The 72089-nt window shown below is 38.3% G+C and overlaps 1 long non-coding RNA gene across 1 annotated transcript; it reads right to left on the bottom strand.

Moving 5' to 3' along the window:
• Nucleotides 1-18082: 18082 nt before the first annotated feature.
• Nucleotides 18083-66436, bottom strand: LOC115517262. The gene is made up of 4 exons (XR_003969754.1): nucleotides 66285-66436; nucleotides 27008-27094; nucleotides 23956-24000; nucleotides 18083-20040 (listed from the first exon to the last, which is right to left on the bottom strand). It is a non-coding gene; the product is annotated as an uncharacterized LOC115517262 (long non-coding RNA).
• Between the last annotated feature and the right edge of the window lie 5653 nt (nucleotides 66437-72089).

Here is a 72089-nt window from a genome sequence, read left to right as displayed (position 1 = left end):
CGGGGGGTGCCTGGGTGGCTCAGTCAGTTAAGTGTCCAACTCGATCTTGGCTCAGGTCATGATCTCAGTTTCTGAGTTCAAGCCCTGCATCAGGCTCTGTGCTGACAGTGCAGAGCCTGCTAGGGATTCTCTCTCTCCCCCTCTCTCTCTGCCCCTCCCCTGCTCTCTCTCTCTCTCAAAATAAGTAAGTAAACTTAAAAAAAAAAAAAGCATTCTCTTTCCTCCCTCTTCGAGACAGCATTTATTCTATTTTTTATGAATGCTTATTGCTGGATGAACAAAGATGAAGTATGACTAGGTCTAAGCAGTAAAAAACGTAACCACCCTTGTTCATGGTGACCATGAAGTCCATCCTCCCTGAAAACTAGTCTGGTCACATTTGCACAGCTGGAAATAGCAATGGAGCTAGGAACCCAAACTGTCACTCAACCTTCAAAGACCTCACACTTGACCTCTATTTCTTAATTGTATTTGTAGCCATGGCAGCAATGGCACAAAGAGAAACTCACAGATCTCTGACATTCACTCCCAATGCCAGAGTCTTTGGCAAATCAATTTCTCTGAAATCTATTTGCTCATCAGCAAACTGGGACTTAAAACACCTGCAAACTTCAGTGTACAAAGATTCAGTGTGGAATGTTCGTGAAATGCCATGGCATCGAAAGGATGGATTGTCCCAAATGCCAGGGAAAGTACCAAACCCGTTAAGATGGGTTGCCAAATAGACACTGGTGAGGGATGATGTTATCCCCTGATGAAGGATTTAGTTCCAGAATAAATGGCAAAATTAAAATAAGACACTCTTGGCTGAGAGACTGTATATTAAATGTGTAATTGACCTAGTTCTTGAAGTGCTCTTAAAACATCATTTCCTTTGGTTCCAGATACTGGAAAATATTCTTCAAGGTGACAAAGTGTATGTAGGTAATGCTGCCAGTCCCCTTTCTATTTCTCAGAACCTTTGTTTTTCATTTTCTCTCTTGCTCATGAAATCATTTTTCTTCCTTTTCCCCCCACTTGTTCTCAATTATTGGATGATGAACTTTTGTCAATGATGACGCACAGCCACCTCTTAGTAGTAAAAATAAGACCATCTTTTTCTACAGTGAACCAATCTCTCATCCTCTAGACCATTTTCATCTCAGCATCTTTCAAGGGCCCCTATTCTTCTTAGGATGGAGATCTGTAACTCTTGGGTTGAGGTTGAAGGGAAAGAAATTAATCAGAGTCCTAGTCACTTAAAACTAGAAGGAATCTTAGCTCTCACCAACCTTACCCTCTCCATTCACATCCAGCTAACAGTGAATTTTTAACATGTACTAAGCTAGAGGTTTCATGACATTAACTAGTTTAATTTCATATGATCCCCACAACAATCCTGTGAGATCTCCATTTTAGAGAAACTGAAACGAAACACCGGAGATGTGATTTGCTTGCCAAACAGCTGAGTAGCAACAATGTGCCTGCCTACACTGAAGGCCTTTCTCTCCCAGGTCAGGGAACCAACTCGTTCAAATTCAGACCAACGACAGCACACTGCCCATAAAATTCACAGCACATTGCCCAGAATAATGAACCATCAACAGGCTGAAAATTAAATTAATACGAAGACTAAATGCCAAGGTTAATATCCTTCAAAAAGAAAATTCTAATTAAAAGAAAAAAACAACCCAAACAATTCTTTTGTTGTATATGGTTTACATAATGGTCGTGCTTCATTTCTGACAGCGAAGGGTGGTAAGAAATGTTTCTCTCCAGATTTTCTTAAAAAAAAGAATTCACCCAAAGTTAGATTTTCCTTGTTTCGATGGTGCGAAAGATGAGATAGAGAACAGAGACTGATAAATAATTTATGAACAAGACTGCTTCACTTATCAGATTGGGTGATGAAAACTTCTTTGAAAACCCATGAGGAACATTCTTAACGGAAATTATTTGCACTTCTCTTGGGTCGTAGGCGTCTCCCCCCGCCGCCCCCCCCCCCTTCCTATTAGTTTGATTTTGGCTTGACAGTCACCACTGTGCAGAAATGTAGCAGCAAACACAATGAAAAGCCTTTCCACATGATTATTTTCGAAAGTAATAAGACATGTGTGACCTGGAAAATCAGCCCCTCCAACGCGTCAGGTAAGGAGCGTGGAGGATTGTATTTTTAAAAACTGCCTGCAGCTTCACACCACAGAACTCAGAAGCTAAACTCTGTGGGAGTCTAGGATGGACGTTTGCTGCCATCTACTGGTATATGATGGAAGAGCAACATATGCTTCTGGAGTCTCTCAAAAGATGAGAGAATTGAAAGGCTGGGGGGTGGGGGGAAACATTCTTTGTATTAGGTAAGAAAATGCCAGGGCAGAGGAATTTCTACTACCAGTCATGGAGCCATATGTAACTTGTGCTAAATAATGTTTCATAGCAGCCCTCACCTATAATCTAAGGACTCTACCTGTAAAGAGAGATGCCACTCTCCCTGTCTTCACTCATAGCATGTTGGAATGAGTCTCAATTCACATTCATCCTATTGAAGCTTAAAACTGAGGAGAAAAATCGTAATAGTTTGGCTACCCATATGAGCTTTGGTTGTCAGAACAAGCTAACAATGACTATCTGCCTGGAACTTCAGGAAATGTACTTAAACTCTTTGAACATTATCTTCCTTATATGGAGATCATATTCACTGCATAGTGTCATTGCTCATCTTTTATCCGATGTACATTTACTGAGATGCTGGCATGAGGATTAAATGTGGTAAAAATGCATAAAATTCCTTGCCAAATACCTGACACAGATAAGCTCTCACTAAAGGCCAGCTATTATCCCTTTTTAACAGTATCGTTGCTTACTTTCCTTCATGTGAGAATGATAAACAACTCCAGTTTGTGGTATTGAAGGGGAAAACTAACCAGAACAATCCTACTGGGTTATACACTTCTCTGAGAAATTAGAGTTCTGCGTGTGTGGTGTGTGTGTGTGTGTGTGTGTGTGCGCGTGCGCGCGCGCGCGCCTCCAGGAAGAACACAACCTGAAGGAAGGGTGGCAAGCTTAAAAGAGAAATACAGCTGTGCAGATTAGGACATTCTGGCATTGATTTAACCTAGATGAGTAGTAGAATATATGCCAATTCCAGCCCAGTTATCACAACAACCTGAAAGAAAGTGAAATGATTTTCTAAGGCCAAGAAGTTTGAAAGAATGAGTGCATGTGGAAACCTTGAACGATTATATTCACATCATTTCATTTTGTCCCCCATATTTATTTTATGAGCAACACATGATTTGGGCAGATATACAGATCCAGGGAACACTGAAAGGTATGTTCTTAGGAAGGAGAGGACCACTTCCTACCCATGTCAACAGATGATATACGTAGCATGTGATAGTTTTAAGCAATTACTTTCTTAGCCTTATAATCATCACTATTAAGATTTGGGGAAATAATCATGCAACAGACATAAGTTTTCTGGCATGCTCACTGTAAATATCTTTTAATAAGCTTCAGGAATGTGTTGAAAAGGGTAACAATTGTGCAGGATGCTATATTCATCACAAAATTTAATCCTGAATCTGTAGCAAGTCCCTACCTCTCTTAAGCACTTCATTTAAATCAGAGACCACATCACTGCTCAAAAAGTTAAAGGTTGCGAGAAAAACAGTGTGACGCAAAATGGCATACAGCAGAGAAGCATATAATGAAGTGGATTTAAAGGACAAATTCTCAAACTGGGCTGCCAAGGTTCGGATCCCAGCTCTGCCAGGTACTGGATACATGAACTTTGGGCAGGCTGTAAAACATCTCTGTTCCCATATTTCCTCAACAGTAAAGTAAGGATAAAAACAGTGCCTCCTTTATGGAGTGGTGTTGAAGATTAAATGAATTTAATACATGCAAATCCCTTAGAACAGTGTCTGATATATAGTAAGCACCATGGGTTGGTTATTATTGTGGAAGAAAAGAACATTTGGAATAAACAGGTTTATAGGGGAAAAAAGGAAAAGGAAAGGAAAGAAAGGGAAAGAAAAAGAGAGAGAAAGAGAGAGGGAGGGAAGAAAAGGAGGGGGAAGAGACAGAGAGGAAGGATGGATGGAAGGAAGGAAGGAAGGAAGGAAGGAAGGAAGAAGAAAAGAAGGAAGGGAGGAGGTAAGAGAGGGACATGAAGGAAGAAGAAATAAGAGGAAGGATGGGGGAGGAAGTAAACAGGAAGGGGCGAAAATGGAAGGTACTAAGCCTTCAGGAAGAGGAAGTCGAATTCTGGTTCAGAAGGAAGGAACAAAACGACATTCCCTCCCTCATCCCCTCCCTAACTCCTAAAGTAAGGAGGCTTCCGGAGAAGGAGAGAAGGAAGGAAGTGAAAGGAGGTCTTTTAAAATTTTTCTTTAGGCTGGTGATTTCCAAAGTTTTTTTTTTCTCTTTGTTTAGCAGCAGAATTATGTTTTAAAAATAAAATCATACCAAGTCCAAATATATAAAAGATGAAAGCAAAACCAAACTGGCTGGAGCAGGTGGAGGCCAAGCCATCCAGACATCCCTTGAGGAGCTCCTGAGACTCCACAGATGAACCAAGAGGACCCCAGAAACTGTAAACAGTGAGAAAACCATGATTTTTGCCATTTGTGTTTCTCAGCACAAACTTTTTTGGGAATAGGCTTGAGCTGAGCAAATAGAACCAGAAACACCAATGGAGAAAGACACAGAACCTCTCCTTGTGCCCAGGCAGGCATCTCACTGCAGGAACCAGTTCTTAGATTATATGGGCTGAAAAAACTAAATACACTCCAACCTCCATGAGTGCCAAAGAGGTTGGAGTGTCAAGTTCCCCTACTCTAGAATCTGTTTAGTTATCAGCTGTTCCCCATAGCACCAGAGGGGAGTAAGATATATGGAAGATTATTGAACATTGTATAATGAAGCAAAATGATCTAATATAGGCAGTTAGGACACATCCCCCCAGGTCTTGGCGTTCAGTGTCCCTCAGATGATAGAGACCTAGCTAGGTGCAGGTAAGTTGGGTCTGATATCCAACCAGTAATGCATGTCTGAGGATGACAAACACAGTCCCTAATCAATTGTTCTTCCTTATGCTGACTACAGTCTTTAGAAGACGATGCTTCTGATCACTCTGAAGTTTTTGGTGGTGGTCGTGCCCTCTAAAAAGTGTGGCTTTGAACTTCAGCCAGGAGCATCAGTTTTGTTTCTCGCATATGTCTGTCCTGAGAGACATTTCTTCTAAATGAAACTATTTCAGCATTTGGCAAAGAATTATTTTAGTTTCAGCACTTATTTAGTAGCTCCTTTCGAACATGCCAATAATCTAGTAAGTGTTCTCCATGTATGTTTTATTTCTTAAGTTTAAGGATCAAAAATCTTTTTTTGTCTTTTTATTATTGAAATACCGTTGGCATACAATAATTTATTAGTTTCAGGTGTCCAACATAGTGAGTCAACAAGTCGGTACATACTCAGTGCTCACCACAATCAGTATAATGACCATTTGTCACCATACATCATTTTCTAGAATATCTGTAGAAGATCAGTCTTCACCTCAGACAATCATTTTCAGTTTGTGCAATATAGACACTACATAGAAGTTTTATAATAAAGTCCAACCTATATTTATTTCTGTTTTTATTAGGGCATCAAAAAGTTTTTCTAATTGTACATGTTTTATTACACCACTTGACATTGGTGATGCTTCACTAAAAATTTTCTAATTGTTCTTCCTTTTTAATATATTCCAAAGACTGAAACTTCTTTTTTCAAAAATGCAATTTTAGTTAGAATAGTTGAATTTTATGGAAGAGACTTTTCTGCCAGCTGCCAGAATGTTTCTATAACACATATGCAAATCCTCCAAAATTATTATTTTCCAGTGCTGATATATCAGTCCAATTTTCTATTTGCTGTCTAAGAAGGTAAAAGGCATATGAAATAATCTGAGAGCCCCTCACATAAGAAGTTGAGGTAGAAGGATAAAAAATGGATGGTTGGCTGAATAAATGTAAGCTTATAAAGAATGGACGAGTAATATGAAGTCTAAAATCCCTCCATATTCAACATATGTAGATATAAATCAATAGGACTGGGAGAAAAATATTTACTTTGGTTCTTTTTGTTTGCTTAAGTTTTTATTTAAATTCCAGTTAGTTAACACACAGTGTAATATTAGTTCCAGAGTACAATATAGTGATTCAACACATCTATACAACACCCTCTGCTCATCACAACAATGTGCTTCTTTATCCCTATCACCTATTTCACCCATCCCCCACCCACTTCCCCTCTGGTAACCATCAATTTGTTCCCTGTAGTTAAGAGTGTGTTTCTTGGTGTGCGTCTCTCTCTCTCTCTCTTTGCCGTTTGCTCATTTGTTTTGTTTCTTAAATTCCACGTATGAGTGAAATCATATGGTATTTGTCTTTCTCTGACTTTGATTCTTGTAGTGACAATTCATCACTTATTTTGGCTACTTAAGCATCTGAACCCCTTTTCATGTTTGGAGAATTCCGCAGTTTATCATTTTGGGTGGACAGCAAAGACCATCTTTAGAAAATAGAAATGACAGCTGATTGCTTTTCTGGCATCCCTTCTTCCTAGGACTCAGAAGTTGATGGGCTCTTCCAATCAGAGTCACCCAAGCTGACTTTGATCCCATGGTTAGTGATACAAGAGAGCATGGATGAAGGACTCTTTCCCCCTCTGGCAGCAGGGCTGTGGTGGATGCAACATTGAACATCTGACCCAGAATTAGCAGTCATGCCAACTCTAGAATCTGGTGTTTAGCAGCAGGGACAGCAGTCTGTTCATCGGCTATGTTCTGAGCCATGCCTTGTTCAGAAAGTTTATTCTAGGGTTCATTCTTCTGGTCTTCCAGTAGATCTGTGAGCTACATGATAAGCATAAACTCCATTTTGCTTAGTCTACTCAACCTGGCTTCCCTCACAACCAAGAACCATGGATTAATAACTTAAGACCTTTGAGCCACAGAAGTTAGCATTTACTAACGTATTGACCCCAATTTTTCAAATTGACTTAGTTTTACTTAGCCAACATCACCTAGCTCCTTACATATTAGGACTTAGTCATCCTTTTTAAAATACTCAATGCCCAAAGAGCACAATGCCACCTACCTATGATATGTACTAAATCAAAACTGGTCAATTGATTGAATAACTGGTCAAAGACAAAAAGGAAGAAAATAATTTCCTGCTCTCTCTTCGCCATGTCACTCATGAGGATGTTTCAAGATCCTTTTCAACCCATTGAGCAACAACGGAAGGTAAGTAATTGCTTTAAAATAATGTTAACTAAACCCACAATTGGCTATGGTTATCAGTTCTCCTCGGAGTGTCCAGACTAAAATATTCAAAAAGAAACTAACATAGCAATTTACATGTAGCACAGTGCATTCACAAAAATCAGTTGTTCACACAGAAAGTTTGGATGTTCTTGATTTTCATCACCACCATTATATTTTCTGAGGTTCCAAATTTGAAAATGAAAACACTCATACTAGGTCACCTACAAGTCACTAGAAAGAAACTTCCAAAAACAGAAGATAATCAATGAGCACAGCACAAAACAGGAAGAGGAAAAGCCCCAAACTACAAAGCTTAATAAAATTAAACTTAGCAAAATTATGATTATAATGATTTCTTCAAATACAATAATCCATCAAATCTTGAATCAATAACTGGGGAGTGTCAAAGGGTCTGGTAGGAGGTGCTCAACAAATATTTGTCCAATAATGAATAAATTAAATTAATTTTCAAAATATTCCATAAATAATAGTGTTATGGTGAGGACCAAATCTAGATAAACAATCTTCCATACTTCCTGTGAAATTTCATCAGCCATATTGTTCCTTCCATCTGCCATTCATGATCTTTCTCTCCTCTTCCTATCCCCAAATATTAGGTAAAGTGTGATCTTGCAATCCCCGTACAAATCCCAAACCTGCAATGGCTATTAACCACTGGCTTTGAAACAGGCTGCAACTTGTAGACGATAGATTCTCAAACACTGTTTTCAAAGTGTTCTAATTTAACCTTTACGAATCTCTCCATCCTTCACCCGCAGACCATCACAATCACTCTGTACATATGAGACTCAACATGTTTGTTGATTCCTACTACCATGCTGCCCCTCAGCTGGGTGCCTTTACGCAGTGCACAAACCACTCAACAGTGTGCTTGTGGTCTTGCTCATTCCTCTCTTAATCCTGCTCTATTTTTCTTTACAATACTCTTACTATTGGACATACTATATTCTTGTTTATTCATTTCTTATCTATTTCTCCCACTCATATAGCAGCTTCAGGAGGCTGTGTCTCTTTTGTTTACTGCTGTATCCCTACATTACAGAATAGTCCCTGGCACATGGTAAGTGTTAAAATATTGAGCACAATAATTATTTGTTGAATAAGTGAAGTAATTAAATTATTCTTTAAAATAGTCTATAAATAATAATGCTGTGGTCAGGCTGAATATAGATAGTCTCCTATACTCTCCCTTTGAAACTCCCTCAGCCATTTTGCTCCCTTCCACCTGCCATTAACTCTTTTCCTCTCCTCCGCCCCATACCCAAATAATAACATGTGATGTTGTAGGCCCCATGCAAATCTGAAAATACAATGGTTTTTATCCATTGGCTTTGAAACACATTGCAACATATAAAGAAGAGATTCTTCAAACTATATTTATATTTATATAATCTATATTTCTATATTAAAAACTGTTTAGCCTAGCATTGCTCTGCCTTTCAAAGAGTGGCTTGCAAATGTCTCTCTTGTGCTGGGCCTGTGGAACCCTAGGCTGAATTGGGGATGGACCATTAAGCCTCAGTTAGGTGAATGAACTGGGTCACAGTGAAGAGAGCAAGTTTCACCTCCCATACTCAACCAAACAATGATAAATGCTGCATTTTATTTTCCCAAGCATCATCTTTCAAGAAAGCAGTCAAACAAGTAAAAATTGGATATCTCAGCATAAATAATACTTTATCTCCGCTTGTCACTGATACTTGCTGCTGACAAATTGGTATAAATATTTGAAGTGCTAAAAAAAATGTGAAGTCATTGTGCTGAAACCAGTGAATACATTTTTGAAGAGATAAAATGAGTTTGGTCTCAACATGAGGAAAGACACTATCCCATAGAAATGGGGCTTTCCATATCTGCCATTATGGTTCCAAACTTCTTTAGAAGAGAGGGAAGAAGAAAAATAAATGAGAATAAGACGAAGGTGGGGCGCCTGGATGGCTCAGTCAGGAAAGCATGGGACTCTTGATCTTGGGGCTGTGAGCTCAAGCCCCATGTTGAGTGTTGAGATTACTTTAAAAAAATCTTTAAAAAAATGAGAAAAAGGAAAAAGTCAATAACATAAGACATTGCTATCTTTACTCACTCCTTGGAGTAAATGTCTTCCATATCACTCATTTGGACTCCCCTTTAAATTAATCATCTCAAAGATAGACTTAATTTGTATTTCACCTAGCTATTAAAGTTATTGCATTAAATGTTTGTTAAGGAATAACACCTTTATTGCTTTTTTTTTTTTAATTTTTTTTTTCAACGTTTATTTATTTTTGGGACAGAGAGAGACAGAGCATGAACGGGGGAGGGGCAGAGAGAGAGGGAGACACAGAATCTGAGACAGGCTCCAGGCTCTGAGCCATCAGCCCAGAGCCTGACGCGGGGCTCGAACTCCCGGACCGCGAGATCGTGACCTGGCTGAAGTCGGACGCTTAACCGACTGCGCCACCCAGGCGCCCCACCTTTATTGCTTTTTAAATAACATTTTAAAGAATACCCTTTGATGTTAGTAAGTTGGTTAACGGTAATAGCAAGCCCCAGGTTGGTAAGAAAAAATTAAAGATATTATACAGAGGCAAGTGACATATACAGGTTTCTTTCAGCTTCCTTCTTCTTTTGAATCCAGGATTTTGAATTTGGCTCCCAAGAGAAGCCCTCTTATTTGAAGAATTACATAAAATTCTGAGAAGTAGCTCTTGGTGAGAAGCTTTGAGGTCAGAAAGACCTAGATACCTGTCCTGCCTCTAGGATAATATAACCACTTTGTGCCTCAGTTGTCTTATCTGACAAATGGGGAAAAATGAAACTACCTTGTGAGTTTGTTTTAAGAAATAAATAGGGTAAAACATTAAAAAGCACAATACCCAGCACATGGTAAGCATTCAACAACCATTAGCTATTACTAATATTATTGTTTCTATCCCTCTAAAACATATGCCAGACTGCCCCAAGCTCTGTGGTTATTTTGCTCCTGCTTGAAGATCTGAGTCATATGAAATTTGACGCTAATTCAGCTGTATTTCCTAAATTAACCATCTTATGTAATTAGCATCTCCTGATTTGTGTGTCTGGGTATTTTTTTTCCTATAATTATCTTTTCTTTTCCCTCTTAAACAACATTGCCACCCACGTAGTTTTTCAAATTACAGCTTTCATAGCCTTAGCTTATAAAACTGCTCAAATGGCCATCTTTTTTTTTCTTTTTCAATTGCAGTACATCCAAAGAAAAAATCCCTTGGGGAGGGCTTCTCTCTTCCTCAATCATATGTGAAGGTCCATCCCAGATAAAAGGGGTAAAGAACCAGTTTGACGTGGGCTTTGCCCCAACAGTGCAATGACCCCACTTCTCTCTTTCACTCCCAGCTACTTCCTCAATTTTTTCTCAATCAGAACTTGTAACTAATGAAATGTACTAATTTCAAAAGCCATGCTGACCTGTGAATTAAACAAAGGTGAAAGAGATATGCCTCCAAGCCACTCATTCTCCAACCATAAACACTGAGGCCCACTAGGTACTCTGCCAGATTTAGAGACCAATTTGGATTGTAGAATATGAGATGCCAAAAACTCAGAAATGAATAGTTCATTCTCCCATAACCCTATGGGTTCCTGGCGGGTTTGTCCTGGCAGGTGGAGCATAAAAGAAAGGGGAAAATGGCAAGGCAAAGGGAAACTTTCTTCGTATCGGAAATTTACATTTATAATTAGTCCCAAAGAGCAGGCACGGCAAGCACAAAATAGTACTATGTGCTTTCACTTTGTTTTTTGCATCATCCTTTCCTTCTCTGCTTCAATCCAGCTTTATTTTAAGAAAATAACATCTGAACGCTGAACTTTACCAAGAAAATGTATTTCACTTCAAATGAAAATCAGGGAGATTGCTGGTTCTTTCATCAGTTGTAGAGATATCCCACTGAGTAACAAGTTTAATGGATGACACAGGAATGTTTCAGCAGATAGATTATCCTAAAATATTACCATGTCTAGTGCACATTAACATAACTTTCTCAAGCTGTGAAATTAATGAAGAGCTGCAAAGTTCGCTGACTCCATGTTTTTCTAAGATGACCCTTAAAAGAAGACTCCACACACAGCTCTTCTCTCCCGTGTGTTAGTTAGCCCTTCTAATTTAAAAGCAGTTATTCTTCCTTTCTCAATCTCTTGGACTGAGAATGGCCATCCACTTTAATGAAACCGAAGTCCCCTTCTCCATATGAATTACTGAACCTAAAATTCTGCCTGAAATTGGGAAATTGCAAGTGTTTCCGTTGTAAGTGATGAAAATATTTTTCACAAAACTTTTACTGAAATTTTAGCATATAATCTGGGACTGAGTAATCATGGTAGAGAAATTATATCATCTAACAATCCCAGGATCCTCTGCAAAATGTCCTGAGACTTCTCCATTTTCTCAAATGAAGCATCTGAGTGTCAGGAGGTATATCCCTATGTTAAGTAGCATGTTTCAAAATAGATGAGGACAGGGGCGCCTGGGTGGCGCAGTCGGTTAAGCGTCCGACTTCAGCCAGGTCACGATCTCGCAGTCCGTGAGTTCGAGCCCCGCGTCAGGCTCTGGGCTGATGGCTCGGAGCCTGGAGCCTGTTTCCGATTCTGTGTCTCCCTCTCTCTCTGCCCCTCCCCCGTTCATGCTCTGTCTCTCTCTGTCCCAAAAATAAATAAACGTTGAAAAAAAAAATAGATGAGGACAACTGTAATCAGATCTGATTCCAAAGTCCATTTGCTTCACCATTGTGATGTTAAAAAGGGAAAAATAAAAATAATTAAACATGTCGAGTTTAGCTCATAAGTTAAGAGAGTGTAGTAATAAAAAGCATCTACAAATATTTCTAAGTTACAAACAATGAGGGAAGAATTAATGTGAAAGAAAAAGAATAATGGAGATGTGATGGAATGAAATCAGACAAGGATGAAGTCTATCTGTATCAACTGCCCTATCCCTTCCTGTGTGAAAAATAACCATGCCGAGAAGAGAATAAAGGACTCTTTGTTTCCATATGCAGAAGACAAAGCATCTGAAGCTGAGTGTTGTAGCTGCCACTGTCTTCCTGTTTCCCTGCTTGAGGGTCCAATTAAAATAGAAAAAGGCTAGAGTTTGTGTTTTTCCGTTACCAATAGCTATATATTATTCACTTTGATTTCTCTAGGTATAGAGACAGTTGGGCTTGTGGGAGGGAAGAAGCAAAGAGACCAGTGACTGCCATCTGCTCAGATCATAAGGGCAGCCTGTCAACAGAGTGCTTAATAAAGCTATTTCTTTCAAGAATGCTTATCAACTATAGGGGCTGCAGGCCACTGAACCCTGTGCAGAGTCAGTGATGGAATTCCTTTACACCCCTCCCTCTCCTCAAGTATCAGTGTCATACTTTCCAGTGTTATCCACAAGACATCAAACACCCCTGTTATTAAAAGCAAATCATTCCACCAAATAGCTGGAGACATTGAAGTGTTTAAGTAGTAAACAAATATCCAAATAAATCAATATTTGTGTCATTCAATCGATTGTAAAGTGCTTATCAATCATAAGGTGGCATTAGGATGCAGACTGCTCTCATGCTCTCATGCATTATTGTTCCAGGTGCATTATATTGGATGGTAGCTGTATTGATTGTATTGTATTGACAGTTTTCAGATGACAACATGGTTTCCCAAATATTTTCTGAAAGGTCTTAAAACTAGGAAGTAGTATAGCCTATACTCAAATGTGGCTCTTTTTATTTCCATTCCAGAAATTTCTTCTCTGTATCATAACTCACTCATTTTGGTTATTTTTTGTTGTCACATGGGTATCTTCAAACACAATTATGCTTGAAAGAGGGTGGCAGAATATGCCACCTCAAAATCTGCTACTTTGGCATGAGGATTATTTTGACCTAAAGGCAATTGAGAAGAAGCAGATACAAGAAAAACTCTCTGTCATCTTCCTATTTGCCTAAAGTAGGACGTAAATCTGTAAAGGTGTCCCCCTTTCCTCTCTCTACCAGGAAGGACAGAAGTTAATCACAGGAGACAACTCTAGATCCTGATCAGCCCAGGGAGGACACTAGAGGAATCTGTATAACCTTTAGTAACTAGTACTTACCTTCCATTCGTTCCCCACATATATTTACCTTCCCATGGTTTGCTGCCTTTGGAAGCCTAAATTCCTTTTCCTTTGTCTTGTCAATTCTCTACAAATTTATTGTCCTTGTTAAGATGCTGTATAAGCCCAAGTTCTAACCACCTCTTTGAGTTATTCATCATCTAGCTTTCTCCCATGTGATGTGTGCTGCACACAGTAGTAAACTGTTTTTGTCTTGTTAATTTGCCTTCTGTCAGTCTAATCTTCATGGCCCCAGCTAATGAACCTAAAATAGGTGGACAAAAAAGAAAATGTTTCCTCACTTACTTCAGTATATCAGTAATATTAAAATAATCTCCCTGACACATTCTCTAGTATTAGTTTATTAAATGAGAATAACAACCTTAGATCTTCAAGGTTCTTTACCAACATACTATTTTTTTTAATTGGTTCATGAATGCTTATAAACGCCAACACATCACACCAATAGTCACTTCTTTTCACGTCATTTTTTCTATACCTCCAACCCAAGAATTTCTTCATATCTGCCTAGAACAAATATTTCAATTTCCCCATTCTCTCAAAATCTGAAAAAAAAAAAAACTAATGAAAAATAATATCCTGAAATGGAAGAATATATTCAGTGTCCTTGAAAACCACCACCTGACTTTCTTTAGCCATGGCTCAATGTCCTTGAATATGTTGTTTTATGAGCCTTTGATAATCTCATTGTATTAGAAACTGTCTAGAGTCTGTATACTTTATTAAAGCCAAGCCCCACTGTCTACCTTTTCTGTCCAGGTGAGAACTGACACTCTTGAAACTAGAATAACCCAATGTCTGAGCCAGAACTCCCTTTCTTTGCAAATTACTCACATGTGTCCCAAACTGTTGGTGAGCTGGTGTTGAGTGGCTCTTGGATTTCTTTGTGTAGTTAGTCCCTTCACTCCAAGCCATTGACTTACGGGTAATGTGGTGTGAAGCTTGCTTTTCCAATTGGAACTCTCTTTTCAATTCCAACCTTAGTCAGTGGTGATTGAATGTCATCACCTATAGATTGATTTTTGATCCTAAAATGCCACAGAGCATTCATCTCAGAATGGTTCCCAGGAGGTGACCATCAGCATCTCAGAAACCACTACCAGCAGCATGGTTCATCAATCAATATATGCAATATTTTCTTTAAAACTCTGAAATGAATCCAAGTTTTCCCAAACCTCAAGCCAAGTCTAGATGCATGGAAAATGTTAGCAATTTTTTTCCTCATAACTGGCTCTGTTTCATGCATACTTTGCAAAGATTTAGGTTTTCAGGTAAATAATGTATATGGTGCTTTCATTTGGTGGCAACCAAAAAAAAACCCAAAACAGGTGAAAACATGGGAGCTGTGGCTGGCTGTTCTTTTCCATCCATGGATTTGTTCAAGTCCAGATGATTCTGGGGTAAGTTTTTGTAGGGACAATAACAACAAAATGTTCAAATAACCTGAAACATCCAGCATTCCTGAAACTTCCATAGTCTGGGAAACTATGATCTGGACTAAGGAGTGTCATCCTGTAGAAGAAAGGTTATTAACCACACTGCAAATCTATTACCTAGAATAGGATCATTTTGAGCTGCTGAAAAGAGGGACAGAAGCTGAAAAGGAAAGTTTAATCTTTACATATTCATAGTGAATAAAGGGCTGTTTTAACATTGTTACTCATAATTTATACTAACAATATTAGGATGTTTAGGAAAAGAGGAAGAAAGTGAAGAAGGGAGTTGGGGAGGGAGGAAAGAAGGCAGGAAGGCAGGAAGGCAGGAAGGAAGGACACTGGGGCATCAATTATATGTTCATATCTGTTAGCCATTGCTATAATAATGCTTAAATGACAAATAAACATAACCATAATGTCATACAACACCTTCTCACTCACAAGTTTCTAGGTCCTTTGGGGTTCAGCTGAACTGGGCTCCAGGTTAGAATAAGGTCTGTGTATCTCATTCTGTATCTCACATTGAAAGGGTAGTAGCTGCCTAGGATATATTTCTTTCATTTGCTGGCTACTCTAGAGAGATGAAAAAAAAATGAGTAAAGAATTATCTTTGCCCTTGAGGAGATGATGAATTATCTATGCTGAGAGATAAAGAAGAATAGTTCAGACTAGACAGTGAAAAAGAAAACAATTGGTTCTTCGACTTTTAATGCCTTTACAAAATAATGGATTTACTTTCCTAAGTATGATTCTGCAAAAACTAATGATAGTCAGCTAACATATACTGATTATTGTTAGCAACAAGCAGTTACCCATTGCCTTTTACCCCCATCCTCTCCAACTGTCACACCTGATATATTAAGTTGAGAGAGTAAGGGAATATAATGCAATCCGTAAAACTAGGACACTGTGGTGCTTTCAGAAGCAGAAGACACCTGGACAACACCCAGTCAATAAACAGGCAACCGTTTGACAGAAGAGAGAAAAGGTTTGACAATAAGGAACAGGGCAATTACTGTCCTGGAGATATTTGCATTTCTTTTACTATAAGCAGACAAATGTTACGCATATTTAAGGAGGTGGTATAAAGAAAAGAATACTGCACATCTAAGATTCTTCCATTTCCATTTCCTTAAAGTGGATTAGAACTTAGACACTCAGGAAAGAGACTGAAAGTAGATTCTGGTGCTTGCTCTACGACTAATTAGCAGTGTGGTCTTTGGCAAATCACCCAGCATCTCTGGAAGTTGTTTCCCTAGAAACCTTCTTTGATTACTCATGCCCTCCCAAAGTTAGGATGGCCAGGACCCCTTTATTCCCTTGTATCTTATTTTCTATTATCTTGCCTTTTGAGTTGTTTTATAATTACTATGGATTATATTTGCCTCTTGCACTACCCTGCTCTTTGAGATTAGAGTCAGTGTCTTAAACATTTTTGTAGAATAAATCCAGGAAAGAAAATAAGACTTCTGGTGATTGGACTAAAGCACTCACACTCTATCATAGGCCCCTCTGAAATTGTGTGAAAGTCTGTAAAGTTCATTTTGGCTGAGGAAATCCCAACATTTGCCGAGAACAAACCCCACTCACTCTCTGCCCCTTACAGTATGATAATTTCTACTATAGGACCCAAGCCCAAATTCAATCGAGTAGGTTGGTATTTTATTCTTCAACATTGCATTTAAATTCTGGCATGGTTATATGACTTGAAAATAAAATTCAGACCTTTATTCTGCCATCTTTTGGTTGTTAGCAATTAATAAAAATGAACAAAGATGAAAATCTTGGTGTTTCCTGGGCTCACAATAACTCTCTCCTTAAAAACAGTGTTTTTAACAGGCCACTGGTATGACCTAGAGAAAGTGCTTGAATGTTAACTTTAGAAGAAAATTGAAGTTATATTCGATCTAAGGTTTTCTTTTTTTTTTTTCTAATTTGAGAAAATTGAGATCCTGAAAGATAAATTAACTTGCACAAAGTTACTCAGTCTCCTAAATAATAGGCCTGTACTTTAAAAGCCCAAATGTGTATTAAAAAAAAAAAAAAAAGGAAAGAAAGAAAGAAAGAAAAGAATATGAAGAGAAAGAAAGAAAAGAATAAGAAGATTAAAAAGAAAAAGGAGGAGCACCTGAGTGGCTCATTCAGTTAAGCATCTGACTCTTGATTTTGGCTCAGGTTATGATCTCACAGTTCATGAGTTCGAGTCCTGCATCATGCTCTGCACTGACTGTACAGAGCCTGCTTGGGATTCTCTCTCCCCCTCTCTCTGCCTCTCCCCACACTCATGTGTGTGCTCTCACACACTCTCTAAATAAATAAATATGTAAAAAGAAAAAGAAAAAAGGAAAAATGACTCAGTACCTTACTTCCTTCAATGCCACTTATATCACTTGTTTTTATTTGCCACCCTGATAACTCTTCATGAACACTCTTTAATCCAGAATACTCTACTTGTATTTATGAAAAGCTTTGCAATGATGGGTAAGCCATTAGACCTCTCTGGCTTTAATTGTAATAAGGGACTTCATTTATATGATATTCCAGATACTTTCTACATATCCTCTACACAATAGAGAGATTACATTGGGGAGATATATAGATATAGATAGATATAGATATAGATATAGATAGATATAGATATAGATATAGATAGATATTAGATTGGGGTTATATATATATGTATATATATAAAGATAAAATATATATATAAAGATATATATGTTATATGTTATATGTTATATATATATAAAGATATATATATTTTATATATATATATCATTATATATGTATATATATATATAGAGAGAGAGAGAGAGAGAGAGAGAGAGAGAGACTCAGAAGGGTTAGACACTGCTGGAGAGAACTTTTTCCCCTAGAATTGGAGGTTTATGTTGTGCCACCAGAGTCTTGGGAACAGAATAGTTGCCCTCAAACTTGACTGAGGTAAGTATTAATATATCACAAAGGGTTCCAAAAGCTGAAAGCTCTTATAAATAGCATGAGATTATTTAAATTAAGGCAGGAAATTAATTGTCAGAGAAAGAGAGAGAAGGGGAAGGCTCTACATATGTATAAATATATAGTCATACCTTTTGTTGTTGTTAATTCATATTCAAAGCTACCATATTGATCTTGATTTATTTTTATTATAATATCCATTGGGGGTAACTTGTAATAAAATGGGCAAAATCACATACCTGGTAAGAGTTTAACTTGCTGGTTTTGTTCTGGTAATATATTAAAATTCTTATAGAGGACTACTGTTGATCTAGCTTTGGGAATTTATTCCAAAGGAAAAGAATCATGTACAAGAATATTCAGTATGGCATTATGAAAAACTGGAAATGTTCCATATGATCAAAAGTCATACCAATAACTTAGTAGCAGAACTGCAGTCACCACCAATCTTCCTGAAACCCTGAGCAGCATTCTCTGTTATTCTACTCTCACATCTTACCACCTGGACCATAGAAATATTCAAGGTAGAAGGGCCCTTTGTCACCATCTTCTCCAAGTTCTCACTTGAGAAATAGGAAACTGAAGGCCCAGATGTTAAGTGAACCTCCCACGTGAACAGCCATTTATAGTCAGCATAGTTTTCCTTATATAGCACAGGAGGGATGACCCTCCATCTTCTTGTCTAGCCAAATAGTAATCAGATTTTACCTTTTTCTGTCACAGTTTTATTACTCTGCAAAATACCTAGTTTCTACTGGCAAAATTTCTCTTATTAGGTCAGTTCCCAGAAGTGAAATTATTGTCACCCATGTGTTCAAAAAATTAATCCACTTTCTACTTCTCTGGTTGCTGATGAGTACAAAGACATGATCACATTGCACGGGTCCACCCAGACTGTATCCCAAAGGCCTTTGGAATGCCTAGTAAATCTGGGCTCAACCTGAGGTTTAAAAAAAAAAAAAACAATATCCCTGGATTTTCTCTTAAAATGAAGTGGAAAGCTTTTCTTAGCTCTGTCTTCTATCTTGCTTCCAATATAAGACTGAGCATGCTTCTGAACAGATGACATAAAATGGCCACCTCATGAAGACCTATTCCGTACTTCAACTCCTGAGCAATCATATTTTCTAGGACAATGTCCCCTAGAGGGTTAAAATAAATATTTTGTATGGCACCCAAAGTCGTTTGCAAAGCCCAGTAATCATTTCATGTAATGAGAAAATAATGGAGGAAGCTCTGGAAGGAAGCCACTAAAAGCCATCTTTTGAGGCTAACATGTGCAAATGGGTTAGCTGAGTTCTATTGCTTTTAAGGCACAGTGATTTAGGTGATTGTTTAAGTCTTTTTAACTGCATCAGTATTTAAACAGCATTTGTATGTCTGAAGACCAGAGAACCCAAAACAAATTTCACAGAAACCCACTCTAATTCTCTAATTTATTAAGAAGTAATGGCTTTAGGACCATAAGAATTCATAACATATGTGAGTCTGAGAACACACACCAAAGATCACTGGAATTCTGGTGCAATCTGCAATTGGCTATCCTCACAGTAGAAGGCAAAAAAAGAAAGAAAAAAAAAAAACCTGTCTTCTCTGAAGCAGTTGAGTCTACTTCCTTAAACGGATCAATGACCTAGCCCACTTATCTCTCTGAAGTCCTCCTTGCCTTTGTCTGCTCTTCTTCCCTCTGCTTTGAAAGCAGGTTGAGCCCTCTGGGTTATGTAGACTGTGGCATAACCTGAAATACAACTTAATATAAGCCCATCACCAAAAAGTCTTCACAACTACCCTGTCTGGTCCCCTGAAAAGCATCACTGTCCATATGGAGAGGTGTTTCATAACCCTTCCATGTTTATTGCTTCTTCCCAGCATTAAAGTATGTAAGCATCCAAAAGAGATGATCTCTTGGCTGCAATAGCTCATTTGAAATGCACTCCATAATTAACAACTTTGAAAGCAAAGAGGTAAATTTTGTCACATGTATTATTAAAGCAGAGTGAGATCCCCCAGGACCAAATTAGGCGCCTGATTAAAAATGTCCATGTTAAGAGAAACAAGTAGATAGGGAGATGCGCTCTCAGCCATCCCAAATTAACATGCTGATTGCAGTGCATGTTCAAGCCATGTGGAAAGATGCAGAACTTGGGTCTGCCTTGGTGAATGAGAACTCTGGTGTCTCAGCTTGAATGCAGGTCAGCCAGAGTCAGCTTCAGTAGGGTCATCTGCAAGTGAAGACATGAGGGACTGGGATGAGTGACCCGATGGGCAAATAACCGAGCAACCAATGTGCGATAGAAAATGCAATACTGAGAACTGCATATTTTCAAGTGCTGTGCTAGATGGTAAATTTTAGGCTTCTGGTGATTTCTTCTTCCCTCTTGATTTTGGCCAAGACTCCTACCACCTCCACACCCCTAGTTCCACTTGTGTACATTGTCGGAGTGGGAAAAAAGGACTCACAAGGGAACTCTTAAATGATTTTGGGAAAAGAAGTTAAAAATATATCTGAACTCTTATTTTGTTGTGGGATGCAGTATATTTTCATATAACTGCACTCAAATTGATTTTATAAAGACTTTTTAAAGCCTAACTCCTGCCAAACTTCTAGAATGATTTACAATAATCTCTGAGAAGTGCCACATAGCCATCAAAAGAAAGCCAAACTGTGGCACAATAGACAATACTGTCACTTTAAAAGAGGAGAATTCCTACGGCTCCGATGCCTCAGAGAGATGAGGACTACAAAACACCCTCTTAACTTACTGGTGATTGTGGCAGGCAAGAGAGAATTTAATGAGCTTGGCAAAGCAGCTCAGTGGCTCTCTGCCTGGACTCAGCTTTGTGCATCCCACATCCAGAGATGGCTCTTTGTTTAAACAGGACTGACTCCCTAGAGTTACTTCTTCCCTTTTCCTAAGGCAGTGTGTTTGGTTGACAAGAGCTGTCTTCCCCAAATGAATGCAGCTACCAAATATACACAAAACCTAAAATTCAATTAAAAATTTTTAAAAGCTGAAAAAGAAAAGAAAACATGCTAATGTAGTAATCCCAGAGACTCTGCTTTAATGAGCATGCTGACTGTGGCCAAGTTAAAACTGTTGTGGGAATCATAATTCGAAATTTCCTGCTCTATTCAAATTCTCCAGGGCCAAATTGTCGTAAAGATCTTTCTTATATTGGAATTCCATCTTTCCAGAATGTAAAGAACAATCTACCTTTATATCCAATGTAAATCAAACTTAAGAGAGGAATTTCAAGGTGACCTTGGATATGTCATTTCACCCTTCTGCATCTCATCAATGAATGAAGGTTTTTGGATCTCTTAGTCCCTTGCCAGCAGTAACATTGTATGATTCTGTTTTACAGGTGCTACCCAGGAATTGCGGGTTATATAAATCACACAGGAGTAAGAAGGAACCACTAAGGAAAGGCAGTTAGAAGCATACATCTCAGATCTCTTTCAAAATGTTAGCCAACAGGTTAATTTCCTTGGCATATTGCCTCCTTAGCTGTCAACATCTAGTATTACTTCCACTGCAGGACTTTAAAAATAAAAACATTTTTAAATGATCCGAACTCTAAAGGATGGCTTGAAGCTAAGAAGTTAAAAATCGATGAATAAAAGTTAAGGATGACCATTCATTGGAGAGTCTGGTCTCTGTGGTTATTTTATATCATACTCTGAAACCATTTTTCCCTAAGTTCTTATTTCAATGTATATGACACATTTCAGGTTTTATCCCCACATGACAGCCTGTGTTTTTCAGAATCTTTAGTGGGATGAAGCCCTATGACATAATATGAGGTTTAAATGACACAGAATATACAAGTAAAAGCTATCCTCAATGACAAGGAAGAGAGTCTAGTCCATTTTTCTTCTAGATACTGGTTGTATTTTTTTTTAATTTTTTAATGTTTATTTTTGAGACAGAGAGAGAGAGAGAGAGAGAGAGAGAGAAGGAGGGGCAGGGAGAGAGGGAGACACAGAACCTGAAGCGGGCTCCAGACTCTGAGCCGTCAGCACAGAGCCTGACATGGGGCTCAAACCCACGAACCGTGAGATCATGACCTGAGCTGAAGTTGGACGCTCAACTGACTGAGCAACCCAGGCGCCCCTATTGGTTGTATTTTAAGTAGTATATAGTTTTTCCTCATTCTTGTAATCTGCTTTTGTCCATGTGATAAAGATCTAGCTATTACATGAAGAAGAAAATGAAGATGAAGACTAAAAAGAAAGAGGTGAAGGAGCAAAGAAAGGAAAGGAAAGGGTATAGAATATAGTTGGTATGGGGTTGTGGGAATGAAGAGCAGTTAAAAAAAATCCAGCAACCAAACTTTGCACTAATTTGTGCTTGATCTTGACTAAATCAGTAGATGTCTCTGAACCTCAGTGTTTCAGCTATGGAATAATTTGGCTGGATTATGAATGGTGTCTACCATTCCTTCCAATCCAAACATGTTATGACAATAAGCGACTAGAAAACAGTTATAATTTGAACACCCAAATGGGAATGTGAAAAACCTTAAAGGCCCCAGTTGTGATCTTTTTAAGATCAAGAAAAGTTTCGGTGGATTTGGCGGGAGAGATGGGGTGGGGGGTGGGTAATTGGCTTCTTGCTTGTTTTTAATCTGTTATTAACATTCTTTTTTTCTCTCACCCTGTCAGCTCAAGGGGCACATTTTACCCTTAGCACCCTCCTAAGTTCTGAATTCACAGTATGCCAGAAGATCATCAAAGTTGTCTTATTCCTTTCTCTAAGTACCCAGAAACAATTATTCAAATGTTTGCCACTTACATGGAACACTGAAAGCAACTCTGGAAGAGTTGAGGGAGTTAGTATAAAGCTTCTGTCAGTGATGCTAGATGGAGGGGTGATAAGATTCATTAAAATGTAGATCGCAAGGAGAGAAGGTTTACAAAGCACTTACAGAGTCTAAGATGAAAAGAATTATATTAGTGCCAACGAGTATTATTCCATAAAAATTCCCTTTGTGACTGATGAGAAGGAGCTCAAATCTTCAAATAAAACATTTAATTCACACCTGACAGCAATTTTCAGAGTTTGGAACAAGCAATGTTAGTAATTCCATTCTTAGCCCAGGGAAAAACCGTGCAGCAGAATAGAGTGGCAATAAAATAAATGTCTATGGTTCTTGAAAAAGAAAAACCCTGAAGAGAAAGGCCTTCTAGCAAAAAAAAGTAAACCCCATGTGCTGGTCTGAATTCCTCTAACTTTCAATTAGTGGGTTAAGGAGATTCCAACGTTTGTGTTATTTCTGCACTAGTCTAACTCACACATTAGTACATGCACACAGTTGAGCCTCAGCATTTGTGGATTCAGCATGTGTGTTGTTGATCATTTACAAGCAACTTCTGAAGGACTTTGACTGGTGGTTGTCATTTTGCAGAAACCCCAGCATAAATAAAGCTGGGTAGGATGGCTGCTGAATGAATCAATTAATGAGCATCCTCAGTAACTACTTCTCAATGTGACCTCACTATTCTCTACTCTCCTGTTGCTTTGCATTAATTTCCATGAAGCAATATGCACAATAGCCCCCTAAATAGGGGAAAACTAGAAGCAAATGATGGATTCATAAATCTGGTCTTTCATGGACCTACATGTTGGGACTGAGGATGGACAATCACACCCTTTCTGCTACCATGTGTAACCAATTGAAAAACAGAAGGTATAAACAGTTGAAGTATCAAAATATGGTTACCAGTAAACTGAATTAGAGAATGCAGTTTGGCCTATTGCCACATGTAGGCTTCCTACCATTTTCCTCCTACAATTAAACACACCTATCCAGTCATAGCAGAGCACTAGACAAAAATAGGTCTTTGCTCCCAGCAATTTGTAGCAGTAAAAGAAGAGAAACATGCATGTTTTCTGCCTTACAGGGTGGTTTTGCTGTTCCTGTGAAATAGAATAGCCTATTCTCTTTGAAATATTAAGAAGTTCTTTTCTAGTTTGTGCCTTCCTCCTCATCCCCTCACTCAGTCTTATCCAAGAGAAGAGGAAGATTTGGGTTAATGAGATTGGGAACAATTCATGGGATATATGTAGCAGAACCTTTCTTGTTAGCTTTTGGAGCATTCTGCCCTCTTCAATTTGTGTGGAAGGGTTACTCACCAAGCAGGGTTTCTTCACCTTATGGCAGAAGGTTCACTCAGGATGCTATGAAAGGAGAAGGAGCCTCAGATGAAAGTTTATAAAAGCTTTACTCAATGTCACCAAACTAATATGCCCTCCTTCCTCAAGAAGGAATAAATAAAAGGTAGAAAGTAGGGCTAGAAGTATTACTCATAGCAGCATGTGGACACTTTGTTATCTGAATTTAAGTCTTCTACACTCCCATTTTGTTTCTGGAAGAACTCATTGAGTAATTTCCAATAATGATAGCCGTAACTGCAGTAAAAATAACATTCTGCTAAGCTAGGCATGTTGTAACAAGCAACACTAAAACCTCAGTGATATAAAACATCAAAACAATTAATTCTTAATCACTCTTTAGGACTATTGCAAAATGGCTAAGGACTAAAAACCAAGGGCAAATAACAGATAAGAAGAAGATAGGTATGGAAGAGGCAGATAGTCAAAATAGTTTTAAAATATGTGATTTCGTTCAAGAAATTGCTGGAATATACAATTCATTATGGGTCTCCTGAGTTTCTCCTATCTTACAAGGAAATTTACTGACAGCTTTTATTCTGGGCCATCTTTTAAAATATACTTATGTAGAAAACAGCCTTGGAAAAGTGATAACTTCCCCCTCTGATGCAACAGGAAGATTTTCTTACTATGTAGTATAATAAAGATAAAGTCTCCGTCCAGGGAAAATGGAATATTTGCTGGCAGTTCATTATGAAAGAGTTGTATTTCCTAATTTGGAGATGCTTGGCTATTGACATAAACCCACTGCAGTACCCAGCTAAATTATTCTTCATGTGGGACTTGAAGAGCACAGGGAATCAATGCAATCATGAAGCACAGGCATCTTGCTGTGCTGTGGGTGATATGTCATATTACTCTGACCCAAAGAGCCTTATGTCTTCTGTCAAGATGCATGAAATGGTAGCATGCTAACTTGTTAGCTTGAAAATTAGATAAAATAATAGACCATTCTCAGTTCTTGACAGAAATTAGACAGTTAGATGGATAATTTCAGCAGAGAGCTGGAAACTATTATAAATGAATGGAAATCTTAGAACTGTAAATAATAGTAACTGAAACTGAGAACTCAATAAACAGTTTATAGCAAATTAGACAAAACTACAGAGAGGATTAGTAAACTAGAAGACACATAAAAAGAAAATAGCCAGAGTGAAACTTGACAGAAAAAGATGAAAAATGCAAAAACAACTGAAAATCTCTGTGTATCCATTCATAATTCTATTACTCTTCCCATCCTAAAACTATTTTTGAATTCAATATGTATCGTAATCAAGTATGTCTTTATATATTTGCTTCAAGTGTGTATATATGTACGGTATGTTTGTATGTATACTAAACAACAGAGCACGTTTGTACTTTTGAAAACTTTATCTTTGTGATATTACAATGTGCTTGATTTTTTTGCTTAATATTTGAATCTATATAATACTCTTCTTACTAAATCATTTTCATTTACTCTCCCTCTTATTTCATACAACACAGAAAAATTTTGTTTAACATAATCAATGTGTCTTTTGCACCAGAATTTTATATTGTTTTGTATATTTACTGATTCTACAAGCTTTCCAAGCAGTCCATATTTTTTCCCCAATTTCATTCATAAACAAAAACTTAGGCAAGAAAATAAAAATTGAAAACTAAGGAATGCATTTTAAAAAAGTAAAGTACTATGAAAGAAATTTAGATCCATTATCAGTACACCACAAGACCTGGAGAAAGATGTGATATTAAAGAATTCATAAAGCTCTTTTTGTTTTGTTTTGTTTTTTATATATATGAAATTTATTGACAAATTGGTTTCCATACAACACCCAGTGCTCATCCCAAAAGGTGCCCTCCTCAATACCCTAAAGCTCTTTTTGAAATGTATCAATTAGAAAATTCATAAATTCGCTAAGGAAGATGAAAAAGGATCAGCATGATTGAAAAGTAATGGAAGAACACATAATACAAAATTATCTCAGATTTCTCATGTTACAAGGTAAGAGTGTCTATTGCAGATCATAAAATGAGGCTGAGAAATGTTCAGTGACCAGGCTGAACCATAACCAAACGGGATTTTCTCTGAATGAGTTGCATCAGGCATTACAGAATGAGTGGGGTAGAATTTTAGTCCATTTCAATCTTGGAAATACACAAATTTATTCACTAGAATTTCTTACTAAGATAAACACTGACATGGTTACCAAAGGGAAGGGTACGGGGGAGGGTTTAATAGGTGGTGGGATTTAAGGAGTGCACTTGTGATGCGCATTGGGTGATGGAACTATTGAAACCAATATAACACTATGTTAACTGGTGTTAAAATAAGAACTTAAAAAGCAAAAAAAAAAAAAAAAAGATAAACATTGACATATTTCTTCCAAGCCAAGGAAACTAAAGAAATAACATCTAGAATATATGGAGTTTGAAAAATACCACTGACTGAAAAAGGGAAAAGATAATTCTAGCATATGGAAAATTCATTTTATTATAGCCATTGAAATGAGGAAAGACTTGCTCCAGTAAAAATATTCAAAAGAAAGGTTTAATGTCATTTCTGGAACAGGTTTTCTGTAAAGAAAAGTGGTGAAGGTTAAGACAATATTTAACAGGTCACACTTTGTAATAGATACGTAAAAAGAAGGGTTTTGAACCATTTAATTGTATTCAACTTAAGTCTATCCCCAGAAAATACAACCTGACCTCCAGCAAGACGGCTCTTGGCAGCTGAGACAAACCCTAATGGAGCTGACACCTTGAGGCTATCTGATGACTACACTCCCTCAAGCTGGGCAGCCAGTCCTTCTCTGAAAAAGAGAGAGAGAAAGGGGGACGGGGAGAGAGAGAGAGAGAGAGAGAAAGAAATTTGGGATGCTAGACAAAACTGCAAGCCTATTTTTTAAGACAGGAATATGTAGATATTTTCCTCTTGGGCCAGTCTTGTAATGGCAAGATTCCTCCAATTTAAGTAGCACTCTGTGCTGGATATTTTTTTCTTTGCCCCTCTAAATCCACTCTCTACCCTTACCTGTGCCCTTCACCTGAACTTTATTGATTGTATCAATAAACTTGCATGCCCTTTGGTTTGCTGTTGAGTTCAGCCAATGAGAATCACCTGCAAAAGATCAAAGAGAAATACGAAAGGAAGGTCAGGATGTTTATTCCCCTGCCTCAATACTGTCAGGCTTTAAATTAGCAATATTCCCTCACTAGAAGTCACTGCCTCTGCTACACAGCCCTCCTTTACAGCCACTGTTCTCTCCCCAAGTGTCAGTGATGGCTCCCTCCACTAGACCCTTCAAGGTTACAAATGTGATGGTTGGTTATTGCTACAAGAGGGGTGGGTACAACACCATCCTGTATACATTACCATTGCCTGTACCTATGCAAAAAATCTCTGTACTAAGCTGTCTTCAATTACTCCTTCTCTTCCTATTAAGACCTTGGCTAACTCGCTCTATTTAGAAATCTCTTTACTAATACTCTTCAATAAAGAAATAAGGAAATCCACTACAATAAACTGGGGGCAGGGAGTGGAAAAAAGAGGAAAAATTATTAGAGTACAATTAATAAGGCTGACTCTAGTGAGCAGAAACAAGTTTCTTCATTTTGCCAGGAAGCCCCTCTCAATTTTGTGCATCTGTCAACACCCCATTTTGATGCCTTGGAGCATTTGAGCATCTAATAGTTGATCTGCCCAGAAACCACTTGGCCAGAAAGCCTTCCAAAAAGGCCAGGTCTCTTTGTTGATGAACCTGAAGAATTAGTAAACACAGTTTATGGCCAATAAAACCCCACACACAGTTTGGGCAAATAATAAGGTGAAAGCAGTTTCTTATTAAAGTTATGATTAGGTTTATCACATCTAATCATAACGGTCTCACTAGAAAGAAAAGTAAGCAAGTCTTCATTATGCACTGCTACCTGCCAAAGCCAGAATTCTCTTAGGGAGAAAAAAAGCCCAAGGAAGCAATAGCATGCTTTTGGAATATACACTGTTACCCAAAGAATTTGGCCCAGAATGGAATGCACCTGATAAGCAATCACTTGACCAGTTAGTTGAGTTGGTTTTACCGTGAAGCTAATGAAGCTTAAGCTTTAGCTTCACTCACACAAACTCCTTTCAAGGCTCTGGGAGGAGCCCCAACAATATGTTCATATGGTCAGTGTGTGTTTGTAAAATTTGCCAAAATAATAATTTAATCACAACTGGTTAAGATTTATCTTTTTCCACTCTGCTTTTCTCATCATTGAACTTCCAACTGTGTTGGGTAATTTTTGAGTGGCTATAGGCATTTTTACAACTTGGCTAAACAGCAGCTCAGTTAGGGATATTTTCAGTTTTGATTTATGTGATACATGTATGTGGTTCTCAGTCACTTCTGCATATAGTTAAGTTATTGCAAGTTTTCCTTTTGTAGGAATGACCTACAAGAATATTCCCTCTATCCACTTGTGTCAACTCATCCTACACCAGACACGAAGGTGCTGGGCCAAAGTATTACCATGATATGAACCAGTAGCATGAAAGAATTAGAAGAGAAACAAGGTTGAAAGATCTGGATCCAGAAGATATTATGTGCAATAAGGTGAAGAATTTTTTATCAGACAGGTAAAATTATACATAGATTCAGTTCCTATAAATACATAATTAAAACAGAAGTTCCCTCCTATCAGGAAGGTACTCAATAATATACAAGATATAGTTACCAACACCATACATGTCTTTTCTTTTTTGAAGAGAATCACGCAAAAGAAGGATCAAAGAGAATTCCTATGGCGAAAGAGTACAAATTTGTAGTCATCTTACAAACAGAAAAGCGCATCTGTATTTTTATTATTATCAAAAATATAAAAAAGTGTCAATCAACCTCTCTAGAGGAAAGATTGGATTATCGTTCTATTCTCTCAATAGAAAATGATATCACAAAATACTATTATGTGAAGAAGCTGTCAAAATAGGATGCAGGAAAGAAACTATAAAAGACAAGTGACAAGCTGCTAAATAATGTAAAAATCATTATTTTTCTGTTTTTTTATGCTTGTGATATTTCCCACCTTTTTAAAAATATGTGTTTGGTTGTGATTTCTTTTTCCAGATAAATATGCACTTTTATATCTAATGTTATATTTGAGAGTTTTTATTCTTTTTCTTAAAGAGGCCCCTGCTCAAATTGTAGAGGCTTCAAGGTCCATGAAAGTGGGATTGCCCTGCCAGTTGGCCTCAAATGCGGTAATGTACATTCCAGGTTCAAGTGCTGTCTAATTCCATAAACACAGAGCAGGCACTACATGAATGGGACATAGGGGGATGTCTCAATATTGGAAAGAACACCTGTCATGGGTAACATGATGACTTCCATCTGCCCAGAAATGTAACTTAATCAGTTGCCTCAAGAAGGTCATCAAGTGTGTGCTGTCATCCAGCAAGGAGCTAGGAAGCTGGACTTCAGAAAAACTGGCCCTTTGTTCTCTTTGTCTATAGTATCTTCTAGCCAGAATAAGTCACATGATTTCCCTGTGCCTTAGCTTCTTCATTCTGAAAGAAGTGTGGTGTGTGTGTGTGTGTGTGTGTGTGTGTGTGTTTTAGAAAGAGAGCATGTGCAGGAGATGGGCAGAGAGAAAGAGAGAATCCCAAGCAGGCTCCATGCTCAGCACAGAGCCTGACACGGGGCTCGATCCTACAACCCTAGGATCATGACCTGAGGCAAAATCAAGAGTTGGATGCTCAGCCAACTGAGCCACCCAGCCTACCGGGCATTGAGTTTTTGATTGTCCCACTTGCGTCTCACTTCCTACACCTGGCGTTCTCTCCCCTCCCCACTTGGCTAGGATATATCCCTTCTTTTTTCATTCTCTAAAACAACATTTAGACAAAAATATTTTATGCAGGTTTTTACTAAATAGTTTGGAAAAGGAGGAAAAATAAAGCACAGTGCTCAACCCAACATTATTTTGAATAAACATCAGACACCACACTGTGTCTCAAAAGTCGTCAAACATGTCTTCCCCAGGAAATATTTTACCTAAGGCCAATATATGACTAAAAGCCTGAGCTTTCTCCTTGTTTACTCCTTCAGTCTAGCTCTTCTCATTTTCCCTTCAAGTTTCCTAAATACTTCCTTAAATCTATGGACAATTGCAATATTCTTTTTCACTTTCTTGTGTAAGCCAATTTTAATCATTTTTATCTAAATGAATCCCAAGTAGGAAAACTCCTTATGTGGGGTTTGGCTCTATTTCATAAGGAAACACTCTATTCAGGTATTAAAAAAAAAAAAAAGGTCAATTCTCTCCCAAAGAATTCATTCTAGTTTCTTCCCTGGCCAACAAACTTAAAATACATGCAGATTTTTTTAAAGTCAATAAATTCTTCCAATTTTCAAGTAATAGAAAACTTTTGAGAATTAAATGGAAAACTTTTTAAGAATTAAAATTTATTTTTTTAAAGTTTTTATTTAAATTTGAGTTAGTTAATATATAATGTAATATTAGTTTCAGGTGTACAATATAGTGAATCAACACTTATATACAATACTCAATGTTCATCCCAACAAATGCACTCCTTAACCCCCATCACCTATTTACTCATACCTTCACCCACTAGTTAAGTAGGCTCCACGATCAATGTGGGACTTGAACTCATGACCCCGAGATCAAGAGTCACATGCTGTACTGACTGAGTCACACCAGGCACCCAATACTAAGTAAGAAATTATAAAGCATACATATATAGAACTATGCTAGTGTTTATTACATTATTTACAGTGGAAATGTTATTATTGCCACCTCCAGAGTTATCGTTTTGAATTTCCTTTTTCCTGCCATTAAATCAAGTCCTGTTATAGAAATATACAAAATAGATGGTAACACAAAAATATCACAGAAGAGAGACAAATGGATATGGCTCTTCAGACCACTTTATAGGTCACTGTTAAGAAAACCCAGCTGTTTACCAATGCAGGAAGGGCTGCATTCATTCTTCCAGTGAAGACAAAAAGTCCGACCTCACATATATCAATTGGCATCCCAGGTCTCCAATTCCTATATGCAAAACAGGTCCAAAAGAAATTATATCCTCTTCAAACATAGAACTTTCTTTTAGATAAAAGACTTATAGAATTACAAAGGACCTTAGAGATCATTTATTCTAAGCCCCATTTTAAAGATAAGGAAAACCGAGACCCAAAAATCCTAACTGGCAGATGGAAGATCATACCCATATTCAAGGCCAAGATGGGCACAGAAGATCACTGCAGTTTAGGCAAAATCGGGAAATTGCTAGAAGGATACTGGGTGTCTTATATAAAGGTCGGAAGATAGGAAGTGCAGCTGAACCTCAAGGACAATTGGTATTGCCATCAGTTGTCTCATCTCTGTTTCCTTGTGCATTTTTATTCCATTCCCAGAAACCAACTTAAACCACAGCAGGGAGCATGACTGCCAACAACTCCCCAGCCTTCTATCCCAAGCAGTCAGGATGTTCGAACTTTGAAAGTCCCAGGGAAGAAGATAATTGGCCCAATTTGAGTGGGTATTCCTTCCTGGAGGACTTGCTTATGGTCAGGCAGATGGGACCACACCAAGACAAAAATTTCATGACTGAAAGAATATAGTACTGCTGCTAGCAAAAAGGAGAAGTGCTTGGCAGATTAAAATTCAAAATAATTTAATATCCACTAAAAATATTTTCAATTAGGGAAGCCATAAGTGTATCACTAGGGACAGCAGGGTATAAGTGGTTCTGGTTTCTCTTTCCAAATTTAATAACTCTGGACCTTGTGCCAGTGCCTTAATCCACTAAGCACCCTTGACCTCAGTAATTAATTCATAAAATGGGAATAAATATTTAAAATTTCTGAAGGCAGAAGACTAGAGAGAGGGCACGTGGCAGCCATGAGCGTATGCCTTGCAAACCTCCTACATGGAGAGTGTTCTTGACCAAGGGCCTCAGCTGCTGTGCTTTGAAATTCATTGCCTGGTTTGTGCCAAGGCTACTCTCAGACAATGACTGAGTATGGGGGTAGTGTGAGGTGGGGGGAGTTGCACAAGGCAGACCCAGATTCCTAGAAGACATAGTATTCTGCTGGCATCCAACTTTGGCTCAGTATCCCCAATAGCTTTGCTGGTTCATTCTGAGACTGCATAGCTGTCTATAATGTGTTGACCCAAACTTCTCTCCTTCACTTGCGATCAGACTTCCATTATGGTCTGCTGAGTCTCCCAGTTTTTTTTACTCCCTCTCCATTTCCTTTCACACAAACATTTCCCCAGATAAAAATCCATGCATGTTTAGCTCTGTCTTTGAACCTGCATCTCAGAGGACCGGGACTAATACAAGATGGTTTCAAGTTTCCTTCATGATCTATGAGATGAATATATGTTTTTCACCTAGGACATAGTTCCTGTGAATAATTAAATCAACTGGAAGATTTTTTTTTTCCTTGTAAGTACTGATTACAGTTACTCCTCCTCCACTGACTAAATCAAAGTCTCCCAGCTTATTCCTAGAAATCTGTATTTCATAAAAAGGCTCTTGTGATCAGTGTGATAATCATAAGAATTCTTCAATATTCCTTTCATCCCTCCCTCCATCTTGAGGGTACTCAACAGAATTGAACTCCTTGACTTTCTCACTGTTGGGAGAAGGAACATATGACTAGTATTAGCCAATGAATTTTGAAAGGAAATGAGATGTTATTTCTAGGTTAGAGTATTTACCAGCATGAGACCCTTCAGATCAGTAGTATTCCAAGTGCGGGCTGCACACTGGTCCATAAACTATTTTTAGTCCATGAAAAGATAAGTACAAAGATGAAAATAAAGATGAAAATAATAGTACTTTAGCACTGCTGCAACATTCAAACACGTGATCAATGATTTATCTTTACCATATTTTATAAAAGTACTGGTCCATAACAGATTAGAAATAAAATAAATAAAAACTGGTCTTTTACCACAGATAGTTTAAAAAGTACTGCTTAGAACTTTCATTTTCCTCTGGCACTATGAATTACAACGTTCAATATAATGATCATTCTACTAACTTGAATCCAAGAGCAACAAATGAGTGAAACTCCCATCCCATCCCTACCTTCAGCTCTCAGTGAACCCACAATGGAAATGTTAACGTAAATGGGAAATAACTTTTTGTTTGGTTAATCCAGTAAGATTTTGGAGTTGTGTTATTAGAGCAAAATTTAGTGCATCCCAACCAATACAATCTCATTACCTAGGACCACATGCAAAAGATGAAAATAGAAAATCTAGTTGATATAGTTACAGATCAAAGAAACCAAAGATCTAATGAAAGGAACTGAGAAACATGGAATTTAGAATTGGAACTGGTCAATGAAGAAACTTCCTCTTTGGATAGACATGCAATATTTCCCTTAACATTTCCAGTAAGGGAAGTTAGTCTTCACTGGACATTCCTTGTTCCAACTGGGGGTAAATTGTTGATATATATTGAGTGTCAAACACCATGCTAAGCACTTTATATAGATTACCATATTTAAATCTAAAACAAACTCATGAGGCAGGTTCTATAATGAGTGAAATTTTAGTAATAAAGGAAATGTGCGTTTGAAGATGTAAGTAACTTGTCTAAAGTCACAAAGCTAGTAAATATAGTCAGATTCAGTATCAGGTAATGCTGACACTGCAATGCAATAATATGCTATTGACCCTTACCGGCCTATCCAGAGCTAAAATGTGCCTCTTTGTCTTTTCCATTCTACTGGACTTAGTTCTTGTAAATGGTGAAGGAGATTAAATCCAATCCCTTTCACTGTGATGGGCAATCAAACATATTCAATAAGTGAAAGGGAGCAGTTAAGAAATCTAACAAATATTGGGTGCTTAGTGTATGCATTATAACATATAATCCTCATAGCATAACCTTATTTTACACATAAGGAAAATAAAGATCAGGGCTCCCGGATGGCTCAGTCAAGTGTCTGACTCTTGATTTCTGTTCTGGTCATGTCCTCATGGTTCATGAGTCTAAGCCCTGCATCTGGCTCTGTGCTGACAGCATGGAGCCTGCTAGGGATTCTCTCTCTTTCCCTTTCTCTGCCTCTCTCTCTCTCTCAAAATAAATAAATAAATACTTTTTAAAAAAGAAAATTAAGACCAAAATATTCACATAATACTTCCATGACTAAAATCATAAGTGGTAGCATTGAGATTCAACCACATGTTTTTTTTCACTTCACTATAGAGCCTATTGATTAATGGGCACAATAATTATTGTCTTTTAAGAGTTCATCTTTCCCAATAATCCATTCATTCATTCATTCTTTTCACTTATAATAAAACTCAGTGTTTACTTTGGCCAATAATGTCCTATATTTTCTGCCCCCCCCGCCTTGTTAATGCCATTCTGAATTCACCTTAATCTACACTTCTCTTTATTCACTTAAATTCAGTCATTGTTGATATTCTAGTTATTGCTGTATGACAAACCACCCCAAATCTTAGTGGTATAAAACAAAATTCATGTAATATGCTCACAAAGTCTAGCCAGAAAAATGGAAGGAATGTTAATATCATTGTAAGAAGTGCAATGGATACACTGTGGTGGCCATCACAGTAGCCTTCTTGGTATTCCTCCACTCTGCCAGGCAAACTTCTGCCTTAGGGCTTTTGTTGTTTCCTCCACCTGGAACACAAATCACCCAGATATCTGTAAGGCCAACTATCTTGTGTCCTTCAAGCCTTTGCTCAAATCTTACCTTATTCAAGGAGACTTACCCTAACTAGTGACAAAGACTGTCTTTAGCCAAATTTAATCAGGTTCTCTGAGCCCTTGTCTCAACTAGCAAGAATTTTGCTAAGTAAGCTTATTTCATCATTCGTATCTGATCATCCTTAATATCTGATCAAGTTTCTCATTCTCCAATGTTGACAAATAAGCCCTTGGCCTGCCTTTAACAAGAATCCTGTTAGGCCAATCTAGCAAGAACCCCTATCCTTGATGTACCCTCTTAGTAATTTTCCATCCACTGATTTTCTCACTCTGCTTGTTGGCTATAAATTCCCAACTGTCTCTGCTATATTTGGAGTTGAGCCCAATCTTTCTCTCCTATCAAAATACCCCTATTACAATAGTTTTGAATAAAGTCTTCTTTACCATTTTAATAAGGGTCAGAATATTTTTTTTTCTTTAACACCAGTCTACTTTACAGTGCAGCTTGAACACACATTAAACAAAATTTGCATTTCTTTTTTTTTAATTATTTTTTTTTGAGAGGGAGAGAGAGAATGAGCACATGTTCAGGGGAGAGGGGAGAGAATCTTAAGCAGACTCCCCACTCAGCACAGAGCCTAACACAGGGGCTTGATCCCACAACCCTGGGATCATGACCTGAGTCAAAATCAAGAGTCAGAGGCTCAACTGAGTGAGCCACCCAGGTGCTTCCATAATTTGTATTTCTATGAATGGAAATTATTTGCACTATTTTCAGTTTTCTACAATTTATATTGTTGTCAAATAGCCAAGTAAAACACAAAGGCAGAGAGGGAAGGCCCAGTTGGAACAACCACTAAATTTCAGAAATCATTCACATTTTTTCCTTACCCCAACTATAACTAATAGTTAAACCCAAGATGCTAGTTTAGACCACCAAACCTAAAAGGACTATTTGTGTATCTTCTAACCTTTAGATTCAAGTCTGAATTTCTGCAGGCTGACAAAAGTCTACCACTGATTTCCTAAAAGAGAAGAGTTGTCAATCTCCAATTTATTTTCTCTGCATAATTGTTTAAGTACCATTTTAGGTAGGCCTACTTGTCTACTGACACTGAGAATGCCTAAGGAACCCTTGAAGATATCCCAACACTTGGACACCTTTGCTGGGACTTGACATTGCCTCTGTGTGTCTTGTGATTTCCCTGTGGAGGAGAAAAGATGTTAATCACAGTTTAAAAATATATCTAATTTGTGTAGGAAGGAAGGAAGGAAGGCAGGAAGGCAGGAAGGCAGGAAGGCAGAAAGGCAGGAAGGAAGGAAAGAAGGAAAAGGTAACTGAATAAGACACATGAAAGCCACACAGCACCCTGCAGAAGTAGCTGTTTGCCAAACAGTCCCATTTGTACCCCTGATTTACCTCCTCCTAATGATGATGATAAAACAGTAATAAACAAGAAAGAAACACATCTATCTGAAACCACACCCAGTAGGTTCACAGTAGGTTCTACTGTGCACATGGCCTTCCTTTAATTCAATAATTTGATAAGCTACTTTGGGTATACCCAAAGTATACCCAAATTTGGTAGATTATCAAATCATACTTTCTAAGGAGACTGTAAAATAAAAAGATAGTTAAGCTGTTTAACATAAAAAATGAACAAGAATTTAAACCTGTTTGAGAAAGGAAGGTAGGTAAGGAAGGAGTAGGAGAGAAAGAGCTGAGAAACTGATTAGAGTCTAACAAATGTCAGCCAGTAGGAAATCCCTAATGGAAGCCATGGTAATTTTAAACTATTTGCATTGTTGGGATACCTATGTTTTACTGCCCCTTGCATTCATAGACCTTCAGGCTGGTGATACCTCAGGGGCATGGGGTCATTGGGATCTCAGCTCATACAGGGTGACACCATGCCAAAAGGGAACATCACAGCACATTTCATTGAGGCAATCACCCGCTGAACTCACACAATAGAATCAGGAACTTCAAACCAGTCTTGATTTAGAAGAAAACACTGGAGCACACACAAATGGAATTTAAGCCAATTCCATTTCAGTCTCAAAGAACAGGGTGACCCTAGGTGACATCGAGCAATAATGATAATAGCAAGATTTGAGTGTACAAAGAAACTTGGAATCAGCAAATAAGATTACTGGATTTCTCCAGTGGCAAATTATGCATTGTTAAGAGCATAGCATTCTGGGTCATCTGATTCTGTCTTTTCATCACCTTTGAGCTATTTTTCAACTCTGTAAATTGTAGGAAATTAAAACGCAATGAAAACGACTCTTGACTATGAACATGTAAATGAATTGTCTGGTGAAAGGACACACTTCCCTCCTCCAAGCCAGTTTTGTGTCGGTTTGCAAATTAATGTCATTGTTTTTGATCTATAAATCTCTGGGGTTTTTTAAACATATCTTTTGAACCAGATACGCTATCTGCCTGATCCCATCATTAATAATGAGTTGAAATCTTTAACACATGTTCATTTTATACCTGTGTGAAAATTATGATTTTTAAATCCTTTTTTAAATTATCTTTTTAGCAAAGACACTTATTATAAACCAGATGCTACATGAAATATTTTACATGTACTACATCCATATCATCTTCCCAACTCACTGGAATTGGGTACTATTATTATCACCACTTTATAGGTCAGTAGTCAACAAACAACAGCCCTGTGGGCCAAATCTGGCCTGCCAATTTCAGCCTGCAGCCTGTGTTTGGCAATAAGATTTTATTGTAACACAGCATGCCCATTAGTTTATATATTGTCTATGACTGTTTCTACCCTACAACAGCACAGCTAAATACTTGCACCAGAGACTATATGGCCCACCAGTCCTATAATATTTATTATCTATCCCTTTACATACAACGTTTGTTGAACCCTGTAATAGATGAGAAAATAGGCTTTGAAAGGTTATAAAAATTATCCAAATTCACACGCTGGTGAGTGGCATAGCCCAGACCCTTAAGTCTCCTTCCCTGTATTATTTCTCAGATGTCAATGCTCCTGAGCTTTTACTTGTCCCAAAAAAGATCAACTCCCATATGGCATAATTTTAGTGTTTTTATAGTCAGTCTCTTTCTGCCTCCATTCATATACCCGTGCTTGGAATTTCTTTAGGAAAGGACCATTCTTTCATGTTGCAATGATAAGGTAAAAATGAAAAATATCTGACAGAAGAAATATAAAAAGTTTGGTTTGTGTGAAGGTGATAATGATGGAGAACAGACCCCATTCTCTGAGTAGAAAAAGAGGCCAAGCCATTTATTTGCACCTGGAGAGAAAACGGAGTGATCGTTCAAAGGGAGGTTGGCACAAAACAAAACTGAGGTTGCCTAAGGGCAGTCAGGTACCTAACTCAATTCACCTACATGGTTTGCTCTCCCTCACCACTTCCAATCTGGTTTGCATTTTATTGTCAAAAGTAGGGGTAAAATGTTATTGCAGCAGTAACCTCTTATTAGCTGGCATTAGCCCCTCAGGGCAATTGTTCTATCTAAAACTATTCTATGCAGTGGTATTTAACAAGTTTCCTTTTGGAATCTTGTCATCTCTCCCTCCTTCCCCATCTCCAGGTCTTTACTCCCATATGACCCCAATTAGTGTGTGTGTGTGTGTGTGTGTGTGTGTGTGTATGCGCACATGAATGTGTGTGTGTGTGCAGGGGGCCCACATGGTTTCCCTTCAAAGAAACAAGCGCACAGAGCTGTAAAATAAATGAGATCTGCCCAGCACTCATTCATTCATTATAATTTTTCAAAACCCACAAGAAGTGAAAGGGCCAAGGTGTCAATGGAAAGGCTAATCAGAATTTAGAAGGGCAATGAAAACCATATAAATGGGATTCCACTTGAAATTCTATGAACTGCTAAGGATGAAGTATTCAGGCAATTAATTCACTAGTAACTGAGCACAATCTGGAACAAGAGGGACATCGTGTTTAGATTGTATTTCCATCCCTTCAAAAAAAAAAAAAAAGGAGAAAACGCTTTCCAAAAGAATACTGCTGTCTTTCTTTAACCATCTCTTGACAAGGGTTTGACACAAGCAAATATCTTCAAGTAAACCAAACGATATAAATTTTAGCCACAAAAGAAAAGCCAAGAAGAGGTCTGCACATTAACCAGGAAGAAAAGTCATCACTGTCCACACCAACATGCTCTGAGATAGATACAATTGATTCTTGTTGTTCTTGATACGTATGTTCTATAAAGTCACTGCAAACACTGAATTAGTGAATATTAAATCATTGCTCAAAGGGGAAATCCAGGGATAGAATCTTGAGAGCATTTTTTATATAACCTGTTTTAGGTGTGGTTCTGTTTAAAGACACCTTTTTAAACATATATATTGTTGATTCATTAACATTGAACTTATGGCTAACAGCACTATAACTCATGCTTGAATGAGACTTATCTAACACACATGTTTTTTCCATAAGGCACCTTACAGCCCTCTTGCAGCTAGAAAAAGTAGACAGAACTTCAGCAGTGCACTTGAGGGCCATTTTAAACAGAGAAATCACCCACAAACAAAAATTTGAAAAAGGTGACACTAAATAAACCATGAAAAGGACACTGGCTACAGTATGAGAGCTGAAACAAGAAGACAGAACATCACCTTGTTCCACCTCAGTTGTGAATATGTGTCAGGTGACTCAAATTTTCACCACCCTGCCCATGCTCATGTCTGTGAATGACTACAAAAATACACTGAATTTTGATTTGGGAATTATGAATGGTTTTTAGCAAGTAGATATTTGCAAATACAGAATCTGAGAATAATGAGGATTGGCTGTATCTATTTTCCCCAGAAGCTGCATAAGCAGCAAATAACACTGTGAGGATAACACAAACAGCATTGCCAGAATATGTAATATAAACATTTTTAATTATAGAGACCTCATGCACAAGTATCACAAGAATTCACAAATACTGTGAATTCTTTAAGGAGAATGTCAAGTTGAACAGTTGGTATGAATGATTTATGAATGGGGAAAATGTTGACTGCTTTATTATCTGGCAGGGATTGTGTGAAACAGTGGCCATTCTTGACATCCAGGAAGCTGGCAATAGTAATTGATTTCCCAGTTCTCTAAAGCTAAGCACCTAAAATCCAATCCCAAGCAACCCTAAGGGCTTCTTGAAGTGTTCTTCCAAAAATCCTTACAACTCCAGCACATTAACCTTGAGAATATTAAAAGTCTCTGGGTAAGACCCTGTTGTACAATAAGCCTGTTAAGGAAATGGTTGAGTCAAAAAAATATTAATGGTTGAGAGAAGTCAACAAAAAATCAGTATTAGCTATTTTGCATTTCATAGAAAAAAACTGTGTTTCAGTAAAGAAAAAAAAAAACTATGCATCTTTGACATATAGCACATCCTTCCAATTTACCAGATTCTAACCTTTTTTTTTTTTTTGAGCTATGTTGTAATCCCTCTGAGTTGTAAATAACTGATACACATGTAAATGCTGTCCAGTGTGGTAGAGATTTAATTGATTCTCCTTATCCCCAGGGTAAAATATAATTTTTGCCTACAATGGAAATTCATTTCAGCATTCCTTTGCTAGCCAGATAAGTTTGCAGACTTTTCCTCTGAACCAGCTATAGTTTCTGCCTGGTTCCCTCTGTCTTTCTTTCTACCCTCTTAGGTACAGTACCAGGAAGCCTGAGAATTAAACTAATAAAGGACAAAATAGTAGGAGAAAAGGCACACAATTTTTGTTAATGTTTATAGGCACTGAAGTTCACAGAAAAGAAGTAAAATGCAAAGAAGAGTTGGACTCTGGGGTTACGTACCATTTTAACAAAGAAAAGAAGGTTGTGCTTCAAGAGCTGATAAATCACTGGGAAGTTACTGGGGGAAAAATGGAAAATAAAGTCTTATTTTAGTAAGATCTGCTGTACAAACTCATTGTGGTGTAGGCTCTGTCTCCAGTGATAAGAGTGCTCTTATCTTCTGGGGTGGGAGAAGGGTGGGGGATCTGTAGGTAGAAGGGGGCAGATATCTTCATGAAGGGAAACTTATGCCCTGCTTTAGGCAGATAAGGGGAAGGCAGAGAACTTCCTGCATCTGTTGCCTCTCAGTTGCCTTTAACTCAAAATAATCCTTGTGCCAAAGTGGCATATTTAGGGTTGGTGTATTCTGATCCCCTTTACCACATATATGAGTAAAATAAAATCATTAATGCATGTTCATCTTTTAATATCTGTATAATTGTTATTATTTTACCTTTTTCTAAAGAACTGCTCCCAGGGCCTTAATTCCTTTGTGCCCTGTGGGAGAAATACGGGAAGATGAAAATGAGATGTTTGTGAAGTCTTATGTATCATTGTCCAGACACTACTTAAGAGTAGGTACAGTATCAGCTCTACTTACAGAGCACATTTCTATAATTTGTATGGAGGAGGGTGAGGAGAAAGGCCACTTTGGAAAGTGTTTCTGGTTGGGATTAATAAAAGGACTATATTAATCAATCAGAGTGGCGAAGGACTGTAGACAACTTCCTCAAAGATTTTTCAAATCTTAGGTCGCACTCAAGCTTAGGATAGAACTTTAAGCAATTTTCCAAGATAGCTCTTAGAGAATAACTAAAAAATTAGGTTGCTGAGTAACCCAAGGCTCCTCTAGATTATTTACATTGTCCAGAGCCTCAGATATCATCTAAAGGTAGTTACTGACCACCACATAACTTTCTGTCAAGAGACAATTCTAGTATAGCTTTCTTTTGAAAGTGTGTGTGTGTGTGTGTGTGTGTGTGTGTGTGTGTGAAGAGAGAGAGAGAGAGAAAGAGACAGAGAGAGAGAAGAGAGAAGAGAGACCCTTCATTATCTAAGCAACATGTTAGAGGAATGATGGGTGGAAACTGCTCTACTTCTCATTAACAAGTCTCTATAACAATTACCAGAAATGCAGAACTTCATGGCTGGCTAGGACTCCAGGAAATCTGAGACACATTCTCAGGCCCAGGCTAATCAGAGCTACTGCATTCCTTCCACTCTCCATACTTGGAGACATCTAATCACTATCTGGAAGCTCAGCCTCATCGCTTCTCGGCCTTTTGGCTAAGATCAAGTGTGGAAGCTCAGCCCAACTTTTATAGTAGCAGTCATGAAGCATTCTGACCCGAAGAAAGAGGTTCTTAAACATCCCAGTTCATTATGCCTGCATTCAGACTCAAACCAACTGCTTCTTAGCCAACGCAGAAGCAATGCCTCATTTCCAGTAACAGCAATACTTTAGCTTTATTCCCAAACTTCACTCCCTTGCAAATATTCCTCTTGCCTGTGGTAGGCATTTGTTCATTAGGGCCATATAGTATCTAATTTCCTACTTCCTATTTGCACTCTGATCTCCTTTATAGGGAAATTCTTCTTTATGAGTATTTATGAATATTTTTGGTAAGGATAACAGCTCACTTCCTTACATCACAACCCAAAGGGGCTGCATTATTTTCTCTTTGTCCTGGCATCATCAGTGAAATGGGTACATGACTTAGTTTCAGTCATTCAGATGTGTCATGTGCATGTGCTTTGAGAATAATCAATTCTATCAAATAAATAAGCATGTATCTAATAAAAATAGGCAAAACATTTAAGGTGCTTCAGTATAGGTAAATAGCTAGTGAGCAAAAAGTTTGTTGGATGTAGGCAGATCCTACAGAGTATGACGAGCATAAGAAGCTAGCAAGTAGAGCATGTGTGTGTCCAACATAGAGAACAATGAAAGGACCAACAATATTGTTGCTATATTCTACAGCACATGGGTACTAAGCACACATACACTTAAATACACTATATTGCAGCACTTAATATATGTGATGCTTTAATTCATCACCAACTGGTGATACCCATTCCGGCACCATGTGTTTTCTGCCCACAAAACACAAATAAAATCCGTGGCTGCTCTTCAGAATATTTGGCACTGTCCAGCTATGGCTAGTTGCACTTGTCCCTGTATCTGTCCAACAGAGCAAGTGTGTGTCTTTGGCCCAGGGCATCATCCGTCTGTGGGCCATTTGCTCAAACCCCAGTTTTGGTTCTGCAAACACACTTTTGGTGGTGAAGACTCATGGGGCATAGACAGGAAAGGCATACAAACATTGCATATCCTAAGAGTTAGATTCTATGGCCCTCTCGTTCCATGTGCTCCTATGCTATGTGGGTTAACTTACCTCAGCTCTTTCCCCTTGCTTCTCACCATGTGTTTAAATTCAGTTGAATAAATCATGTCATTTGAGCATCTTAATTTGGTTCATGAGGTTTTCTGTCCTGTGGCCTCTGGGATAGCCTGCCAGGTAGTACATTTGGAGACTATCACTGCCTGGTAATTCTCCTCTGTCCTGGGACTCTGAGTCAATAGTGAGTGATGCAAGGGTGTGTCGTGGCAGCCTGAGAACCAGGCTGTGTTAGCACAGGAATCTTGGCCGTGGTGCACCCCCCCCCCACCGGCCCACACCTCCTAGAGTCCTCCTGATTCCAATATTTTTGGTTTTTTTAATTGTAAAATAAGGCATACATAAGAAAAGTATATAAAGGATGTGTAAAATTTGGCAGATAATTATAATACAAACAACCGTGAAACCTCACCAACAGGTAGGAAAATTAAAGCCAGATGTAGGAGTTAAATTTGCCCAAGACTCTTTCTCCTGTAAGTTGGTCTCTGAGAAAAAAAATTGGTTTCATGCAATGTTCCCTGGAAATGGGCTGCAGGCTGGTGTTTAAGGCAATTGATCTTGGTTAACTGTAAGGCTTGGATCACAGTCTCTTTGAATATCCCAGGAGAGGGGGAATGCTGATTTGGCAAGTCCTGCCACTTACTTGCCATGTCATTGAGCTATAACTACCAGGCCAGCCCCTGGTTTGTAGGCATGGTGCTACATCATACACAGGGACTAAGCTGGTGGGGTAGGGCCAAGGCCAAGGTTCTATCACTGCAGTAAAAAGCTCCAAAGGCCAAGGGTTGCAATCCCTGACTCAGAGTCTTATATCTGGCTCTGCTGGTTATCTGTGTGCTGCCCAGGGACATGCACATGTGCCACTGATACTCACTGCATGAGTTTCCCCAGTGAACTTGACTCTAGCAGGTAGATGTCATGTGTTATGCCTGGCGACTTGTCCTCATTTGCATGATGCAAACATTACCAGTGCCTACTCTCCCCCTCCCATGTGCCCTTTCCCCAATCATAATCCCCTTCCTCTCTCCTAGAGAGGTCTCTTGTGACCTGTCTATTGTGACTCTTATTTTCTTTCTATCACCTGAAGATTCATTACTAAATAACTCAGTTTAGTTCTGTCTCTTTGTCTATTTTGAAACATTATATAGTATATGAGATTTGTCCACGTTGCATAGATGTATTTTATTCTGTAAATTTATTTATAGGTCTGTTCTATCATAGATAAACATCTCCAAGTAGAATTGCTGGGTGATTGGGTATGTGTGTGCTCAGTTTTGTGGAGATAATGGGAATGAGTTTTCCATAGTGCTTGCACCAATTTGTGTTCCTGCAGTGGATGAAAGGCCTGTTCTACATTCTCACCTCTACTTAGTATTATCTGATGTATTAATGTTGCCAATCTGGTGACTATGTAAGGATGCCTCATGTGGTTTTATTTTGCATTCTCCTTATTTCTAATGAGGCTGAGAGCCTTTTCATGTACTTATCAGCCATTTTAATTTCTTCTCTTTTGTAAAATGCCTGTTCAAGATCTATGTACAATTTCTATCGGCTCAATATGTCTTTTCATATTTCATATTTGTAGGAGCTCTCAGTATATTTTGAATCTAGGTGTTTGGTAGCTAAATATGAAAAATAATATCTTCCACTCTTGTAGCTGGCCTTTTGACTCTTTTTTTTTTAAAGTGTTTTTTGATGGATAGAGTTCTTAATTTTAATGTAGTAGAAAAAGTGATCTTTTCCTTTATGGATAATATTTTTTGTGTCTTGTAAGAAAATTCTTCCCAACCCTGACTTCATGAAGATACTTTCCTGCACTATCTTCTAAAATGCTTTACAATTTTATCTTTCACATTTAGGTCTTTTAAACCACTGGGAATTGATTTTTTGTAAATACTTCTACTTTTTTTCCCCCAAGCCAAGCCTCCAACCTCTAATCAATTTTGCAAGTCTCTGATCACCCTATAATAAATCCTCTTTTGTCTTAGATAGCTAACATAAGTTTCTGCTGCTTTCAATCAAGAGCTCTAGCTGGTAAAATGGACTACTGCCTTGGCTCCCATCCCTGGAATCCTGCCTTTTAACCCCAGCCCAGTTATGTGCCCTGTGACTACACGCAGACTGGTTTTTGTCCGTGGTTTGGACTGTGCCCAAAGATTGCCATACTCCATGATCTTGTGCCTTACCCAGCAGACTTCATATTTCAGAACCTGCAGTTGGATTGGTTCCACCAGCTCCTGTCCCACTGCCCAGTTTCACTGTAAGTTAAAAACCGTGCTCCACTGATTCTCAAGATATGACATGAAATTGTACACTAGCCTGTAGACGCTCAGCTGGAAGAGCGAGAGGCCCGTAGAAAGAGGGTTATAGAGATAACATTCATAAGTCATAGCCAATTGACGTCATCTGCTAAGCCAGGCAGAGGAAAGCAGGCTTAATTCCCAGTTGGGGATTTCAGATCTTATTGCTATTCTTTGTTTTCTCCTATCAGGAGACCATTCAGGAAGATTCACACTTTACTTTTATCCAAGTGGTTTATTGATTTGTGGATTCAGTTAAATGTGCATCAATTGAACTAACCATTCCCTTTAAGTAAGGGGGGAATTTCACACTGTGCTGAAATTAACAGGCACAACAGTACTGCCTCTTAGAGTTCAACCACAGCACAATAGATGCACACAGTGTGAGGGCAATCTGAAGATTAAATAGCTCTACTTCATCCCTAGCAATCAAAAGCCAGTGTGCTCTTATTCTACTTTCTTTGCTTTCTCTTCCCTCACACCAGACATACACACTTCAAAGAGATTATGTACACTGTTTAATAGAAAATAGATTTCTTTCCTGCCCATCCTTCCACTTTCTTTTTATATCTCTAGGTTTTATTTTTCCTCACCTGTTCTTAAGTGTGTAGCAAACTTTGGATCCTTTTGTTCCTAGATGACTGCTTAACTTCACAACTTCTCTGATCAAGTCACAATGGAAATAATGTCTAAGACCAGACAAGGTGACAAATATACCACATTTAATCAATGATTTTTCCTTATAAAATATATAAGCACATGGATATGACTCCACTGACCCACTGTTTTTTTTTTCCTCTTGATAATGAGTAGCTATATCCCCTTTCAAACCACTGTGTCTGTGGCTCTGGTGACTAATAATTATAATAATTGACAATTTTATAACTTTTACAGGTTTCACAGTCCTTTGGTACACTCATTTCATTGTATCTCAAAACTACTAATAAGATAGGTAAGACTTACAGCATCATCTTTAGATTCTTGAGAAGGAAACAGGCTCAGAAGGAATTAGTGAATGATATGATGTACAGCCAAGATCTAATCTTGACTATTATGCCTCCTTGGCCAGTGCTCTTTCCAAGATTATTGTCCCATATTAAACAGTTCTCTATGTGACTATAATAATATCTATTTTATGGAAAACTGACCAAGGATCAAACCTGGCCATTTTCATGTCTTTTAAAACCACCTGATTCCATACTTGGCATAAGTGTGCTACTATAAGAACTATAGAGGCACAAACTGTAGGATAATGCTATTAATAAATATTACTATGTCTTAGGATTCTGGGAATACCTAATATATGGAATAGAATCTGATTTGAGGTTTCTAAGCCTTTTTTTTCTTTAGCAATTCACATTAAAAACTTACTCATTGTTGAGATTAAAAAGCCAACATATTCCAATAAAATGTATTTAAACAAGAAAGGTAAAATTCCAGACTTCCATCTTTATTAGCATAAAAAAGCCTGTTTATGAGTAAACAGGCTTTTTACAAACATATTTAGGTCTTATAACTGTACAGAAGAGGCAGGAGATGGTTGGTTTCAGGGCACAAATCTGATAACACAATCTGTCCCTTTTATTATTTATTTATTTATTTATTTATTTATTTATTTAGAATACTGAGCTATTAATTTCAAGGCTGGGTGAAGTTCTACTGCATTAGAAATAAGGGATTTGTTTACATAGGATTATAAGAGATGAAAGAAGAGTGTTCAAGAAAAAAAGCTATTGTACATGTATATTTTTTTTAAATCTTCTATGCTGATTACTCCAACTCTTCCAAAAGAACAAAGGGAATTTCTTTTTTTCATGTTGTCATTTATTTAATCTCATGCTTGTTAATTCAATCTCCATTATTCATATAGTTACTACCATATGTTTGTTGCATTAAACCACAGGCTATAGAAATATGGGTAATCACTGTAACCTTAGGGGTGAGATTACACAGGTTGACAAGAAGTCCCACAGAAAGAGAACCAATCACTGCCTTGAAAATCAAAACAAGCTTGCCAGAGGAGATACTATTTAATCTTGGAAGAGCAAACAGGAGCATCCTTTATAGTAAACCCAATTCTTCAGCTGTTGTGTGACATTAAAGCCTTCTTATGGAGTTTAGTGGACATGAAATAGGCATGAGAATTGGAAACCTATGGATTTCAAGATTTCCATCCTGGCATCCCACACTCCTATGGCTCCATAAACTAGTTCCAATATTTCAAACAACCTAGAAGAAATCAAATGGTTCTTCTCCACTCTTGTTTGTTGTTTATTGACTGCTCTGCCTCTGAATTTTCTTTATCAGTCTGAGCGAGCATCCTTCAGAAGATAGCCCTTATAAGTCATGTATCCCCAACATAATTTATAGGAAATAACTTCAACTTCTTTATTTTACTTCAAAGTCTACTCTTCCTCTCCCATGTCACTTAAACTACTTGTGACTGGTGGGCTTATCTCCCCATCTTTCTGTAGAGGAGTTAGGAATGGCCTTGGAAGAACTTTAGCCTTCATAATTTTAATCACCCTTTTCCCTTCCACATACACAAATTACTCCAAAAGAGAAGAAATTCCAAATTTAAGAAACATTTTTTTTCTATACAAAACCAACACAAAGAAATCACCTGGTCTCCTCCTCTAACCAAAATGCTGACTGTCGCAGGTGTTTTTCTCTATATACCTAGCAAATCCACCCTCTTTCCTTGCTAAAAGAACCCTGCTTTTGTTCAAATAGTGGGCAGCCAAGTGCTCAGAAAAGGTTGTACCCCTTCCCCTCCCCAGGGACTGAAATCTGATCAGTTTAAGACTGCCATACCAGTGTGGACCAGATGTATATATAAGATCCTTTTCTGTCCAGTGACATCTGAGGGCAAGTCAGGAGCTTCTAGAAAATATTTCAATCTGTGATTTAAAAAAAGAGAGAGCAAAAGACATCTGATAAGAACTGTCTTTTTCTTTCTTCCTGCCTGTGGATGTCTTTGAAAGCTTTGGGACCCCTTAGGCTCCTTTGGACAAGGATGTGATTGCTACTTTGTGATCATGAGTAGATAAGCATAAAGGCAAGACCACTATGCTGGCTGTGGTAGGGGATCAGTGAGATAGAATCTGGATCCTATGTGACATCACTGTTTCATCATACAACTATGGAACTGCCCTGTCTCTGAGCTTCTTACTCGATATACAAAATGTCCTCTTGGTTTAATTATCTTCTATAGAGAAATATTGGAGCCAGCATTGTCCTCTTGCCCTTTTAACCTGACAATGTACCTGGTTCCCCTACCTTAAACTTTGGTTTTGCCCAAAAAATTTAGCTCCAATCCTGCCCCCATTCTCCCCCACCCTGTCTGGATTTCTTTCCAATCTAATACAACCAAGAAAACATGCAGCTCAATCTGATATACCCAAACCTGACTTGAGTCATTTGGCCCATCTTGGTCATTTGTGAAAACACAAGAGAATGAAGAAGTACTTCACTATATATGCCTTTGATAGCAAATAAATTGATATCAGTTCTAACATCATAACTTTCTTTGGGGCAGACAAAAGTGGTTTTAAAAGATAAAATAATAAGTAATTTTTAAAAATTCCTGGTGCTGGGACACCGGGGTGGCTAAATTGGTTAAGCGTCAGACTTCGGTGCAGGTCACGATCTTGGGGTTCATAAGTTTGAGCCCCATGTCAGGCTCTGTGCTGACAGCTCAGAGCCTGGAGCCTGCTTTGGATTCTGTGTCTCCCTCTCTCTCTCTACCCCTCCCGCCTTGCACTCTGTATCTCTCTCCCTTTCCCTCCCTCTCTCTCAAAAATAAACATTAAAAAAAATTTAATAAAATAAAATTAAAAATTAAAAAAAATAAAAATTCCTGGTGCTAAGTGTTTGCAAATCACTATCATAATGTGGGTACTGTTTGGCTTCGTGGGAAAAATCTAGAAGATATAAATCTCTTGAAGATGTGGTCGACCAAAACCTTACAAACAGTCAATAGCCAATTTAATTCTGGGTGATGATCCAAATAAAAATTCTAAATTCAGAAAAAGCTTAAGATAAAAAGCTATTTATACAGCTAAATATTAGAAAGAATCTAAATAATAAACAATAGTAGAGAATAAATTAAGTAGATTATGATGTAGCCATATATTATGTAATAATTAAAATAGTATTTTGCTATTTGACTAGCCTGTGAATGCTGATTTGTTACATAAAAACTCAAAGTACAAATATGAGATGTATAATGTGTTTGTAAGAATCATGTTTTAACAATACCCTACATAGAGAAAAGATGGCAAGATGAAAATGTTACTAAAATATAAAACAGTTGTTATATTTGATAATGGAAACGTGGAGAATTTTTACTTTTTTCTTTTTCTTTTTTAGTACTTTCCAAGTGTTCTTTTGCAAAGGTTTAAAAGTTTATTTACTTATTTTTGAGAGAGTAAGCACACGTGCGAGCATGCACATGCGGCAGAGAGAGAGGGAGAGAGCATCCCAAGCAGGCTCCACACTGTCAGCACAGGGCTCAGTCTCAAGAACAGTGAGATTATGACCTGACCTGAAATCAGAGTCAGATGCTTAACCAGCCAAGCCACACAGGCACCTTTCTTTTGCAAAAGTTTATTGCCACATTTGGTTGATTGGTGGCTTACTGTCAGCCACAGCCCGAAACTGGACCATGGCTGGCAAATGCCCCCAGATAGATAAGGCAGAAGTATACCTAACACCAAAACCAGATGAAAACTGAAAATTTTAAACCAAACTATCCAGATTCCAAATTCCCAGATGTTTGCTGGAAAGTAAAGTAAGCCACCAAATGTTTAATGCTTAGGTTTGTTTTCCACTTGGCGTTTTGCTCTGTGACTACCTGGGTGTTGAAACAACAGCAGCTAAGGTTTCTGAAAAAGTGGAGGAGTGGATGCTCTGGCAGAGAAACACACAGACAGAAGTTGACCGTGCAACTGTCCTGAGCGACATTAGTGCTGGAGTAACTAACTGCTTCCAAAGAAAGGTCCAGATTTTTAATAGAAGCATGTTGGGTACAGTAGCTACTGGATACTTCTACCGGTCTAGAGAGGAGAAGAGAAATATTGCCATTGACACAAGATGAAAGGATGGTTGGGTTCCATTAGGAATCTCTTATAAGCCTCTAATCCTGTCTTCAAGGACTACAAAGAGTCACTTAACCAACAACAGGGACTGGGGTTTCCTAGAATAGGCACAGCTCCTTAGCTGCCTCCTAATCTCCCACTTGCCTGGAGAAGTGCCAAGGTATTAACATTTAAATCACCAAACAGGGAATTTGGCCTCTCTGAGTTGTTCATATCCCATGAGGCTATTTCTCGTTATAGCCTCAAACTTCCCAAGGGGATGGAAAGCCTCACTCTATTAGTATCTGAATCAGCTTACAAGGAAACAGCTGCAACATCCTGGAATAAGAATTAGATGGGGAATCAGGAAGCCTCACTTCTAATTCTGGCTCTTTGGGGACAACTTTGACCTTAGGCAATCCGTTAAAACTCTCAGGCCCACAGATTCTTCATCCTTAGGAACTTGATGAGTTGATCTCTAAGGCCTCAATGATTCTATTTCCTTATCTTTAAATGTAACCTAGATGTTTGCCACTCAAATGAACACAGAATGCTCCCAGAATCACCTTTACCTTAAAGTGTAGAAATTCCAGTGTTCTTTCAATGTTTTCTGCAAGTTCCCTGGAAATTATATTCTTATAGTCACCTCATGCTCTAATTTCCTGCATCCAATGCGTCTTCCAGCACCTCACTTGTCTTAGGTCCAGCTATAGTCTCTTCTCTCTCTACATTTTCACCCTGCAATTGTGACACTTCCCTTTCTTGTTTATCCACTCCTCTCTTCTCTACATTTCTTCCCCCAACAAGCACTGTAAACTCTAGAGACAAGAGAGAACTGATGACAGAGATGGTATCCAAAAAAAGCAGGTTTGGGAATTAGCTGAACACAACAAAATCCAGCCTAAAAAGGAGACCAGGCAGGGGAATGAAATCAGGCCTAGTGATTTTAATAAACAATTGAATAAATAAGCATAGGAGGGGTGCCTTGTTGGTTAAGCATCCAACTTCGTCTCAGGTCATGATCTCTCAGTTCATGAGTTCAAGCCCCACGTTGGCTCTGTGTTGACAGCTCAGAGCCTGGAGCTTAGTTCAGATCCTGTGTTTCCTTCTGGAGCCTGCTTCAGATTCTGTGTCTCCCTCTCTCTCTGCCCCTCTCCTGCTTGTGCTCTCTCTCTCAAAAATAAATAAAATTAAAAAGTTTTTTAATAAACAAATGTAGGAGAGAAGACAGATCTTTCTCACAGAAAAATTCCAAATAATTTATGTAGAAATGTAAGGGTGGGAAACTCCTCTGTACCCCCATGATTTTTGCTGAGTCCCCCACAAAAGAATGAAAAAAACCCCAGATGAACGAGAGAAAATGAACAAACGTTATTAACACATGGAACAAGCATTCACAGGGGAGAAACACAGTGATGGGTAACTCCAAGAGATGGTTAGACTTTTGGCTTATATAGCATATTAGCAAAGACCAATACATTTGTAGAGAGGTGGCAAAACAAAGGAAAAGGGTTTTAGGCTTCCAAAGGAGGCAAACTATGGTAAGGTAAACCAATGAGGGAAACCACATCAAGATAAGCACTGCTTTGGCAGGTTCATCTTGGCACCAACTTCCTTCTTCTTCATGGCCATAAAACTTCCCCAGGAGAGGGAATTTATGGCAGTCTCAATCCTTAGAAGTTTCTTCTTTTAGTCAGATATAAAGGAAGATATAGGAAAGCTTCTTTCTGCACTGTTGAATCTCAAACGCCTTTACCTCAAAATAATCCATCTGCCAAAATGCCATAGGGTGACATATTTTGACGCCCTAGAATATTCTCCCTTTGGGAAGTGAAGCCTAGTTCCTTCCCCACTTTCTTTGGGTATGGGTGCACTGGTGACTTCCTTCAAAAGAGTAGAGTATGGAAAGGGAAAAAAAAACCAAAAAAGTAACATTACAGTGGATAAAGCAGACCAATAGCCACCTCAGTCAGGTGACAAGATCAACATCAACAGTGATAAATCATGTGATAGTATATGGCCTTGATATCATGTGGCAAAAAAATGGCACTTTACTTCTGTGCCTTCCTTCCAAAGACCTCTAACCACAGCCTAATCATGAGAAAAATATTAGAAAAAATTCAAATGGAGGAACATTCTACAACTATCTGACCAATGTTCCTCCAAATCGTCAAGGTCATCAAAAATAAGGAGAGCTGAAATTGTCAGAGCCAAGAGGAGTTTAAAAAGAGAAATGATGACTGAATATAATGTATTTAATGGATGAGGGACATAATCCAAAAGAACTAGTGAGATACAAAGAATATGTAGAGTTTAGTTCATAGTAATGAACCAATGTTCATTTCTCAGTTATGACAAATGAACTACAGTGATGTAGATGCAAAGAATAGGAGAAACTGCATGAAGGTATGTATGTGGAAACTCTCTACAAAGTATTTGCAATATTCCTGTATTATCTAACGCTATTCTAAAATTTTAAAGTTTATTTGAAAAATCCACCTCTAAGGCCAGTGGGCTGAATTGGGAGATGAGCAAAGTAATTTTAGAAGGAAAATAGGAGATGAGCCTGCAGAGGTTATGACGAACAATCCCAGAAAGGGACCAAGGACTTACTCAGGGATGAAGAGGAATGTGGGAAGGCATAGCACTAAAACAGAAAACATTATTTATAGGCTTTTGAAAAATTATTGGCTCTTTTTTTTACTCAAGGTGTCATATAAGGGACAAGCCTATGCCCAGAGAACTGTATTTCCCATTTAGAAAGCCCAAGACAAGCCATGCCTCAGAAGCAAGCATTCACTTCCCTCAGCCACGTTTATAAACAGCACAATTGTCCTTGAAAAGATTTTGAAGAAACCAGAAAGCCCTGCAAAAAATACCTTGCTGAAACAAGGAGAAGTGACAGTGACTGACTGGCTTGAACAATGTGAGATTAAGATATGTGCCTGAGGATAAAGTGACAGGAAAAGCCATGTGGGAATCTGACTAAAATTGCACTGCTATCTCAGAAAAGAGCCTGAGCAGAAATGTCACCTTTCACTCAAGGCATTGGCTTCAGGCTCTCATCAAGTCACATTGACAGAGGCTTCCTGGAAAAAAAATATTTTTTCCTCCCATTAACCCCATAGCTCCCCCACCAACTGTCTGGAGGCTGAACTGCTGCCCGTTTCATTTCCTTTCACTGTGAACTGGGGCATACGGGCTCTGTGGGTGTAAGTGAGTCAGCTGGGCCCCAGGAACAACAAGTGTGAAAGGCCCAGCTGCCTTTTCCTCCCTCCCATATTCTCAGGGAGGATGCCAAGTCCCAGATGAAAGGGAGTCTACCTTTCTTAGTAAATGCATTCACCAATCACCAGCCAGCTGCACAGTCCTCAGATCCCACTTCTCCTCATGCCCTTAACCTATCCTACAGCAAATGACACAACTTAAACACTTGAAACAATTGCCTGAATCTGCCCACAATCTTTCTGCCTCCATTACCCTCTTCGTCCAACTTCTACAATAAGCTCATTTTGCCTTTAGGGTTCTTCCAGTTTCCCTGTATGTCTATAATTTTCATACTGGCAAATTCAAAATATATTAATGAATATTAACCGTCTCTCACATGCACATGCCTCTCATTCTCTCAATTTCTCAGAATGTACATAGTGATAACCCACCAAATCAATCTTATACATAGAAGGTAATCAGTTGGGAAGTTGGGAGGGCAATTTATGTCACTTCTCCACAAGAATAGCCCAGTCAACAATTTAAATAATCACATCAGGGTGCCCTGGGTGGTTCAATCGGGTAAGCATCCAACTTTGGTTCAGGTCATGATCTCCATGGTTCATGAGTTTGAAACCCCACATTGGGCTCTGTGCTGACAGCTCAGAGATTGACGCCTGCTTCTGATTCTGTGTCTCCCTCTCTCTCTGTACTTCTCCCTGCTCTCTTTCTCTCTGTCCCAAAAATAATAAAATAACGTTTAAAGAATTTAAATAATCGACATCATACCAACAATCAGTGATCTCCGGTTTTCTCAGCTATTCCCATTTCTAGAATGATTTTCCTCACCATCTCCTGCTTCACTTGAGTCTCATTTCTGCCACATTTGTGGGTCTCTAGCTCCCTTCTGTTGAACTCCTCATTCTCCTCCTGGGGCTCATTGATTCCAACACATCATAGTTACCATCATTTCTAGTGAAGAGCCATTTATCTAACCTATAGCAAGTTTAGACTATGCTCGAAGGGACTAATCTTCAAAATCAAACATGCCCATTACTTTACATGCCAAAATGAAATCAGGCTTCTCCTTGCAAAGAATCTCACCCTCAATTGCCAACAAACAAAAACAACAACAAAAGAAAATCTTTTCTTCCTATTGTGAGGACTCACTTGGAACCCCATAGTTAATATGAAAATTATTTAAACTGAAAGATATTTGAGATTCAACAGATGCAGAAAAAAAACCTCAGAACTTCCTTTATATGACTAAAAGGCAACAACTTCTGGGAAATGAGGCTGCCACAAATTATCTCTTCAGGGCGGGTCTACTCCCAGGAAGAAGAAGGAGAGTAAACCTACCATAAATCACCTCACTCTGGGGAGTTTTATAGCCCTGAAGAAGATGGAAAGACCATTCACATCTGCATAGACAAACATCATCACAAAACTTTATCTCTTGTTCTCCTAAAAACCCATTTGTCTTGCCTAAAGAAATTTATTTGTTCTTCCCATAGAAGCCTTTTCTTTCCTCCCACTTTCACCCTATTATATCTCCCCTACTAAGCCTTTAACTATTCTGGGGCACCTGGGTGGCTCAGTGAGTTTAAGCGTCTGACTCTGGTTTCAGCTCAGGTCATGATCTCACAGTTTCCTGAGGTCGAGCCCCATGTTGGGTTCCATGCTGACAGTACTGAGCACTGCTTGGGATTTTCTGTCTCCCTCTCTCCTCTCTGCCCCTCTCCACTCGTGCTGTCTGTGTCTCTCTAAACAAATAAATAAAGATCTACTTCTTTTGTAAGCTTCCATATACACACAAATAACTCTTCTCCTGTGATCCTGTTGTTAATCAGTTTAATTTGCATGTCCCAGTCACTAAATGTAAGAGATTCAGAGGAAAAGTTTATTACAGAAGGATAAACCCAATTTCTATATTTGGAAACCATGGTTTTCTTTTAAAACCTAATATTAACTTAGTATAAAATCAGCTTGTAGCTGTCACTTAGTAACATGACATCCAATAGTTAGGTTTGCTCCCCTAAAATATTACCAGCCTCAAAAGAAAACCAAAAATGCTTTCTAGGATCTACATCCCCCAAATACCTATAGAGTTAGTGGAATGTACTTTAGTACTTTTTGATAATTATTCCTTGAACCAGACTTGACCTCCTTGCAGGTGAGGCCTTTTTCTTATTCACTGGTCTAAACGTCACACCAGTAAAGAGGTGCTCAATAAATGTTTGCTGAACTGAATTGATCAGGATTTTGGTTGTAAATTTAATCTTGGCAGGAAGATGAGATTTATGACAACCATTTTTAGACACTTTATGAATCCACTAAAAGTACTATTTACTGGTCAAAATAATACCATTTAAGTACAACTTAAGCCCTATTACCCAGGAACTGCAGGAAACAAACATAACACAAAAAGTACAACCCCCCCCCCAACAGGTTATAGAAAAATGAGGGGCTTACACCCCATGGGCAACCTTTTGCCTCTTCCTCAGCCTCCCCACTCTAGCTCAGTCTATGGAGAAGGAGGGAATGTTTTATGGCTTCTTTGAAAGAATACACTTACACATAAAAAAAAAAGCTTAAATTCCCCCACGTATTTCAAGCCCTTAACAAGGTTAAAAAAAAAAGAGAGAGAGAGAGTGACAGGGAAGATTTTGGGATGGGCTACTTGTACACTCCCTAGAGTCTTTATGGTATCTTTTTAGGAATGCTTTACCCATCAATTTTACATTTGATATATTTAATTTTTGATTTAAGTATCTTACAATCAAAAAAATATTGTTTTATCATCAGAGTTTTTTTTAACATAATTTCATCTCTGCACCAATTGGGTAAGGGATTGGTTTGAAAAGAATCTCATAATTCACACTCTTTCATCTCCTTTGGGACAGAAAGGGGTTCTGAAGAGAAAGGCATGGTAAAGCCAGACTCTTAACTTTGTTTTTCATATCTGCACCTGCATCTAGGATTTCTCGAGTATACTTGAAATGGAGAAGTCAAGGAGAGACAACTTCTAACCCTGCCCCAATCCTCCTGTTCTTAGTAGAATATCAAAATACAGTCTGTGTTATAAGCAATAGATGACATACAAAAAGAAAAGATCCATGAAGACAGACACAAAGGGAAGGTAAAAATGAATTTTAATTTTTGCCTGTGTAGCCAAAGGGCTGAGGGGGGTGAGGGGAGGGGGGAAGACAGTGAACAAAGATTCTTTGAAAAGTTACTGATCTCCCAGTGGAAGTTGGAGTTGTTAATTGAGCTGTTCATTCCCAGCCCGTCAATTCACTGTGGTAAGAGATGCGGCCTGTTTCCAGAGGAAGAGGGAAATTAAGAGCTTCACACAGCTTCCATTATTACATCTTAGATGTATTCTCATCAGCCTCCAAAAAGCAGTCATTACTCTTCACCCACTTAGGACCTGCAGCTGGAAAGACCCGAAGGGCTCAAACGTGACTTGAAGAACTTCAGGGCATCTTCATGACCTTTCAGAGTCCTTAAGTTTAACTCTGTAAAAGTTCCAAAGTCCCCAATTACGAGTGATCAAGCAATTATTCAGGTTTAAATAATTTAGCACTAGCTGACTCTCTCGTTTTAATTGCAGAGATAATTTCCCTGAAAGTTTACAATTTGTACTCATGGGGATGGAAGTGAAGGTCAAAATCCACTCAGGGACGGGATTTGAATGGTTTCACCCTCAACAATCCTGAGAGTTGTTTAGTGGATGGTGTCTCTAGCCTCAAAGCATTGACACTTCTTTTGCTTTAGACTGTTGCTTTCATGCTTGTGAATTCAGTCCCAGATGACAATAATAGCAAAAAGTCCTTATAAGCTATGAAGGCATACGGTCTGATTACTCCTGTAATTATGTTCAGATTTCTGGTCACGGCACAGAAAACCCTCCACCACTACTCACTCCCTTACATTCCCAGCTTCGCTTTTCAGGCAATACCACCACCTACCCTGCATCTAACTGCACTGGACCATGCAGCATTCCTGAACGCACACATGTCCTTTGGCGACTCCATGTCTGTACATAGTCTGCACCCTCTGCATGAAATTCTCTGCTTGATTTTTTTTTTTCTGGCCAGGTAAATTCATTCTTCAATACAAATATTAGATACCACCTCCCATGGGAAGACTTCCTAGATTTCTTTGGGGAGAGTTATTTTGTTCCTTCTGTGCTTCCACAGTTCTAAGTACACCCCTTATTTGTGTGATTGGTCTTCCACAACAGAGCTCGAGTTTTTTTAGGATAAGTTTTCTTCAAGCCTGAGACAGTACCAGGCACATAGGGAGCGTGCAAATAAATGATCATCAAATACACGTGGGTGACTCTCTCACTTGTGAAATCCTGTTAACAGCTCTCAACACTCATGACTAAAAGAGGTGCTGTAACATTTATTGCTCTTTTAATGCTTGCGATTAATACACACTACCTGCCCTGTTTCAAAATGGCATTTTTAATGATTCAATTAAAAACTTAAAAAAAAAAAACTGTCCTCCTAATTTACTCCTTCCACTTTCACTGTTTTAAACTTTGCCTCTCATTTTAAGCCAATCCTCTCTGGGAAAATATATCAAACTCTGAACATGGATCCAATTATCTAGGAGCACAATGGTGTTCACACTGGGGCCCTGAGTGTGATTGCACAAGGGACCCAAACACTACGCAGTATCAGGAGACCCAGTAAACTCTTGCCTCTTCCAAGAAATTACTAGGACATAATTAAATTTTACTCACAAAGAAAAAGCTTCCCAGCATTCATTTTTCAGACAGCAAATGGAGAAGAGGAAATCTTGATTTTCAAGGAAATAGAAAAAAAAGCAACCCTGTGTGTGTTCTTCTACAAAGTCCTTTCTTCCTTTCACTCCAAAGCACAAACATTCAGGTCTCGCTTTCTACTCGCTCTACATTTTGCCTTTGTCTCTGTGTCTCATTTAAAACTAGTGGAAATGTGTTGGGAGCCAGATGAGAGATGAGACAAATGACTGGCCTTCAAAGAGTTTACGATCTGTGAGAAAGACCAACATATAACATAACTAACTCAAATACAGGAAGGGGTGACATAATGTGCACTTAATTTGATGGAAGAATCCAAATGAGAGAGTATTTAGTTTTGACTTAATATCAAAGAAGGCCTCTCAGAGAAGGTAGCACTTTAGCACTTAAGGATGAGAAGAAATTATGTAAGTGGCACCATGATCATAGACACAAGGCATGACTTAAATGACATATTCAATAACAGTAAGTATTCCATTGCAATTGGGCTAAAGTGGGAATGAATATAAGGGGATATATATGTTAATTCTGAAGGGATCTTTGGAAGCTAAATACTTAAGAACACAGAAGTTATAAAGAGGCATTTACACATTTTTCCCAAGAGTTAACGGATTTTGAACAATCCTAACAACGACTAATAACAAGTAAAGTCGATGGTGTGCATAAACTACATTTTAATTGTCCCTTTCTTTAATATATCCCACCAATAGCACCTCTATGGCTTTCCAGCATGCTAGGAGGAATGTCAAAGAATAGATATAATCCAATGGGGAAATCCAGCTAATGTAGAAGACAAGAACAATAACAACAGTACCCTGAGATCTCTGATGGAGTTCTTAGTGTTTTCCTTTCTTCTTTTTTTCAGATGGAATTTTAATTATAGTTAAGATGCAAATTCCCTCTAACTTGAGGATGGGGGCAGGAAAAAATTTTAGTCATGCATAGTTTTAATTGACTTCAAGGCTTCAGTCCTAGCAGAAAGGCAACTTTCCAACATCAGAACCTGGAAAACCCTACTGTCAATATATTTTTCCACTCCAGTCTTTCCGCTCTTCTACTCCCTGCGTCCTTGGAGCCATAGTGAATGATGGGGGCCATTTGCTGTATTGACTGGCAAAGATGCAAATTCACACAAAAGCAACATCCATCTCTCTGATCACTTAAAGAAAGCTCATTACAAACCAAATAATTCATGAACTAAGGCCCATCCATAAGGAATAATTTGCACTAATTGTACTAATTTAAACTGATAAATTCTACAAGATTCAGAGAGAAAATTCTTGTTATGTCAATATGGAGATAATTTCCAATGTTTTGAAACATAGAATGTCACTAGCAGGTGCCGGCAACTCTGCTTTGTGATATACTTTCCAACACATTAAACATTAGCCCTTGCAAGTAGTTGTGTCCAGCAGCTTCTATGAGCAATCTGGAAGTTGTGCTGTCCCTTGACTGGAAGAGAATGTTATCTCCTAGACTCTGGGTTCTCCCTTAGAATTAAACCAAGTCAGGCAAAACATGTCCAGCAGATTCTCTCAAGAACACTCTAGGAATAGAATAGCTGCTGGCTTTTTTACCACCACTAGAAAACAGATTATTCTGCAGGTCATGAGGCAACATAGAACTGCTGGGATACTCAGACCCTGGGCTGATTTCTGACAGAGCTGAGAAGTCGTAGAATCCCTCCTGAATCTTGGCTTCCAGCAGCAGAGCTGCTATTTGAGTAACACTCACACTTGCTCAGTTACTCACACTTGTCAGGTCCTGACAATCACAAAGGTATGGAAATGGCGGTGTGAGCAGGACAGCACAGTGGAAAGAATGTGGGGTATGGAACTAAGCAGAGCTAACTCTGATGCTATTGGTTTTTGATGTCAGGTAAGATCATGACCCTTGAACCTCTTATTTACTCACCTGTAAAATAGGGAAAAATGATAGGATTTCTTAGAAGTATTGCGAGAGTTAAGTTAGACAATGCATGCAGATAATCACATATAGACATTCCCTAAATGGTAATAGTTATAATGACATTAGTGGTCAGGTTATGAGAACAATCTCCACTGGATGATTATACACTGGGTCATCCTAATTGTGTGAATCAATACAAGTCAACACATCTAATATGTAGGGAGGAGAAAAAATATTTCTTAGAACTAAGGGCCTGGAAATCCCTTTTATCAGCTTCTACTGGTTTGTGAATAAGTCAATTCCTTTTTTAGTTGACTAAAGCCAATGTCAAGAGAAAACTAAAGTACATGTTAAAAATATATATATCTATATATCTATAGATTGGGGCACCTGGGTGGTTCAGTTGGTTAAGTGTCCGACTCTTGATTTCAGCTCAGGTCATGATCTCATGGTTCGTGAGTGAGCCCCGCATCACGGGGATTCCCTCTCTCTCCCACTTTCTTTCTGCTCCTTCCCCACTTGCTCTCTCTCTCAGAAATAAACTTAGAAAAAATCTATATCTATATATTTCCCCACATTTTAATAAAATAATTACTTATGAAATTAATCTCCATTAGGTAGGAGATATATCCAAATGTCTAGTATAATATCAACATACTCAATAAATATAAGTTCATATTTTAATCAATAAATACAATCAGCTTTTTATTATTTACTACTTATAAAAAAAGTTTGTTTGCCAAGACATAGAGTAGGGTTTCTTTTAGTAAGATAACTTACAGCTGTATGTATTCCTAAATGCTTAAGGATTCATAAAGATATGAATTGATCACCCAGGATTTTAAAAACTTAACTCATACTCTAGCTTTACTTTGGGGAAAAACAGGAAGCAGTTTACACTCTGGAGAATTAAACCTTAACTTGACAAAGCAACTGGCAGTTACTAAGGTTTCAATTTCACCTGCTCTCATGTTTTCAGAAGGAGAACTCTGAATTAACCCAAACTGAAAATAAAATTCCAATTCCAATCTGCCATTTTTGTTTTATTACAGTTCAACTTAATGGGCACCATGGAGCTTTAGGGAAGGTAAGCTGATGAGAATCTTTGAAGACATATAATTTAGAAATGACATTTGGAAGTAAATAAAGACCTTTGGGAAGCTGATTTAATGAAATATAGTCATTGTAGGACTGTCATTAGGTAAAATCAGTTTTAAAAAACTTGGTTTCCTCCACCTTGAGCACAAAGTCCTTACTCAGCCTCAATCTTTAAAAGGTAGCAGAAAACCTTTCAAAATTCCATGGTAAAGATAATGCAAAATAATACTTTTTCAAGATAAAATTTGTAGCAATAGCAAACATGCTTTGGAGCATGCAATAAAATTCTGAAGCAGTATGGAAGCCAGGCTCTAGTGCTGTACTGGTCAAACAAGTCCCCATTCATTTCTCACCTGTTTGCCACACTTATTTCTTCTCCTGGTAAGAAGGGTGTGAGAGGGTGGAAAATGGCAAGAGGAGTGGGGTTCAGTAAAATCTTCATGATTGATTATTGCCTCATTGGTCTCCTTCAGCTCCATTAGGACATAAGAAAAGGAGAAGGAAAGAAACAGACTGGACATTTAAAGTTGTTCGTCTTGTTCAAATTCAGGTGTGATGCTCTATAGAGGGTGACTCAATTATCATTCTATGTAAAGTTTTAATTTGTTCATAGATTCTCAGAAGGGAAAGGATCTTGGAGCTACCTAGTCCTCATCCAGAGCTTAATATTTAATACTTTTCAAACAGTGTTTCATGGAACCCTAAGGTCCTCAATGATACTTCAGTTCCAATCCAACATAAGAAGTACCATGTTTACCTGATTTATATATTTGAACTCCGGGAAAGATTTTATTGGAGTCAGGGTGATCAAGAGTTACAGTTATAGGGGCGTCTGGATGGCTTAGTTGGTTAAGTGTCTGACTTTGACTCAAGTCATGATCTCATGGTTTGTGGGTTTGAGCCCCACGTGGGGCTCTGTGATGACAGCTCAGAGTCTGGAGCCTGCTTCTGATTCTGTGTCTTCCTCTCTCTCTGCCCCTCCCTCCCCTGCTCACACTCTGTCTCTCAAAAATGAATAAACGTTAACATTTTTTTAAAGTTACATTTACTACAAAAAAAAATCTACTTTGAAGCCACTGATCTACAGTCCCCAAGTATAACAATCCCATATAGGAGTACAAATACCTTGGTGGTGAGGAACACTACCTTATAAGGCAGCCCACGAAAATTTTATACGGCTAAACTGTTAGGAATCTCATTCTTATGAAGACACGATATCTACCTTCTAACAGCCACTCTAATTTTGTCCCCTCAGAGCATAGAAGGAGGTCTAAGCCTTTTCAACATGACGATTTCTCATTAATGGAGGACAAATGAAAGGATGTCACCATCCTCTATTCCCCACCTAGAGATTTCTAGTTCCTTATGCTTGAAAGGCTTTCAGATCCTTCCACCATGCAAAGCACTCTACTTTGGGCACACTTCAGGATGTTGAGCCCTACACTGTGTTCTTGTATATAAGAGGGATGGGGCTCAGTGCCACATCTTTTCCGTCTCCTTCAGTTCCCTTAAGAATAAAGACAACATTGACCAAACATTTGAAAATGTTTGCTTAGTTCATGAGTCTAGCTTGTACATGGTTGGCAATGGCATAACACAATGGCACTTTTGAAGATAAATTTTATAGCAACAGGAAACTGCTTTGCCTTAGGGCACAACACGAAGTTTCACAGAAGTATAGCTGTCAGTCTCCAGGGCTTTAATGAGCAAATAGGTCTCTATACTTTTCTCACCTGGTTGCCACATTTGTTTTTTCCTCCCATCAGAAAGGAAGGGGAGCTATAGCCTGTCATAATCATTCCAATCATCTTGTAAGTCTCAGATTTTAGCAGCTAGGGAAGAGGAACCTAGCATGACAGTGTCATGAAGGAGGAAAAAAGATAAGATTTTGGAATCAGACAAAACTGGATTTAAATTTTGTCTCTTCAGTGGTACCTTTGGAAAATCAGTCCATAATTCTGAACCTCAGTTAATTCATCATGCTATAGAGTTGTTATATTTGGAATAATGTATGTAATAGACTTCTCACTGAGTCTGATACTTTGTAAGCTCTCAATAAATATTAAGAGCGTTATAATTTCAAGTATTTATATCTCCTTTATTTTAATAGCACTATTTTCAATGGTACCTCATTTTTATGCTTCAGCATTAGAGAATGGGAACTTCCTACACAAATTTTCAGAGAGACTCGAAGCTTATACTTTAAGGGTCACCCATTTTTTTTCAAGTTGTTATTTAAATTCCAGTTAGCTAACATACAGTGTAATATTAGTTTCAGGTGTAGGATTTAGTGATTCATCACTTACATATAGCACCCGGTGCTCATCAAAGCAATTACCCTTATTAATATCCACTACCCGTTTAACCCGTCCCCCCACGAACCTCCCTTCCAGGAACCCTCAGTTTTTTCTCTGTAGTTGACAGTCTGTTTTCTGGTTTGCCTCTCTTTTTCCTCCCTCTGTGTTCATCTGTTTTGTTTCCTAAATTCCACATATGAGTGAAATCATGTGGTATCTTTCTCTGACTGACTTATTTCATTTAGCATAATACTCTCTAAGCTCCGTCCACATGATTGCAAATAGCAAGGTTTCATTTCATTCTTTTTTATAGCTGGGTGATATTCCAGTGCATATATATACCACATCTTCTTTATCCATTCATCAGGGATGAATGATAAGGGTTTTTAGGCTCTTTCTATAATATGCAACTGTTGATAATGCTGCTATAAACATTGAGGTGAATGTATTAGAGTCAATCCATTTTAATTGGAATTTATCCTAGAAATATTATCTACTGCTATGACTGTAAAAAGAAATGATAACCAATTTAAATATTTATGGATATTTTTATCATCATATTTATATGACAGTATTCACAGTATGATGTAGTAATATTATGATGCCTAAAAAAATGTTAAGTGGACGGGACATTTCCCTGTTCACTAAAGGGTCTCAGACTTTTATAATATTTGAGATTTTATGCTTTTTTTAAATGAATATATCCAATAGGCCTGATTGGATATATTAGCTCAGATGCATGGCCCATGTATGGTAGCAAGTGGAATTAGATGACATGCTTCAATAGTATATGGTCACTTATGGTTCTCTTATTTTCATGACATCAATCAGTATTTTGTTTGGAGAAATGTTTGTACTATAATATTTGAAATGAGACCTGCCTGCACTCAACAAAAAAAAATGAAATTTTGTAGCTTTTTTCTCAGCAGTAGGAATTCTTCTCATTATGGTGGATTTAGTCACATCTCTTAACTGACAGAATGTCATGACTACAGAGTACTGTCCATTGCAGCATGGTCAGCAGCCCATGGGCAGGGAGACTGATTACCTAATGGTAGTTGGTAGCTCAGAAGGTGACAGCAGGCAGCATCCATGCGGGCCGATAGAGCAGCAACCAACACTGGCTACAAGTAGGGTCAGGAGAAGCACTCAGAGCAGAGAAACTGAGAGGTCAAGGTAGTTGATTTAAAACATCTTGCCTAAGATTCACCAACAAGTAAGACTTGCAAGAGACTGAGGTAGTACAGGCAACTTTCTTGTGGTTTTTGTCCCACACTACCAGAAAGTTTTTCAACCATCCTGCTGCTATCAGAAAAATTTCTTCTAACGTTTTCTCTAAACTCTAAAAACAAGTAAATAAGCTTTATAACATTATCTAGAATGAATCTATTGATACCGCCTGAGAGCTAAAGGATACTGTCTCATTTATTTATTTATTTTTGAGACAGAGAGAGACAGAGCATGAGCAGGGGAGGGGCAGAGAGAGAGGGAGACAAAGAATCTGAAGCAGGCTCCAGGCTGAGTTGTCAGCACAGAGCCAGATGCAGGACTTGAACCCACAGACCGTGAGATCATGACCTGAGCTGAGGTCGGACGCTCAACCGACTGAACAGCCCAGGAGCCCCAACTAGAGGATATTTTTTAAGTGTAGCCTAAAATTTTAACTATTAGGCCATATGGCACCTGTTTGTAACTGGACAAATTCATAGAAGAAATGTGCAGACAGAGGTGAAACCAAACTAAATCAACTTTGCTTCCTAAACAGACACTAGTTCTACATTTCCACCAGGTGTCTGAGAATCATGACAGACATCCATTCCATCATCTTGATTAATTGCATAGCATATATTTTATAAAAACATCTAGGGCTAAGAAAAAGTTCTATTTTGAAAATCAGAGCAAAACCAACTGGGAGACTGACAGTTCTGGAAGCATTTCCAAGCCTCCTGAAACTTCACAGGTTCAGTTTTCAGGCCAATAAGTTATCACTGCAGCTTGATGGTCTCTCCAGGGTCCTATCTTCTGTAATATGGATGTTTATGATATTTGCCATTGTTGTAGTTAAGATTAATTAAAAATAGTGTAATTTTAAAATACAGTTAGCTGAATTACATGAGCTAACACGGAACATTTAAACAGCACATGATTACATTCAAACAGCTGGTGGGCTATAGCATAGAAAGAGATTTTAAAAACAGGCATTTAAGTTTTGTGTGAATATAAGAACAGATACTTCTTTGGGAAGCACTTGTGCTAAATTACTGATCCAGTGATAAAGTCATCAAATAAGTTGTCAATAAATACTTAAGTGAGCGGGAGGAGCCAAGACAGTGGAACAGCATGGAAGTTTTTGTGTGTCTCCATCCATGAAATACAGCCAGACCAACACTTAACCATCCTACACACCTAGAAAACTGATTGGAGGATTAACGCAACAATCTGCACAACCTGGACCACAGAATTCAGCAGGTACGCAGCGCAGAGAAGTGAACTTGGGGAGCGAGAAGGCACAGGAAGGGAGGTGCTTTTGCAAGCGGAGAGAGGACGGAGAATGGGGGGGGGGGGAGAATTTGGGAAAAGCACCCCTCCCCAAAAGCAGCTGGAGAGAAGTGGAAAATTGGAAACAGCTTCAGGGACTAAACTAAAAGGGAGAACAGGAGGAAAGGAGAAATGAGAGGGTGTTTAAATTCCATTAAGACTGCAAACAAGGGAGTGCAGTCTGCAACTCGCAGCTCCATACCTGGTGGTGCTCTGGTGGGAAGGGTGAATCCCCAGGAACAGAGTAGGGGCCGGTGAGGATCTCGGGCCACACTGGGGGGGGAAAGCGGTTCCACTGCTGGAAGGACATTTGGTAGAGACTGTTGAAGCCACCTGGTCCCAGCAGACCCCAGAAGGCGGCCACGTTCGCCGCTGCTGGAACAAGGTCCTTAAGGGTGAAGCCTGGTGCCAGATGTGTGATGTCATATTCCATAATCACTGAAACGCTGCTGCTACACTATCTCATGAACTTTTTCTGGGGCGGGCTGGCACTCGGCTGCAGTCTCAAGCCACCAGCAGCAGCAGGGCCCAGCAAGCGTTCCTGGGTGCAGCCGACATTCGGCCATTGCTCATTCGGCCATTGCTCGGTGAGACCCTCCCACAAGAGGGCAGAGCGGGTCAAAGCCGCAGTCCTTCAGAAGGAAGGGGCTGGGGAAAACAGCCGCATCTGAGACAAAACCGGGGAGAGAGGTACTGCCTGGGCCTAGTCACGGAGAGTGAAAAGAGGGGAGTGGAAGAAAGCTGAAGACAGAGGACGGGCACATGATTGCTGATCTGGGAGAACAGACTGAGTAGCTGGGTGGTGCCATCTTTCACGGCTGCTGCGCATGCGCATATGCACCTATGAGCGCCACAACACTCCACCGCAGTAGAGGCTAGCAGCGCCATCTAATGGAGAGCAGAGCCGTTACAACTGAGCCCGCCCAATGGGCCAACCCTCTCTTCAAGAACACAAACCTCACCGCATTTTCCTTTATGGACTATAAAGCGCTACATGGGCTGACTTTTAGGGGAAAGACGAAGTAATTTCAGTCCTACTTCAATCTGTTAGCAGGTCCATCTACTCAATTTTCTTTCTTTTTTTTTTTCTCTTTACACTTCTTTTTCTTGAATACAGAAAAGAGAAAAAATTCATTTTTATTTTCAAGTTTTATTAAAAATATTTTTCTTTAATTTTTATTACTACATTTTCACTTTTGTGTAAATTTTTTCAAATTCTATTTTACTTCCGTCATTTTATTTAGTTACTAGTGTATTAATTTTTTCAAATTTCCAAATGATTTCCTTTTTTTTCTTTTTTCTCTTTTTCTCTTTTTCATCTTTTTCTTTTTCTTGAATATAGAAAAAGAAAAATTCATTTTTATTTTTACTTTTAATAACAATATTTTAATTTTTCTACTATATTCTTACTTCTGTGTATATTTTTTCAAATTCTATTTTACTTCCATCATTTTATTTTATTCTACTACAGTGTATTCATTTTTTCAAATTATCTAACGATTTCCTTTTTTTTTCTCTCCCCCCCCCTTTTTTTTCTCAAATCTGTCAAACCACTTTCAACACCAGACCAAAACACACCTAGGGTCTAGCATCATTTATTCTATTTGTGCGTGTGTGTGGTGTGTTTAATTTTTAATTTTAATATTTTTTAAATTTAATTTTTTTATTTTAATTTTTCTACTTCATTACTTCCTTTTCTTCCTTCAAAATGACAAAACAAAGGAATTCACCCCAAAAGAAAGAGCATGAAGAAACGACAGCCAGGGATTTAACCAACACACATACAAGCAAGATGTGTGAACCAGAATTTAGAATCACGATAATAAGAATACTAGCTGGAGTCGAAAATAGATTCGAATCCCTTTCTGCAGAGACAAAAGAAGTAAAAGCTAGTCAGGATGAAATTAAACATGTTATAACTGAGCTACAATCACGGAGGGATGCAGCAGTGGCAAGGATGGATGAGGCAGAACAGAGAATCAGCAATATAGAGCACAAACTTATAGAGAATAATGAAGCAGGAAAAAAGAGGGAGATTAAGGCAAAAGACACAATTTAAGAATTAGAGAAATCAGTGACTCATTAAAAAGCAACAACATCAGAATCATAGGAGTCCCAGAAGAGGAAGAGAAAGAAAAAGGGGTAGAAGGATTATGTGAGCAAATCATAGTGGAAAAATTTCCTAACCTGGGGAAAGACACAGACATCAAAATCCAGGAAGCACAGAGGACTCCCACTAGATTCAACAAAAACTGACCATCAACAAGGCATATCATAGTCAAATTCACAAAATACTCAGGCAAGGAGAGAATCATGAAAGCAGCAAGGGAAAAAAAGTCCCTAACCTACAAGGGAAGACAGATGAGGTTTGCAGCAGACCTCTCCACAGAAACTTGGCAGGCCAGAAAGGAGTGGCAGGATATATTCAGTGTGCTGAATCAGAAAAATATGCAGCCAAGAATTCTTTATCCAGCAAGGCTGTCATTCAAAATAGAAGGGGAGAGAAAAAGTTTCCCAGACAAACAAAACTTAAAGGGGTTTGTGACCACAAAACCACCCCTGCAAGAAATTTTAAGGGGGGGGGGGTCTCTGAGGGGAGAAAAGATGAAAAAAATATATAATCATATGATATATATACTATATATGTGTATATATGTATATATGTATATATGTGTATATATACATATATACATATATGTATATATACACTATATGTATATAGTATACACATATGTATGTATATGTATATACATAGTATGTATATATACACTATATGTGTATATATACACATATAGTGTATATACATATATATACATATATATACGTATACATATATATATATATATATACTAAAAGCAACAAAGATTAGAAAGGAGCAGAGAACACCACCAGAAACTCCAAGTGAACAAGCGTCATAATGGCAATAAATTCATATCTTTCAGTACTCACTCTAAATGTCAATGGACTCAATGCTCCAATCAAAAGACATAGGGTAACAGAATGGATAAGAAAACAAGATCCATCTTTATGCTGTTTATAAGAGACCCACTTTAGACCTAAAGACACCTACAGATTCAAAATAAGGGGTTGGAGAACCATCTATCATGCTAATGGTCACAAAAGAAAGCCGGAGTAGCCATACTTATATCAGACAATCTAGACTTTAAAATAAAGAATGTATCAAGAGATGCAGAAGGGCATTATATCATAATCAGGGGGTCTATCCACCAAGAAGACCTAACAGTTGTAAACATTTATGCGCCAAATGTGATAAATCAATTAACCCAAATATATAAATATATAACCCAAATATATAAATCAATTAACCACAAACATAAACTCATCGATAGTAATACCATAATAGTAGGAGACTTCACTCACAGCAATGGACAGATCATCTAATCAAAAATCAACAAGGAAACAATGGCTTTGAATGACACACTGGACCAGATGGACTTAACAGATATTCAGAACATTTCATCCTAAAGCAGCAGAATATACATTCTTCTCCAGTGCACATGGAACGTTCTCCAGAATAGACCATATACTGGGACACAAATCAGCCCTAAGTAAGTACAAAAAGATAGAGATCATACCTAATTTCTCAAGTCACTTGCAATAATGAGCAATAAAAATTATATTTGTATATTTATATTATAATCTTCCACCTTTGTGCATTTTGCTTTTCAGACTTATTAAAAATAGCACTCGTTAACACCAAACAGGAATTTATATCTACTGTACATAAATTAGCATGCCAATTTCAACAATCTTTACCCTATGGCAATGAAGTAAAGTTTGAAAGAAAAATCAGACCAGTTTTAGTCATCCTATTCCTTCCCTCTTCCACATTTCCAATTTATCTTTTACGTCCTCTAACCCTGCTCCCAGCTGCCAAACACAACCCTTAGGAGTTTTGAAATTCAGGCATACAGTGGTATTTATCCAGAAGCTAACTGCTGCAGGTGAATAGCCCTGTGACCACCCACTTCAGGTTCGTGGAAACCCATGCAAAGACCCTACTCTCTTTTGGTCTTATTTGTGCTTTCTCTGCAGAACACCCTCTGAATGTTCTCAGGACACATATCAGTAATGTTCATGCAGGAGAACTTCCCAGACCTATTCCTTCATCCAGATGTCAGATACTGCATTTTTAATGGCTTTAAAAGATGATTTTTGTTTGTATCTTCACTGCAAGTCCCAATTCTATCCTGGATGCAGCATGCATTTGGGTGGGGGAACTCTATTAATTCTATCTGCATCTACTTTGTTAACAGATCACTTCCACAGTTAATATGGGGATAAAGGATTGGCCAGGAAATTCAGACTATTTACTCATAGTTCTCAGAAATTAGTCAAAAGACAGAATGGGGAGACTGATACAAATTAGAGGCTACTTACAATCAATAATGTGGACAAGATAATGAGGAACATAGAATTGAAACTTGTGTCTGAGTTCGGGGAGAGTTAGTAACAGGCCCAGTGGAAAAGGTTTGCCTTGCCTGGGAGCCTCAGTCTTAAATGCTTTATGTTTAGGCTTACATACTAAATACAATTACTTGGCATGCCTTGAAGAAGCTAGAAAATTGGGAAAGGTGTAATGGAAAGGTACTGTATCTAGAGGTTTTAATTAAATGGTTAGACAGGGTGCCTGGGTGGCTCAGTTGGTTGAGCATATGACTTCAGCTCGGGTCATGATCTCACATTCCGTGAGTTCGAGCCCCACGTCGGGCTCTGTGCTGACAGCTCAGAGCCTGGAGCCTGCTTCAGATTCTGTGTCTCCCCCTCTCTCTGTGCCACCCCCCCTCATGCTCTGTGTCTCTCTGTCTCAAAAATAAATAGAAACATTAAAAAAAATTAAATGGTTAGACAAATGCTTAGATCTGATTTCACTGATTTGTGGAATCTAAACAACAAAACAAATGAAGAAACAAACAAAAAAGCAGACTCTTTTTAAAAATTTTTTAAATGTTTATTTATTTTTTAGAGACAGAGAGAGAGACAGCATGAGCAAGGGAGGGGCAGAGAAAGAGGGAGACACAGAATCGGAAACAGGCTCCAGGCTCTGAGCTGTCAGCACAGAGCCTGACACAGGGCTCAAACCCAGGAATGGTGAGATCATGACCTGAGCCAAAGTCGGACGCTTAACCAACTGAGCCACCAGGCACCCCAAAAAAACAGACTCTTAAATACAGAGAACAAACTGGTGATTGCCAAAGGGGAGGTGGGTGGGTGATGGGCAGAATAGATAAAGGAGATTAAGAAGTATAAAGTTCCAGTCATAAAATAAATAAGTCACAGAACGAAAAGTACAACATAGGGAATATATTGATAATATTGTAATAATGTTGTATGGTGACCAATGGTGACTATACATATAGTGGTGAGTATTGCATAATGTACAGAGTTATTGAATCAATGTTGTATGCCTGCAACTAATGTAACATTGTATTATACTACATTATAATACTTTATATTATATAACATACATTTTAATATAATAATACATTATAATATAGTACTATACTGCATTAATTTTACTTCAATTTAAAAAATGTTTTGATATCCATTGTTGATTTCTTTAATATTCAAACTATTATAATCATTACATTTCCATATGGAAGATAGTCATTTGTTTATTCATTTATTCATCAAGAATGTATTAAGCAACTACTAAGGAAAGTCACATGCTAAATGTTGTGGGAGCTACATAACTGTATAAGATAGGGCTGCTATTCTCAAGAGATGTTTGGTACATAAGGGAGAGGTAGTTTTCCTCTTTGCATAAACCACAGTACTACTGGTAAAAGGTAAATTAAAGATCATCTAGTTCAGTGCTTCACAAACATTGAAAGTACATACATACAAAGCACTTGATCTCTTTAAAATGCAGCTTCTGGGGTGCCGGGGTGGTTCAGTCAGTTAAGCACCTGACTCTTGGTTTCAGCTCAGGTCGTGACCTCACAGTTTGTGAGTATGAGCTCCACATAGGGCTCTGTGCCGATGG

Source organism: Lynx canadensis, chromosome B3 (assembly GCF_007474595.2).
Source record: "Lynx canadensis isolate LIC74 chromosome B3, mLynCan4.pri.v2, whole genome shotgun sequence".
Taxonomy (NCBI): domain Eukaryota; kingdom Metazoa; phylum Chordata; class Mammalia; order Carnivora; family Felidae; genus Lynx; species Lynx canadensis.
Note: the sequence above shows the minus strand (reverse complement) of the source record. Positions and strands in the feature narration are given on the sequence as shown.